Genomic DNA, 72089 nt, shown 5'->3' on the forward strand with positions numbered 1-72089 from the left:
ACTTGTTCCAAACACGCAGGTTACCGAACTCTCAAATAATAGAATTTCTAGGAGTTACAGCGTTATGTTCCGTTGGTTCTCAACAACCGAACTTTGGTGTACAAAGTTCGGTTGGTTCGAAAACTGCATGCATTTTTTATCTAACCGAACTTTACGTAATATAAGAGTATATAAATTTACAAAGTTCGGTTCTTTCGCAAACTTGAACCTAACAGCTAACCAACCGAACTCTGAGTTCGGTTTTTGTGATAAAATTGTGAAGTTACCGAACTTAACAAACAAAAAAAATGTGAAGTTCCAGCGTCTATTGGCTAAGTTCGGTTACTTTGTAGTTTTAAAAGTTTTTGCGAACAAACCGAACTCTATTGGCTTTGGAACTCAACATAGTGGCCACAACAACACAGTTCGGTTAGACTGAATTTGTTTTTTTTAAGGGTGGAGTTCGGTTACTTTGTAGTTTTAAAATTTTTTGCGAAACAACCGAACAGAGAGTTCGGTGACTTAGTTTTAAATCCAACAGAACCGAACTGTTCTTCGTGTTCTTCATTTTCAAGAAGTTCGGTTAGTAAACTAGGGTTTTTCGGAAAATCGGCCTAACCGAACATGGCTCTGTAACTCCTATTAAAACCCTATTTTGATGATTTCTATTCGATTGAAGCAATCAAAATCAAATTAAAGTGAAGGGTTTGTTGGAAAATACCTCCGGAGTGGTCCCATGGAAAAATCAGGTTGCGGCTGGCGTCTTTTATACTCGATAAAATTATTATGTAACCGAACTTAATTGTGATTGCATTGATGTTGTTACATTTCTTAAATAGGCGGTGGCGGTGGGAGGAGGTGGTGGTGGTAATCGGTGGTTGGTGGTGGTGATAATCGCAGGTGGTGGTAATCGGCGGTGGTGGGCGGTGGTGGCGGTGGTAATCGGTGGTTGGTGGTGGTGATAATCGGAGATGGTGGTGGTGGTAATCGGCGGTGGTGGGCGGTGGTGGTGGTTATATATATAAGTGGTTATTAGGTTGGTTTTAAATTAAATTAGGTTAAGGGTAGGTTAGTCATTTCAACATTTTAGGACACCCCTTATCACTATAGGGAAGGTGGCCTAATAAAATCATGATCCCCTCAAAAAAACCATGACCCCTAAAAAATCATTGGGTCTTTTAATATTTTGGGCTTAGATTTAAACGTTTTTTAATTAAGGGTCTGATATTATGAGTTATCCATGGGTTGGGCCTTAACCTAGTTTCGGAAGTTAAAACCTATCTCCATCGAAACCAAAACAGAAACTAGGGTTTATAAAATTTCCCCGCAGCTCCTCCTCCCTTTTTAAACCCTAATTTCTGAATCCCACAATAATCAACCATCCATGGAAAGAACAGAGCTTCATGGAGATTCCTTACCACTCAATGATGAAGATGAAGATATCTGTGATTCGATCCTCTCACGATTCGGAACTTCCACAAAAGACCACCACCAACATCTCTGTGCAGTAGTCGGAGCAATCTCAGCAGAACTCAAAGAATCAACAAAACAAACTTCAATCTCTGTGATTTACTATTTCGGTGCTACGATTTCATCTTTAAGTAAATTATCTGAAGAATCGAATCCATCTGAACATATTATTACAGCTTTATTGACGTTTCAATCAATGGTGTTGCCGAGGGTTTCTAAGGCGATTTTGGGGAAGAAGAGGAGTGAAGTGAGTGGACCGATTTTGAAGGTTTTGGGAAGGAAGGGTGGTGAATCGGGTGATGTTGGTTCAGTGATTTCTGGGTTGAAATGTTTGGGGTATTTGGTTGTTGTTGGTGATAAAGGGAATTGGAGTGAGATTGAGAAGTTGTATGATGTTGTTATTGGTTTCATTTCTGATCACAGGGAGAAGGTAAAAATTGCTATGAGTTTCAATTTGTTTCTGTAATTTCATTTTATAATTTGTTGTTTTAGACCAACTTGAGCTATGTTTTGACACATAATCGATTAGATATGAGTGGTGGGCTTCAGTCGTAGTCTCTATATTAACATGAACAGGTTAGGAAGCATTCTCATTTGTGTCTCCGGGATATACTACAAAGTTTTAGCATAATCAATTGTTATTCTGCATGTACATTGCATAGAACTAGATATGAATGGAATGTGTGCTAATAAGGTGGATTCAGAAGTTGTATGGGGTTGTTCTTGGATTCATTATGATAATTGGGAGAAGGTAAAAGTTGGTATGAATTTGATTTTGTTTCTGTAATTTAATTTCATAATTCGTCGTCATAGACCAACTCGGCAGTGTTTTGAAACATAATTGATTAGATATGAGTGGCCCGCCTCAGGTTAGGAAGCATTGTCGTTTGTGTCTGCGCGATATACTTCAAACTTTTAGCATAATCAATTGTTATTCTGCATTTACATTGAATTGAATTAGATATGAATGGAATGTGTGCTAATAAGAGGTGGATATGAACAGGTTAGGAAGCAATGTCATACGTGTCTCCATGATATACTACGAAGTTTTAAAGGAACAGGAATGCTGGCACCTGCTTGTGAAGGTATCACGAGGATATTTGAGAGGAATCTTCTATTTGCCTGTAAATCAAATGCAGCTAGTACATCTGATGGTGGATCAGGAGGAGCTCAGGCGGTCTTATACATAATACATTGTTTGAAGAATTGTCTTCCGCTTATGGCCAAAAAGAACATTACGAGTGTTCTTAATCATTACAAGTCATTATTGGATCTAGATCAACCTATTGTGAATAGACTTATCACTGATAACTTGAATGCGCTTTGTATCCACCCGATGTCAGAAGTTTCACCAGAAGTGCTAGGAGATCTTTTGGGGTCGTTAGCAAACGCTGTCCACAAAGGTAACCGAACAGCTGATAGCATGACATTCACTGCACGCTTGCTCGATGTTGGTATGAGAAAAGTTTACCCTCTGGATAGGCAAGGATGTGTAGTTAAGCTCCCTGATGTGTTCAGAGCACTAGCAGGTTTGTTACTTGATCTACTCGTTAAATTTTGTTTACTATTTTAGTATTCATTTAGGGCTTTAATATCTGATGGGCATTCCTTTTTCGACCCATGAACAGAGATTTTGGCATGTGAGCATGAGGAGGCAATATTTGCGGCTGCAGAGGCATTGAAGAGTTTGATACATGCTTGCATTGATGATGTTTTGATCAAACAAGGAGTGAATCAGATAGTGTTGAACTCTGATGAAGAAACAAGAAAGTCCGGAAAAACTATTATAGAGAGAATATGTGTCATCATTGAGAGCTTGCTTGGTTATAAGTATAATGATGTGCTGGATTTGGCTTTTCAGGTTGTTTCCGCTATGTTTGATAAAATAGGTACTTACACGCAAGGCCCCAGCTATTTTCAAACAACACAGATATTTATGTCAATATCTCTGATATAAATATCTGAGAAATTCTATATCAATCATTTATTGTACATCACTGCATTGAATAACCATTTTTAAACATTCAGGAAATCATTCTTCATACTTATTGAGGGGAACCCTAAGGAGCCTGGCAGATATCCAGGACCGGTCAGACGAAGATCTTGCATACAGGAAACAGGTAACCTAGATGCAAGCTTTAAAATGAATTGTTTAAGTTCACTTTTACAAGACAATTTCTCTGATGTTAAACCGCTTTAAAATAATCCATTAATGATATTTCTAGTGTATACTTCTATAGCTGGCTGGTTAACACATTCATATCATATTTGATCTACAGCTACACAAATGTATTGGTTCAGCTCTTGGTGCATTAGGACCTGAAACATTTTTGAGCATATTGCCGCTCAATTTGGAGTCAGAAGATGTGTCCGAGAGTGGTGATTGGTTGTTTCCTATTTTGAAGCACTATACTGTTGGAGCCAGTCTAAGCTTCTTTACAAAGTCCATTCTTGATAAGGTTAAATTCGTAAAGAAGAAATCTCAGAGGGTATGAATCTAATTCACCAATGTTCTCACTTTCCCTCCCTTCTCTTCTATGTGTGTCTATGTTCTCGCCTTCCCTCCCTTCTCTTCTTTGTGTGTCTGATCTAACTATTTGCGCATACGTTTTGAAGCTTGAGCAAGAGGGTCGGATATACTTATCAAGGAGAGCAGAAGCACTGGTGTATTCACTTTGGTCTTTGTTTCCAGCCTTTTGCAACTATCCCGTGGATACTGCTAATAGTTTCAAGGTTCTCGAAGAAGCATTATGCAGGGCCCTTCGTGAAGAGCCTGATGTGCTTGGGATAATATGTTCCGGTTTGCAGATACTCATTCAACAGAATAACAAAATGGTGAAAGGAAATAATGATCTGCCCTCTAACGAATTAAGCATTCCTGAGAAAAGAGCTGTGGCTCTTTATACGCCAGAAGTTGCAAAGGCAAACTTAAAGGCATTGAGGTCGTCGGCTCGTGAGTTCTTGTCAGTTTTATCTGGTATATTTTTGAGCGGTGCTGATGTGGAGCATTTGCGTGCTGAGGTTGAACGCGTGAAGAAGACCATGCCTGAAAACACAACAACCATTGAGGATTTAGAAAAGAAGTTGAAGGAGGCTGAGGCTTCAAAAGATTGTGGTGGATCTTTGCAGGTGCCTTTGTTTCCTTTTTCACCCATCAACAGGGATTGGCACTTCTATGCATTCATGAATCCTATGTATATTACATTAACTATATGTAACATTATATATTTTTTTCTTGCAGTCTACAATTAGTGATTTTGCTTCCATAGCGGATAAGAAAGATATCCAGTGGTCTTTTACGAGAACCATGAAGAGGCTTTTGAAGGTGACTAAAGAGTCTCTTGAATCAGAAAAATCTAAAAAATCCAGTTCTATGGAGGTTGATCCTGTTAATGAACTCTCACCAAAGGCTGCAAGGTGGTTGCTTTCTTGCTATAATACTACCATACTCAGTTATGTTATCTTTGTTAAGGAGTCCGTTGCCGATGCAAGACAGAAGTCAATTTCCTGACTTTCTTTTTCTTTGGCAGGGCACAACTATTGGATTTGGCTGTATCACATCTTCCTGGTTTGGATCCTGAAGCAGTTAAGTTACTGAATACCTCAATACGTCCAGCATTAGAGGTCAGTCAATGTTCTGCTCCTTCTCCTTATCCACTTTATTCTTAATGGGGTTACCTGTACTAGTTTGTTATTGTGGCTGCCATAATTAATTGATTATGATTCTTGGCTTGCAGGATAGTGAAGGTTTGCTTCAGAAGAAGGCGTACAAAATACTCTCCATTATTCTGAAGGTCGTTAGCAATCTTGCAATTCTTGGGCTTATCACACTTTATGTTCCATATATCATTTTCTTTCAACTGACATCCTTGGTCAATTTGTATGGCAGCATCGTAATGAGTTCCTTTCAGAAAATATTGATGACCTACTTCAGCTCTTGCTTGAAGTGCTGCCTTCGTGTCACTTTTCAGCAAAACGTCATAGGCTTCAATGCCTTTATTTCTTGATTGTACATGTTTCGAAGGTATCTATCATCTACTCTGTTTACGTAGAATCGTCTATCCTGTCAATTGATCACATGCATAAAATCCTAGTTAAGCCACAGGTAACATTGAATGTGTGCTTGTATTTGCAGAATGATTCAGAACAAAGGAGAAGTGACATTATAAGTTCCTTCTTAACTGAAATTATACTAGCGGTCAAAGAGGTAATCCCTTGTTATCCTGGCAAAATTTCTAATATACATTCCTCCTTTTCTATACGTGAATCTAAATTACTGTATTATGGGGAAATCTTTTGCAGTCCAACAAGAAGACAAGGAATATGGCCTATGACTTGTTAGTACAAATTGGTCATGCGTGTGGTGACGAAGACCAAGGCGGGAACAAAGAAAATTTGCAACAACTGTTTAACATGGTAAGATCTCTTTACAGTAATTATTGTCTTATTTATTATATTCCTTACTTTTTTCACTATATGAGAATCCCCTCATATATCAAGGTTTGCCGCTCCGGCAAGGATGTGAACTAGCCACATACTTGAAGTATGTGGCCCTACTCTATTTAAAATCAATTATGATTCTATAAGTTGTTCGCTGTGTCAATTAGAGGAGTGTGAAAACATATTTGAAGTATGTGGCCCGTTCACATCCTAGCCCGAGCAAAAGGTAAATCAATATTGCTGGGCAGACTATCCATAACCAATCCCAAGATGGTAGGGTAGGGTAGGGTTCCCGCACTAAAACAGGAGAACAGGTGACTCGGACAATCCTTATCTGGCTCTTCTGATACTTTGCGGGTCAGGTGTGGTATCGGCCGAACATTTGTGACTGACACTTGCATATCCTGCAGATCATGATTGGTATAGGCTGGCTGTGTATGATATATCTTGTTTCTTATGATCTCAGGTGGCCGGTGGCCTGGCTGGTGAAACACCTCAGATGATCAGTGCTGCAGTTAAAGGGTTGGCTCGGTTGGCCTATGAGTTCTCGGATCTTGTTTCATCAGCATGTAATGTGCTTCCATCATCATTCCTTTTGCTGCAAAGAAAGAATCGAGAAATTATCAAGGTTAGTTCCCTCTCTGTTGGATATTATTTTTATCAAGGAACGCTTAATCAGTTACTTAAAATATTCTCGTAAAAACCGATCAAATTAGTCAATGTTTTCCTTAACTACTTTGTTACCGTATCTCACTTTTGTGAGTTTACTTTTGTAGGCTAATTTAGGTCTACTGAAGGTTTTGGTGGCCAGATCACCAGCTGAGTGGTTACAAACACACTTGAGAAGTGTGGTTGAAGGACTGTTGAGGTGGCAGGACGACTCTAAGAAGCATTTTAAAGCGAAGGTAGGTATCCAAGTTAATTTATTTTGTACTTTTGATGGTCAGTTTTGTTTGTTAGATTGTTTCTTAAACTTGCATGTGCCCATTTTGGTTTTGCAGGTCAAGCTTCTTCTTGAAATGCTTGTTAAGAAATGTGGTCTTGATGCTGTTAAAGCAGTGATGCCTGAAGAACACATCAAACTGCTTAAAAATATAAAAAAGGTCAGAGATAAGTTCGTATTGGTTATGCTTCCTTTTGTTTTATTAGTTGGTAAAACTGCTGTTCTGATCAATATATGTGGTTATTAAACACAGCTCAATGATCGGAAAGATCGGAAAGATGATGCTGCCTCCATGGAAAGTAAATCTGTTCGCTCAAAAGCAACCACATCAAGGTATTCTGGAATCCTATCTTGTTGTGCGAACTAATCAACAGTGTAGTCTCTTTGTTTGCAATATTGATATTGATAAACTGAAGATATGGTACCTAGAATGTTGATTGGTTTCTCAATCTTATGTTTGACAATTGGGTGCTTTTCAGGTTAAGCAAATGGAATCATACCAAGATATTTTCAGATTTTGGAGACGATTCCGAGGATAATAGTGATATGGAAGCAGAAACTGTTACTAGTCGACGAACTGCTTCTAAGTTCAATACCAAAGAATCTGCAGCAAGGTCAGTTACTACTGTGCTTGAACAGACTCTGTCCTGTCATTATGAGATGAATATTTTTAGTCTTTTAATAGAATATCTGAGTCTTCTGTTTCTTGTATAGTTCATACCGCAATGAGATTATCGAATGGTTGATGTTCATGAGAATGATAAACTTAGGCTCTAGGTCGTCTTGACATAACTGTTACTGATCCAAAACATTTAACATCATGAAAGCTGTTAGGTTTGTTCTGCGAATTTTTATCGGACTTTTAATGAGTTTAACACTCATGTATGATGTCTCTTTATGAAAATACAAACTTGCATAAAGAAGGCAATGTTACAAAGTATAAACGAAATAAAGGAAATCAATCTTTTACCATGCCAATATGATTTACTTGTGGCATATGGACCGTGTAGGTCAAAGCAAACACGCCGTTCTGCCAAGAGGAGCTTGCCAGAGGACTTCATAGACCAGTTTGAAGACGACCCTCTAGATTTGCTAGACCAGTTAAAAACCAGGTCAGCACTCCGTAGTAATGAGAGCAGCAAAAGACAACAGGATTCTGATGATGAGGTTGAGATCGAAGACGGGAAATTAGTAATTCGTGAGGGAGGAAGGCCGAAGAAAGATGCTCCATCTGAACCTGACACAGACTCGAGAAGTCGAGCTAGCGGTAGTCGTATGTCATCCAAGTCTTCAAACGACCAAAAGAAGCGCAGGAAAACTTCAGAGTCTGGATGGGCATACACTGGACAAGAGTATGCTAGTAAGAAGGCTGGTGGAGATTTGAAGAAGAAGGACAAGCTTGAGCCATATGCTTATTGGCCACTTGACAGGAAAATGATGAGCCGTAGACCAGAGCATCGGGCGGCAGCTAGGAAAGGTATGGCTAGTGTTGTAAGGATGACAAAGAAGCTTGAAGGGAAGAGTGCTTCTGCTTTCCTGTCTTCAAATGGCGGTGCAGAGTTTAAGAGGAAACAAAAGAAAAGTGGCAGCAGCAGCGGCAGCCGCAAGAGAAGGTAGAAAGAGGTTCTGGACTCTGTACCAAGTGGATAAATCAGTTTTTTGTTTTTTGCAGTGAAGGGTTATTTGGGTATAGCGTGATGGTTTGCGCAAGTTTTGGCTGGCATTGTGGTGCTTTTTGCTTCCCTTGTTTGTTTCATGTATGTTAAGAATGAGATGAATAGAAGAAATGTTTACAGATACTGTGATATTTTAGTAATAGCTAATGTACATGGCTGAGAGACTGTCGAAGCCTGGGCGTTTGCCAAAAATCTTGGGCCTAAATTTTGCCCATAGACCACCACCGTTTTGGGACAGAATCTGGATTGTTTTCTACCTTCTGTCCAGTGACCTTTTTTTGGTATTCAAATTTTGCCACTATGGTTCAAATTTTTACGGAAGATAACATTTAAAAGCTAGAAGCATTCCATTTAAAATTTCAAATGTAGTGGAACTTGGCTGAGGCTTAAGATTATTTAGAAATTGGAAATTTGAAAGTACCCAATCCTGGTGGTTCAAGGAGTTGCACCAACCTACAGAAAAGGACCAACAATACCAAAACATTCACAAGGGGTATTCTGGAAACATCATGATCACAAAAAATTAGAATAACTACACTGAACACTGACATACTTGAGAGTATTGTTAAGTGTCTTCAGAGATCGTCAAGAACTTAAACACACAATTTTCGGGTTATGGAAACATTAGTAACAGCTTCGTTACCTTTAGCTGTTTCTGAAGGTCTTTGGAGATCTCTGGAGAAGCTACAATGGTAACAGTAGGATCTGGCGAATGAGAATACGAACCAAAATACGAAGAAGAATATCCTGAGGTAACTTCCAGTAGGATCAAATTGTTAAATGTAGGCAAACCGGTTAAGAGGATATCTGCCTTTTTCAGAACCTAATCACAAAAAATATAAAAAAAAATAAAGTAAATCTACGACCACATAAGATTCAGAGTAACCATAGCACAATAATTCTGATCCAAAGTATTCAGACATACCGGAAATGAGCTAGGACACATCTTAAGAATTTTTTGCACTTGAAAGCTTTTCGAAAAGCTTGAAAAATACTTTGTTCGTGTTCCCGTATTCCTCACCGATCAAACAATCAACATCTGCCTCAACTAGTGACGGAAAGCCATTGAGGACAAAGTCTGCTGGTAGGCATCGTCTGTAGAAAATGGTCAATAGATTCGGAGCAGAAATCTTCACCGTGCACTCTGTTAACTCGCAGAAAGTAATGGACAAGTGCTTCAGTGCAGGGTTCGCAATGCTCAACTCTTCAGACATCAAAGAATCACACAAACTCAATTCTTCAAGGATGGGCAGTTAGAAATGATGTACTGCTCGAGGTTTCATCCAAAAAACTAAGGCGTGTGAGCCGAAGTATCTTGAGCTTTGGAAAAGAAACCGTGTTAGGAATTGTGAACCTGGCGCCAGTTATCACAAACAAATCCAATTCCAACAGTGTCAATGAATCACAAACGGAAACTACTATTGGAATTATAGAGGATGCCTCTAAAACTTCTAAGGATAGACCAAATTCTTCAATTTTATGCTTCATGATAGCACTGATCCATCTATTAACCAGAGACACATCCAAAAACCTATCCCAGTCAAGATAAAATTTCTGGACATTGAACTTCTCATATCGAAATAGTACCTTGTCCAGAAAATTCATGAACCGTTTGGTCTCACGATGATAGTTTCTGCTTTTAGTAGCTCGCCAGTTCCGAAAATCAAGAACAGGGATAGAATAAACTACGTACTTCCATCTTTTTTGATAAAATGCAGGTAGACATACCACATTTGGTTGGAAGGAAAGAAAGAATATGATGTATCAGTGCATCAGGTAAATTACTTATGCTATCCTCTCCTTCTGCCTCACCCACATTGTTGTTTCGCAACAAAATTTTGCGTTTCTTCTTGTTTTTTAACACCATGATTTGATTCCTTCCAATTGAAATTTCCTGAGAATAAGTAGTTAAATGGGATTCTTTAGTATATAAGAAGATGATGATCACTAATTCTTCTGTGGTTTTCCACTAAAGAAAAGAAACTATGTTAGGCATTTCATCAAACATGTTGCGTGCATAATAATGGAAAGACAGAGAAACAGATTTGGAGTAGAATCAGCGTTCAGGGACTAATGAGCCGAAAAGAGAATTCTATCATGTAAGTACGAACACCATTAAGCAAAATCAGAAGATATTTTGACTGAAACTAACCTGAAATTGAGCTCCGGCTGAGTTGAAGGGGAACTTCAGTTCGTTTCAAAGCAAACCCCGTTGAGGTTAAATAGCGGAATACATGGCACCGGCTGGAGGCTCATAAGCTTTACTTTTCCGGGCTTTATTTGACTGGGTTTTATCCTTTTTTGATACTGCACATCTGGGCCAAATTCTGCTGAAACGTCCGTTTTTCTTCCACGATGATCTCAGCTCATGAAGCATGGATACTGACACGGGGACACTGATACGGGGATACTGATATCGGTATTCATTAAATCTTAAGAAAATAGAGACATGGGAGCAATGGGATATGTGTATTTATTAAAAATTGTCATCGTAGGTCTTCATTTGAGGTTATTCACATCAAGTGGTTCTAGATGAACCGTCCAAAAACCGCATGACCTTAGATTCATGGTTCAGCGTTCAAGGTCCAAAAATCGTTAATACTTCTTTACATACGAAAAAATGGAAAAATTATATTAATTAAAAAGAAAACAACTTTTTCCTGTATGATAAAAGTTGAGATATAATATAATTTTGAATTACGAGACCATTCACTCATTAGCTTCTTAGTCTTAGCTATTTAAGAGAGAATATCTGTCACTTTATTTTTTGTTTTTGTTTGGAACATAATAACCCTTCCAAGTCTTGCATTACTTAAAAATAAAAGTAAGATCCCTGATAAAATTTTGAAATTGCCACTTGATATTGAATCGGGCCTCGGAGATGGTAACCACGATAACTTTTGGATAAAACGATTTTTTGGGGACCATGATTTTTCTTGGGGGACCATGGTTTTATTTTGGGTAAAGACATTAGAAGTAAATTTAGGTCACCCCTTATCTAGATATTTATATTAATACCTAAATTACCCTCCTGATTAATTTTGGGTGATGATTAGCTAGTGTTAGTAATAGTTAGTGTAATGATTAGTGAGATGATTAAGTTAAAGATAATTAGTGAGATTAAAAAATCAGATGAGTTTTTTTTTTTAAATAAGTAGAATTACTGAGAGAGTAAAGTTAGAGAAGATGAAGAAGGAAAACATGAAAAACGATGGATTTTACCAACCACAACCGGAGGAAGGGTATTTGGGTACTCAGGTATGCTTCAAACTTAGATAATGTTGGTTGAATTGCTCCAAACTTTCAAAAAGTGAAATTTTTTATGTAAATTTGGGCCAGTTCGGTTAACCATATGTCAACAACATGCAACCGAACACATCTGAAAGTGTAGTTCGGTTACCATATGTCAAGAACATGTAATCGAACACACCTGAAAGTGTAGTTTGGTTACGTTTTCCAAACACGCAGGTTACCAAACTCGCTCGTTAATGGAGGTTTTGGTCGTACAGTGCAATGTTCGGTTACCTAGGATAAAATGGTAGGTAACCGAACTTTGAACTTGACAATTTATTTGAGTACATCTTGTGTGTTCGGTTAGTTCTCAAACTTCAACGCAACCAAGTTCCCAACCGAACTTCAGGTTAAAAGTAACCTAGTGTTAGAAGTTTGGTTGGTTCGCAAACTTCAACATATTTTGCGAATCAACCGAACTGGGCTTATAGGTAGAGTTCGGTTACAAAGAAAACTTAATAATTTTGCGAACGAACCGAACTTATGGACTTGTATTGTTCTAATACAAGGAGTTCGGTTAAAAGTATTTTTTTTTGCGAATCAACCGAACTTTGAGTTCGGTTAAGAAAAAACTAATTTGTGATAACCGAACTTTTTTCTGGAAAAAAAACTCCATTAAACCTCTCTGCAACTTCCATTTTCAACTCATTTTGATGATTAGTTCTCATTTATTCAACCAAAAACGAATGACAAATAATGGGTTTGTGAGAATATCTTTGTTAATGTTTTAAATTAAGCTATATATATAGTGGTGGTGGTGGTAATCGGCGGTGGTGGGTGGTGGTGGTGGTAATCGGTGGTTGGTGGTGGTGGTGGTGGTAATCGGCGGTGGTGAGAGGAGGTGGTGGTTATATATATATATATATAGAGAGAGAGAGGTGGCTATTGTGTTGGTTTTAAATTAAATTAGGTTAAGGATAGGTTAGTCATTTCAATGTTCTAGGACACCCCTTATAACTATACGGAAGGTGGCCTAATAAGACCATGGGCCCCCAAAAAACCATGGTCCCTAAAAAATCATTCTTTGGATATATCTCAAAATTTATAACTTCGAGCACCCTTAGTTGTTAGGCCTATTTCACTGCCTCCCAAATATCTATCCCCTTCACAAGCATGTTACGGGCTTGGAAAAATTGTGAAGTATTATACCTATCCTATACGACATCTCTTTTTATTAAAATTAAAACATCATAATAAATGAACCATTTAGATTTGACATAAAGGTACCCCTAGCAAGGACATCACTTAAGATTTAATCTAGCTTTAATTAGTGAATGCTAATTAATCTAACATTTGGTAAGGCATATATTATGTGTATACAATTTTGGTTATTCTAAGATTCAATTTATTTTTGGGATCAAGACTTGTATCCTGAAAAAATTTGTTGCATATTTCCTTCAATTGTTTGAGCAATGATTATCTTTTTGCTAACCTCCTCTGCAGTGCTTGAAACCTTGATGAATCTGGTGAAACCATTTGGTGACAATTTGCAAAATAGTTTTCAAACTATCATTGTGCATACCCAAAATACCAAACCAAACTGCTCTAGCACAATTATAGCGCATGATAATATAAAAAGGACTCTCAAGTTTCATACCACAAAGTAGACTAGAGATACTCCAAATTATTGGCATTTCCTAATTTTACAGTCTTTGTTTTGTATGTAGGATGTTAAGCAGACTTCCTATGGAAGTGTTTGACTATATAAATCACAGGCAAAGACCATAATTACTTCTATAAGTTCTGCATTCTCTGACTAGAGATATACCTCCTAATTTTTTCCTCATAATGCTTCTTGTATGTATGTATTTCATAGAAAATTTTGCTATTTTCTCCAACTTCCAAATCAAAGCATCACTATGATTAGGATGAATATTAATGGAAGAGATAGTTCTAGCCATTTTAGTTTCTTTTATCTTGTTGTACTTTTATTAAGTCATAGTGGACGTCACCCCTTATTCCATTTCCTTATTCGTTGTCGTCATGTTCTTCAATTTATTCGTCTTCCATGTCTATTAGTTGCACATACTACATGAAATATTCTAGCAGTGATAACTGAGTCTAGCTGAATTCGAAAAGAGTTTAGCAGCTTCAACCATGACTTTTTATTTTCCCACAAAAACGAAAATTTATTTGCGATTGTAGTAAAAAGATTGCCGACTCCAGCACTTACCTATTATAATACTTTTATCAAATACAATCCATTTGAAACAAATTTACATACCTCTGAACCAGATATTTGGCGTGTGCCCACTGCCTAACAAAAAAAGATATAATAGCTAAACTTGTTGTTGCAGATATCAATGATAAAATACAATATAAGTACCGGCTTTTGAAGACATCGTCTGATAGGTGGCAATCTCCCTATAGAAGTAGTTGCTGACATACTTTCACAACCATCATACAAACTAATATAAAAAAAATATGGTAACTTTTGTCACTTGATAACACGAAACTCGACGAGATACACTTGCATCCATAATTGCGGATAATGATCACAACAATCGTAACAATGATGCTAGTTCTAATTAAGGTAAACCTAGGTCTTCTGGTTACAATTTAATTTGCTAACGAATTATATTAGAATATTTTTTTATGGGGAATAAAATAATTAGGAGTTTTGAGACTAAAAGTTAAGATATGCTAGACCGTTTTCACTAAGAAACGATGATTATCATTCTAGACTGTTTCTTCATGAACAACAAGTTAACATTTTTTTTTTCTATATCTTATTTATATGTATGCTAATTTTTTCTTAAACATATAGTGTTAGCTTTATTACTAGTGTTAGATGTTATTGTTTTATTATGTTGCACTACTGTATGTATAGTTCAACAAGTTTGGTTGAGCTCTTTTATTTATAAAGAATATATCGTTCAACCAACCTTTTAATATAACTTTTAATACTTCTTCGATCGATTTTAATATGTTAAGAAATCTTGGATCCATATGCATTATCATTTCTTGTATATTTATTTTATTTATCAATTACATATGTACAATATATTTAATTTAACACATGAAACATATTTCATAATACACTGTAACATCTCTTTACATTAGTTGTTGTCTTATTTATTGTATTAAAGAATATGGTTTATTATTCGCCAACTTTTGTTGGTCTTTTGATGCTTTCTTAAGTATATCTCTTAGAAACTCATGTTTGGCAGCATCTCCCTCATTGTTTCCTACTAATAAAAACCTTCTATTGTGGTTTCTTACCCAATGAATTCATGTCGCATACAAATATGCTAACAAAAATAGGATTCTTGAAACTCTTGCGAGTGAAAAAACATAACAAACTAATGAACTGAGTCTTTCCTCGATCCCTATATGTCAAACACGCTTTTGTTGTAGATCCAAACGTCTCAGAACAGGAAAACACACTTCCCATCAGCCAATCCAAAATGATCCTTGAACAAGTGGAGAAAGGGGTCAGAGACTTACCTATTACTCTGCCCCCAACAATAATTTGGTTATCCTTTTGGCTGCCTGTCCAGTGAACAACATCACGGACAAGATCTATGGCTCCTTCGGCAGTGTCCTCCCTCTAGATTTCCTAATTCAAATAAAACATCTGAAATGGCTATAAAAACTAAAGTGAATGACCTTTAACATTCAATATACTTGGCGGCTAAAATAAACTAAAGTTACGTGTATTAGAATTTCAAACTTACTTGTGCTTTTTCAGATAATATAGTACATCCTAGGCATCATAACCAATGCAGCAAATATCATCTTTCACTTGGATGCTATCCCCCTCGGGCTTTACTAGTGAGACAAGGAAGTCACTGCTAGTTTCATCTTCTTCTTTCGATAGTGTCGTATGTAGGAATAAAATATTGGACGGGACGTGATCGGGTTTGTTAGCAGATAATTCAGATTCATCTCTTGGTGATTTCTCAAGTATTTTACTTAGAAATTCATGTGTCTCTATATCTTCCTCATTGTTTCCTACAAGTGCCATGATTCTATTGTAGGATCAGAATCTCGCAGCAATAATGCCTCAGCGAAATTATTAAAAACACAACACAGCAGTGTCGCAGAATAACTTTAGAAGCGAAATAATAAACGCCGTCAGCTAAATCATGAGAAAAATGTGATGGTCCTGAGAAAATTAGAGAGTTTGCGAGATTAACATTTGTGAGGATGCGAGAATGTCACAAGTCATATCCGAAAATAAATGACAGATTAGCTGTCATCCATTACGTAATTTTCTATAAATAGCCGCTCAGTTGTAAAGGAAGAGGAGGAGAGATCTTTTTTGAGTGAGAAACAAGTAAATAGGAGAGAGAAAATCTAGAGCAGTGGTTATTCTTGATTCCTTTATCTTTTCTTGTAAGATTGTTCAAAGATTGATCAATAAAATTAAGATCGTTAATCTAAAATGAGTTGAATGTTAATGAAATCTTGTGAGGGGTGTAGTGTAGGATTTCCTGCAACTACATAATGGCGCTAGAAACAGGGAGGATTGAAGATTATTCTAGAAAAAATTGAAGATTAATATTGAGATTTGTGAAGATTTGGAGTGATTGATTAAGAATTTTACATAATCTCTTGCAATTCATTAATATTGAAGAAATGGCTAGAAGAAGAAATACATCAGAAAAACCAACTACTGTTAGAAGAAGCAAGAGAATTGCTGGAAGGGAAAGAAGCGAAATGGGAGAATCTACTAGAATGAGAAATAATAGAGAAAATCAAATTCAATCACCAGTTCAACAAACACTAGTACAAGGAAGGAATACAAATTATGATAGGGTGAGTATACACACTTGGCAGTCAAATTCAGCAGAAGAAGTAGAAGAAGAGCAGCAAACCAGAAACCATAGACAGGTAGAGAGAAATCAAGAAGCAGATGAAGGAATAATTCATGGAGATGAGGAAATTGGAGCGTTAAAAACGTTGAGACGAAGAATACATGAAGAAAGAAGAGCTGAGGCAGAAGAACGTGCGAATCTAACAAGGCAAAATCACAAATTGAGGATGAAAAATATGAGACTACAGAGTAGAAGATCGAGAAGTATTACAAAATCATATTCAAGATCGACTAGAAGAGAGATCAGGCGAAACTCACCCACAATTAATGCCGGAAATAATATTCAAGAAGAAATATCAAATCCTAATGAAGAACATCGCGAAAATAGAGAAAGGACTGATGATCGTTACGTTCCACAAAATGAAACTTTTGATGATAGGAAAAATGATAGAAATCAAGAGAATGGAAAACGTCAGGGACAAAATAATCAAGATGACGAAGGAAATCGAGAGGAAGGAAGGAGAATTTTACATGAGAGAGAAGCTCAAAGAAATCAACAAACGATTGAAGAAAAAATTGAAAGACATTATGCTGAACAAGCACGTTTAATTTGCAAACGTGAAAGATTGAGAGCGGAAATGGAAGAACAAGAGATTCAGGAAACAATTCTCCAGAACAATCACGACAATCGAGAAAGTAGACGAACACAAAACCGGAATAACGGTAATATCAATGAATAGTATGATAGAGTACAGAGGATGGCTGAAAGACAGCGAATGGAATTGATGAGAAATGAACAAAATCATGGAGGGGAAAATGAGAGAATCATCATATGCGAATTCAAGATAGAGATGAGGAAGAGAATCGCAGAAGAAGACGAGATGAAGATGATGAAGAATAAATGCGAAATTTCGCGAGAGAAGAAAGATATGAACGCAGAAGAAGGGAGGCGAAATTAAAAATACGAATGGATCAAAATTCAGGTGTAAATAAACAAATCTTAAAAGAATTAGAAGAAATGAGAGGAATGCTAAATAATAGAGGAGAAGTAGGCAGAAGAAAATTGGATGAAGCTATAGAAGAAGCTGCGAAAACTCCATTTACAAGGGAAGTACAACTAAGAGGAATACCACCGAAATGCAATTTGCCCGCATTAACCAACATTTTTGATGGAACAACTTGTGCAATTCAACACATTAAAGCCTATGTGAGGTGCATGTTGCAATGGGAAAATCATGATGCTGTATTATGCAAGTATTTTGCATCCATCTTAACAGGGGAGGCGTTAAAATGGTTCGAAGGTCTACCAAAGAATACAATAACATCCTTCAATCATTTGCAAACTACATTTATGGGGGCATATATAAGTAATAATTCTTCGCGACCTGGTATTGAAGACGTGTTTATATTAAAACAAAGGATTGGCGAAAGTTTGAAGCACCTAACTAAAAGATGGAGGACTATGTGTAGCGAACTGGCTGGCCGTATAGATGAGAGATATCTTATCTTATCATTTATCAATGCTATGTTTGCAACCAACCTATTGTATATCCAAATTTTTAGAGTCAAGAATACAATCATAATGACTGAATTGCAAGAACTTCAGGAAGACTATATTGCTCTAGAGGAAAGGAAAAATGAAATGGAATCATATCCGGTTGCGAACACAAGTTCACAAACAGCAAATGAAATCTTGTTACCCAAACTAATAAACACAGTGGCGAGCACTTCGCAAGTACAACAAGAAAAGGTGACAGGCAATAATCAACAGAAACTGGTGGCTATGGGAAGCCGAGATCAAGAGGAGTATGAAAGAGAAAGAAATTTCTACAATCGTGGTGGAAATAACAAAATTCAAAGACTCGATCAGCCGCAAGAAACTTATGGAGGTCAAAGACAAAACTATAATAGAGGACAAGGAGGTCATAAGGTGGTATGGGAAGAAATCAAGATGCCACCTCTAAATGCAAGTGTGGAGAAAATATGGGAAGATATAATTTTGATGGAGAATATACCAACACCATGGAACATGGGAACAGAACCACCTCCAAACCACAAAAGTCATGAGTTTTGTTCTTATCATCATTTTCATGGACATGCTACAAATGATTGCAGAAATGTAAAAAGAATTATTCTGAGAATGATAGATTAAGGAAAACTAAACCAATTTTTGGTAGGGCACCCACAATCTCAACCATTGCCACCACCACCAGAGCATCACAAAGTAAACACGATGAAAAAGAAGGAAACGTTCTTTATAGAAGTTGGTGCAAAAACAAAGAATCTTTTATGTCACTCTATCGTACATTCATACAAGACAATTAAAGATTTTCATGACAATGTTTTGAGTAGAGTGTTCGCAAGAGATAATGATGGAAGAGAAATTATGAATATTACGAAAATCGCGCCACTAGAGGAATGACAGAAACAAATTATTTCTTTTACCGCAGAAGAAATCCCCGAAGGTCAAGAGGTACATGATAATCCATTGGTAGTAAAATTAGAAATTAATCCAAAACCGAAAGAAGATGAGGATGATGAAGCTGAAGATTCATGGGCAATTAATAGGATTCTAATCGATACTGGAAGCTCTGTGAACATCTTATTTTATCATACTTATAAAACTATGAGAGGAAGATATGATGATCTTATACCATCAACATATAATATATATGGTTTTAATGGTACTTCCAACAAGCCTAAAGGGGAGGTTACTATGCGAATTCCATTGAAGGGAATATCTTCTGAAATCCTATTCTGTGTCGTTGATGTAGAATCACCCTACAATGCATTAATTGGTCGACCTTGGCTACATGGGATTCTAGGTGTATCTTCAAATTTCCACCAGTGCATCAAATTCCCTCACCCCAGCGGTGTAGGAATCATAAAGGGAGATTGGGTTGAAGGAAAGAGGTGTTACGTAAATGAGGTAGAATCGTGCGAAGGAAGAGCAAACAAGAAGGGAAATTGGCGACACAAAATCAAAGAGACACAAAGAAGTGAGAGGTTGATGGTGTATGCAGTCGAAAGAAAATAAGAAGAGATGTTGCGAAACTAATGCTAGCTCAGAATAAAAAATGGTGAACATACCACTACCAAGGAAGCAGTAGCAGAAAATAACAAAGAAGCAGAGGATAGCAAAGGTAATGTATGAATGTTTGATTTGTTGCGACATTCTCGCAATAAATAAAATTCTCAAAAATACATTTTATTGAATGACAAAATTGAGATTGCAAAATGCAAATAAAATATGATAATGTGCAAGAATCTCGCAGAGATAATGAATTCTACAAAAGACAATCAGAGAACAATGACAAAAGAGAAAGGGGCGAACCTTTATGGTGTATACCCTAGTTCGCGAATACAATTTCGCAAGAGGCAAATGTAAGACCTAAAGTACGTCATATAAGGGGGTACCTGTTGCATGGCTCAGCGAAAGGCTACACCGCCACTGGAACCTGAGTCATGGAGATTTGGGGTCAATAAAGCCCATCCGGGAGAGGCACCTTGGATTCTCAGCTTAAGCATATGACTTAGGTTGGGCGACTAAGGTAAGAAGGACTCTCCCAAGGAGTGCAGAATCTGATAAAGGCGCCGAGGTACACGGTTGAGTCAAGAGTGCCAGGGGCGCCTGGAGAGTACCTTGCCATTCTTGACAAGTCTTGGCTTATACTGCACTCGGCCCGAAGAAAACCCCACTTAGGGTGCAGTCTCGTAACCATAAACCCTATAGATAAAAGGGATAAGAGGCTGCGAAAACAACTGGTTGTTGTTAAGACTGGATGGGAGGATCTAACCTTGTATGGTAGAAGTACGCCTCCTTGAAGGGGCAACCAGGGGGAGATAAGGGCAACACCCTCCATTAGGGAGATGATAAGTGTCTTAAGACGCAAATGTCATGAGGGTTTTTACTCGCAAGGGTATTAAGGGTTGTCATATTTGTGCAACAATCCTGAAGAGGCAATAATACTAAAGAAAAAGATAAGACGAGATCAATGGGTTTTCGCATGAAAGTACGAAGACGTCCTGCGATTTCGTCGCAAGACGGCAATGTAATGGGGCTTTATTTTCGCAAGAATATTTTGGCCTGTTACATTGTCGCAACATCCCTGAAGAGGCCATAATACAAAAGAAAAAAAAGTTAAGGCAAGATCAATGGGTTTTTGCATGAAAGTGCAAGGACGTCCTGCGATTTTGTCGCAATGACAAGAGGTGGCATAATAAGACCTTTAACTAGGAAGGAAAAATAAGACCACACAGGGATGAGATTTTGAAAAAAATCAAAATTCACTTTGCATATGATTGCGAAATTTTACATAAACAACTGCGAAGTTGAGGCACAAAATAAGAAAAATCTGCAAAATCTCTCATTTGGATACAAATAATAGAGGAAAGTATGGGAATGAATGAAATTAGAAAATTTTATTTGTCTCCACATGATAAATTTACGCAAAAATTAAAAAATTAATGATTATATTGATTAACCATATTGCAAGGAAGAATTGTTTTAATGAATGCAGGTCAAAATGAAAGAAACTCATATATTAAGGAATATGGAGAACCAAAAGAATTCGCAAATATACAGAAAAAGAGGAGATAAATGTACAAGTATTACAGAAGATTAAAGAAAGAAACAAAGACTACTTCTTAGTTGATCCTTCATCATCTCATCAGACTTGTTCCCTTCTTCGTCTGCATCAGAAATTTTATCTCCATCAGAACCTTCATCACCATCAGATTCTTCATCATCAGCTTCGCTATAGAAATAGTCAGACTAGGAATGTTCTTTGGGATCTCCTCCAAGAGACAAGGATAATCAGAATGAGGAATACTATGGTTCATCACCAACCATTTGAATAGTTTGATTGCGAAAATGCATAGCATCGTTCTTAAAGTTCGCAACAGTGATCTTGATTTGATTCTTTAATCTAGAATACTTATCGTTGCGAGAAGAAAGATTCTTTGCGAGTTCCTTTTTTCAGCTTCAAGTTCCTCAATTCTTTCGCGATATCTACTTTCAGAATCTGTGAGCAAAAGGCAATCAATTAATAACTTGATGAAAATTCATAAGAAACAAAAGATTAGTGAAGAAGAACAGTTAATAACCTTCTCTGTCAGAAATCATATCTCTAATCAAGGCTGTATGCTCAACTTGGAGACTAACATTTACACCTAAATCTTTTCTGGCATCGTCTAAGATTTTCGCAGCCCAAGCGAATTCATCCTCATTATTTATAAGAGACGAGAACGAATTTGGTTTTCTCTTTCGCAGAGCTCGGTATTCTTGCGGTTAGCTTCATCTCGTTCAAGTTGAACTTCAAGAAGGGTCTCTTGGAATTTCGCCAAAGCCTTAGCACCTTGATCAGAGATGCGATCCTTATCATCTATGAGACCGCTAATTTTGGTTCTTACTCATTGATTTTCTCTTTAGAATTAAGAAAGAGACGCTTAAATCGGTTGGCTAAGCCTAAACTAGATCTATGGTCAATCTCTAAGAGGCGAAATTTGGATCTCAGTTCATTCAGAGAAAGAGATGAAATTTTATCATTTGAGAAACTATTTAAAGATTTATTAAGACGCTCAAGAAGGGTATCATTATCCAAGGCATTAGGAAATGAACGAAGAATGGTAGCTTCATCAGAAAGACCATAAATGTCTGCAAAAAGGATCAATTAAATAATATAAAAAAATAGTGTGAATGAATGAAGGGAAAGGAGAAAAGTAACATACCATAAAGTTGATTATTAGCTTGCTGAAGACTACAGATTTTTTTCTTGTACGAAGAAGAATGAATTTCTAGTTGTTTGTTCTTCTCGCGAAGACAGTTGACTTCAGCTTCCAGTTCCTTATTTTTTGTACGAAATTGAAGATTCTTCTTTTCAAGAATTTCGCGTCTCCTCTCCAGATCTGAGGAAACAGAGAAAGAAGCTTTTCCAGCCTGCGAGAAAATGTAAAGAGTATTAAAATAGAAAGAGATTTTGAGTTACAATAATGAAGAAGTAAAATGACTAAAGCATACCAGACTATTAATAGAATGCAGGAAATTGGGAGTCACCGATCTAGAAACTCCACGAAGAGAATTATCACCATCCAATAAAGGAACATCACAAATCGTAGCGAGAGCTTTGCAGGTATTAGCGTTTTGATTATCTCCCATTTCTTGCCAAGAATCAGAAAAGAGGCAAGAGAGCTTAGCCGTAGAAGACTCAGATGGAGAATCTTCATTTGCAGCAAGGTCATCATTATCCTCATCATCCTCATCACACTCGGAGTTTTCATGAGAAAGAATATTTGAAGGAGAGGAAGAACAAATTTTTCTCTTCTTTGAAGGAGGAGCAGTTGGTTTTCCCTGCGAAGAGCACATTTGCCTTTATCACCAGTCTTCGCAACATTGGCAGGCTCTTCTATTTCAACAATAATCTTCACACACAGATAGAAATAAGAAATAGAGGCAACAATATACTGTTTAAAATCATAAGAGAATATATCTTACCTCATATGTGTATGAGCGAAGATCTAACAAGGTACTAGCCTTCCCAATCCTGTGATAGCTATCTTTCAGTTTCTTGATCTGTAGAATGCCGCAAGAATCAGAGAACAAAAGAATAAAGACAAATAAAGAAATATAAAGTGGGTGAAACTGGAAGAGAATACCTCTTTCTCCTTCTCGGGCCAAGAGAATACCCAAGGTTGATAGGAAGCGAGATTCTCAGGAAGAACATTTGACCCAGCAATGTAAGGTCCTTTCAGCATCAAGGGAAAAACACACCATTTATCATCTTTGGATTGGCGAGGAGTTGTGTTCTTACCAGAATGCCAATCAATGTCTTGCATGAGTATTTTAGATTCATCAATATTATCTTTCCTTTTCAAGCGAATACCCCAGCGAGTATTCTCTTTCTTCATGGAGATCAATTCATAATTTTCAAAGAAACTCGCTACTGTGTATTTTTCAGCAATTATCTCCAAGTATGCAAAATTTAGGATCCCTAAGTTCTTTGGAGTAAAGAGATCCTTTACCAGCACCACGGTTAGCGAACTCTAGCATTAGACGAATGCAATCCCCACTCAATTGGAAGATAGCTCGCGAAAATCCCGAGTGAGCGAGAATTTCATAAAATAAAGGAATATCTGGGTCATAAAGAGGAATGGGGAGACCGGCGAGAATTTGACCTAACGAAATTATGATTGATTGATCATCACAATGTTGATCAGAGAAAAGTTTGATAGAAAGAATTGACTTGGCACTTTCACCACGAATGGTAGAAAGTGTGAAACCTTTCTCAGCAAGATCTTTTTGCACGTCTTTTAAGTTTTTCTCATGTTTGTGGCCAGTTGGAGGCATATCTGAATATAGAGCATGGGATGGATAAAAAGTAAGAAGATTGAAGAGGGAAGAATTACAGTAGCAGAACTTACAGAAGAACAATAGAGTTGCAGAGATGGGAGAATAAAAAGAGAAGAGAAAGTAAAAAGAAAATGGAAAGAAGAGTAAGAAGAATATATAAAGAAGATTTTTTTTACTCGAAGAAATAAACACCATTAATGCGAAAAGACGTGAGCGGTTGAAAAGCAGCGGTTACGGAAGACGTGTCAAGAAATAGATGGAAGAAATAATACGTGTGATAAATGCCGAATATGAAGAGATGAACAGCTGCGGCATTTCTCACATCATTCTCTACTTCGCAGAGAAGATATGAGAAGAGGAAAGATGTAGGATCAAAATCTCGCAACAATAATGCCTCAGCGAAATTATTAACAACACAACACAGCAGTGTCGCAGAATAACTTCAGAAGCGAAATAATAAACGACGTCAGCTAAATCATGAGAAAAATGTGATGGTCCTGCGAAAATTAAAGAGTTTGCGAGATTAACATTTGTAAGGATGCGAGAATGTCGCAAGTCATATCCGAAAATAAAGGACAGATTAGCTGTCATCTACTACGTAATTTTCTATAAATAGACGCTCAGTTGTAAAGGAAGAGGAAGAGAGATCTTTTTTGAGTGAGAAACAAGTAAATAGGAGAGAGAAAATCTAGAGCAGTGGTTATTCTTGATTCCTTTATCTTTTCTTGTAAGATTGTTCAAAGATTGATCAATAAAATTAAGATCGTTAATCTAAAATGAGTTGAATGTTAATGAAATCTTGTGAGGGGTATAGTGTAGGATTTCCTGCCGACACAAAAAATGATGAGTTGATAGATAAATTAAGTATCTTCCTTTTATATAGGAGGAAGATGGAAACTAAATTGGCCGAGCCGGAGATATGGTCAGCTGAATGTATTGTTATTTCTAAAATAGTCGTTGCCGGAAAGGAGAATTTTGGAGCTCAAATCCACTTTTAAAATATTTTTCTTTCTAATCGGTAAAGAAGAAAAATAATGTTGAAATTTTCAAACTGGTCATATCATCATTATCATCATCTAATGACTTTGACGGTGCACAACATAAGCAACTTTTTCATTCATAATTTCTTTTTATTTAAAGAAAGGAAAGAAAGGAAAAATTAGTCTTGGTCCCACAAAATCTACAAAAAGAATGAGAGACGCATAGAGTACAACTGACGTCAGTAAAGCAAAGTGGAATAATCAGTTTGTCTTGCTTCAGTTTACAATCTGACTCAAGTAGCTTTCTGACTCACACGTTTCCACAACTGAAATGATATAGTACGTGCGTCATCAGTTTAATACAGTGGGTACCTATTTAAATCGGCCGATTCTTTGTTGACGGACCCACTCAATACCGGTGATCTCAGGTTAGCTCAATCTCCAGTGGCCGTCTCTCTTAAACCCTAATACTTAGTTGCCTCATTGTAGCTTCAATCTCAAAGTTTCAATCTTTTTCTACCTCTGAAACAACCATTACTCTGTTTTTTCTTTCAAAGCTTTCATCAATGGAGGTGTCAAAGAAGAAGAACAGATTACTGAGAAAGCAAAAACCTTTCCTTAAAACCTCTTCTTTAATATAAAAAAAAACGATCTCGTTGTGATATGAACTGAAAATTTTTGAGAGAAGCATTAATTCAACAGAAGGAAATAGAAGACGAAACTAGAAAAGAAAACCCTTTTTCTTCGATTCCAGAAATTGGCGTTTCAGATGATGATGATAGTGATTTTGATGATGAATATGTTGATTCATTGGACGCTGGGTTTGTACCAGAAACTGATGAAAGCCAGGACTTCAATGATTATGCAGTGAGTAATTTTTCTCAATTTTTGATAAAAATTTGTGATTTTTTTTTCAATTTGGGGGTTTTTGAATTGGTGTTTGTTTGAATTTATTAGGCTGAAATGGAAATGTTAGAGAAATTCATGTCAAAGGAATCTAGTATGTCGTTATCCGACCGGATCGTTAGTAAAATCGAAAAGGCCGAAAAAGTATCTGCATGTACTGTTTTCTGAAACTGCTGCTGCATATGTTCTTTGGATAGCATTCATATTTGATTAAGTCTGAAGAGTGCATCATTTGGCTAATGCATCAATTGCTCGTGGCGTGAACTCGAGGATGCATCATTTTTTAGCTTACAAAGGAGCATGCATCATCTGGCTAATGCAACATTTGGAGTATTTTACAATGAATTACTCAGTAGAATGCATTTGGCTAAGTCCGGAGAATGCGGCATTTGGCTAATCCTTTTGATTAAGTGTGGAGAATGCATCATTTGACTAAAGCAACATTTGAATGATTTTACAATGAGTTACTCGGTAATATTCGTTAATTATATTGTACAGAACGGAAACCTCAAATGGACAACAGACTCATAGACATATATAAAGGGTACTTAGCTAGCGAACATTCTTCTTTTCAATTCGGGAAAACTTTCGAAGTTCTGATCGAGTAATTTGTAGTTTTATATTGAAAATTGCAGAATTGGAGAGTATTTGAGTAGATATACAAGTGGGAAACTTCCCAAAGCTTTCTTATCCCTTCCTAGTAAGCCATAATTTGGGAGGATGCTCTCTACTTGACTGAACCAGAAAAGTGGTCTGCGAATGCAATGTGGCAAGCTACAAACATATTTGCCTCTAACATGTCCCCCAGAAGAGCACAACGTTTCTACTCTTCAGTGTTGCTTCCCCGAGTAAGAGAAGACATCCGGAAAAACAAGAGACTCCATTTTGATCTCTATCGAGCTCTTAAAAAGTCGGTTTATAAGCCACAGGCTTTCAATAAGGGGATTCTGTTTCCACTTTGTAAGGTATGATCGAAACCTGTTACAGGGATAACTACTTGATGGTAATACTGTTCCCCGTTTAAACTAAGAATCTTGATGTACAGTCAGGGACTTGCACCGTCAGGGAAGCTGTTATTGTAGGAAGCATTATTCAGAAGGTCTCTCTTCCCGCGGATCATTCCAGGTACGCGTCACTCCATTAGTCAAATTCCTTTTGGTTATCCCATATTTTGAAGATTATAGCTTTTTGCTCGTTGTGTAATGCGGCACTCATGCAGCTTGCAGAAATGGAGTACTGTGGCACCACAAGGTATTCAACCTATATCTATCTAGTAGTGAAAAACTGTTCCATTATTCGATTTTCTATTAGTCTCATCAATTTTTATTACTCTTGCGTAATTTTTTTGTTTTTGACATTCTTCGTTTGTTAAACTATTGTCCAGTTACTTTATCAAGCTTCTTCTGGATAAGAAGTATGCCCTGCCTTACCGTGCTCTTGATGTTGTTGTTGCTCACTTTATGAGATTTCTTGAAGATTCAAGGGTTATGCCTGTAATATGGCACCAGTCGCTTCTGACTCTTGTCCAGAGGTTTGTATTTCTTTTCTTGCATCACAAATGATGCAATATAAAACTACTATGCCAGTTAGCTAGTTTGTGATTGTGGGAGGCATTCTCACATATCTGAATGCCATGCACTCTAAACAGGTACAAGTAGGAATTAACAAAAGAGGACAAAGAAAACATCGAGCGTCTAATTCAGCACCAGAAACATGACATGGTAACAACATGAATTCCCTAAGTTGCTACTTTGGGTTTTGTAATTGCCATTTTTTTGGATATGATTTGATTGTGTTTATTCATTTATTTAGGTTACTAAAGAAATCAGGAGGGAACTGCAGAATAGTAGGAATCGCGGGGAGAAGAAAGATCCTACAACTATCCTCATACAATCCTTACACCACCATACACCTATTGAAGAAGACAGGTTCAACTATCCTATAGTCCCTATGGAAGAGGAGTAGATGACCGATTACTGTGATGATTAGCAAAGCCGTATACTTAGATAACGCTCCAGATTTCTGTTCTCTCCAGATCATGAAATCAAAGCATGCAATGAAGAAATCGCTGCACCGAAATAATAATTACAGATATAGCATCGAGATGTCTGGGATGTTAATTCTCTTCTTTTTTAGTTTTTACGTCGTTTTTTGCCAGCGTTGTCGTTTGAGCTCAGTTAAATCCTGATACCATTGTATACACCAGAAAATACCATGACACATGGACGGAGATCGTAAGCTGAAGCAGGATACAACTATACAGCAGCACGCACCATATCAACCCCAATACAGCTTCAATCCTAAGCTAAGGACAGAAGAGTAATCTGTCAGAAGATATTTTCCCTTTATAAACCAAAACGATTAGGTCAAAAGGGGGGACTTTTCTCTTCCCTTCTTCCCACCGATACTTTGGAAGACCCATTTTCTTTATCTCTTTTCCCTACAACTCTCCTCCCTCTAGTGCTCATTGAACTTGATATCTTCATGAATGATAATATTCTTGACAAATGAGATATGAAGATATCTCTGTCAAGGTTTCATGATATGAAGATATCTCTTACTAAGGAGATATGAAGATATCCCTTTCATATCATCCTGAACGATGCTTCAATTTTATCATATATAACAGATCAAAGACTTAATAAACTTTCCTTTATCTTCCCGTGGATGTAGGCTTAGCCGAACCACGTTAATTTGTTTGTGCTATTGTCTCTTTATTTCTCCGCATCTTACATTTTGGCTTATGATTTTCTATTTACATCTTATTTCGCTTACTGCTTTATCATTTTAATTATTTGATTGTGAACCTAGAAAAAATGTGTTCACAATTTGATAGGAAATGGGTAAAAAGTTTATTCTACCTGTCCTAGATCTATTAGCTTTTAAGCTTTCTACAAATTTTCAAAATTTGGTTTTCACTTTTTCAACTGATTTATTTAGAGAAGTTGATTCTCTTGTAAATGTCCAGGGGAAAATGACTCGGTGAATTAAAAAATGCTATTTAAAGATAGAAGCTCTCACTTTCTATTTCAGCTTACTATAGTCTTTTACAAACTTCTGTAAGTGCTTATATCTTGCTTACAAAGATTCATTGAATGTTATTTCTTATACTTGTTTTCTACTGACTTTGAGATTTGTCTAAGCTAGCTCTGTTGGGTTACAAACCAACACCGTTTGTTTTCCCGATATACTTATTGCTTTTATGTTTGGGCGAGCAAAGTTTCTCTCTGATTTTGGACTTGTAATCCATGTTGTAGTCTTCTACTCTACAACCAGTATGGTTCCCAAGCATTTTTGATGTGCATGGACTGCACACCGAAGATGCAATTCATACCCAGGGAACGATGCTGCAAAGGGAATGGGTTTATGATTGGATTGATGATCTACCGGAAACATTAAAGCACACCATGTAAAGCTGCTACACACCACCGCTGTTGCTGCCATGATGCGGTTAATTGCACTCATTCGGAGGAGGGGAGAGGGAGGAGTAAGAAACCCAGTACCTCTGAAGAGAGGAGTAATAGCTGGGTAGTATTACTACCTTCGTTCCCTCACTCATCGGTCACTCGAAGTACAAAGCCAACAACGATAATGCAATTTTGATTCTCAACCCGATGCTGTTGCTGCTAGAATCAAAGTACTGATGCTGTTGTTTTGGTCCGACGATGAGAGCCCTAGTCAGTCCGATGATGTTGCTTGTTCGACTCAAGGGATTACAATAAGTTGTTACAGGTCTAACCTTCGTTGGTACAACTAAAAAAGTTTAGCTCAAGCTTCACTTAAAAGCAATTGTCAGAATACAACTAGAAGCCATGGTTTAACCCAAGTCTGATATCGACGATGGCATGAAGATGCCAAGTCTGATGTCGACGACGATGAGTTAACCTACCTTCTACACGATAAGTTAATTACGAAGCGTGCTTAATTAAGAAAAAAAGGGAGTAAGGGATTGAAGGTTTAAGAGCCTTCGTTGCTCACTCAACAACTTCTCCAAACTCCGGTTCTAGTCAAAGCCAATCAACCAAAGAATCTCTCATGAAGTCAAAATTCTGATAAACATGAGCATAGAGAAAGAACAACTCTGAATGAGATAAACTCTCTCTGTGTATTGCAATGGGTAAAAGCTCCCAACTTATAAAGGATTACAACAAATAAAAAAGGAAGAAAATATACAAAGATATATGACCATAACTGATCGTACAACACCTAGATAACAAGGATATATACTCTATAACTGCGTATATACATGCCAGGCTGTCAAGATATTATGATATCTTAACACCCCCCCTCAGACTCAAGGTGGTATAGAACGCATCTTGAGTCTGGAAACCAAGAATTGTAGACGAGGTGCAGGATGTGACTTGGTGAAAAGATCAACAATTTGTAACTCAGACTTCACATGAGTAAGAGTAATTGTATCATGCTTGAAATGATGCCTTGTGAAGTGACAATCAATCTCTATATGGCTAGTTCTTTCATGAAAAACATCATTGTGAGTAATCTGTATAGCAACCTTGTTATCACAAAACAGTGGCGTAGGTTTACGAAGATAAATTCCCATGTCAGTAAGAAGCCACCGTAACCATATAATTTCAGATGTGGTATGAGCAAGAGATCGATATTCTGCTTCAGCACTAGAACGAGAAACTATAGATTGTTTCTTACTCCTCCAAGATATGAGAGAATCTCCCAAAAACACATAATATCCTGTAATTGAGCGTCGATCAGTGACATCTCCTTCCCAGTCAGAATCTGAATAAGCTCTTAGGGTGAGATCAGACTTAGATGAAAACTGAAGACCTTGATATAAAGTCCCTTTTAAGTAGCGTAGAATTCGTAAAACAGCAGCATAATGAGTAGAGCGAGGAGAAGACATAAATTGACTTGCTATATGTACTGCATGACTAATATCAGGTCTAGTAATAGTCAAGTAGTTGAGACTTCCTACCAGTTGCCGATACAATGTTGGATTGGATAATACAGTTCCATCTATTGGACTATGTCTCACATTGACCTCAAGAGGAGTATCTACAACCTTAGTGTCTGTGATGCCTGCACGTTGAATGATTTCGGATGCATACTTAACCTGAGATACAAAGTATCCATTGTTGAATTTTCTCACTTCAATTACCAGAAAGTAACTTAAGAAACCAAGATCTTTCATCTGAAAACAAGAACTGAGATATGTTTTGAGATTATTAATTCCTTCGATCACTGCCAGTGATAACCATGTCATCCACATATATAAGAAGGATTACTATCCCTTGGGACGATGACCGAGTAAACATTGCAGAGTCATAAAAGCTTTGTGTAAAACCATATTCAAGAATTTCACTGCTAAACTTCTCAAACCATGCACGAGGTGCTTGTTTAAGTCCATAAATAGCTTTATGAAGTTTACACACCTGATTTGGAGCATGAGGTAAACCAGGAGGAGGTTGCATATATACCTCTTCTTGTAGTTCTCCATGAAGAAAAACATTTTTTACGTCCATCTGATGAAGATTCCACTGTTGAACAACAACAACAACAATGAGTGTACGAACAGTGACCATGCGAGCAACAGGAGAAAAAGTCTCCTCATAGTCAATCCCATATTCCTGAGTATAGCCTTGAGCAACTACACGAGATTTACACCTTTCTATACTGCCATATGACTTGGTTTTAACTTTGAAAACCCATCTACTGCCTACAACTAACTTTCCAGGTGGGCGATCTACCATGTCCCATGTACCAGCTTCTCTATGTGATGTCAATTCTTCTTTCATTGAATCTTGCCAATCAGGTATAGCTGCGGCTTCTCTGTAAGTTCTTGGTTCATAAAATGACATAATAGATGATAAGGAACAATGATAATCTGAGTACGTAGCTGGTGGTCTTTGGTTTCGAGGTGGAAAAACATCATCTTCAGGATCTCTTGCCAGGTCTGCATTGTTGGGCCAAGTCATAGAGTGGTCTTTATCTTCAGTATTTGGTGGATCAGCAACTAGAGGAGATGGGCTCTCAGGAGTAGATACAGAGGAAGTGCTAGGATTGGATTCACTAGAAAATGGATCAGAGTAAGTGAAAGAATCAAAAGATGAACATTTGCTGCTTGGAAGTGACCAGAAAGGAACTTTCTCCCAGAATGTAACATGACGAGAAACACAAAGCTTTCTATTAACTGGATCATAACAACGATACCCTTTTTTTTTCTATAACATAGCCAAGAAAGACACACAAGACATTCTTTTGACCAAGTTTATGACGTTCACGTTCTGGAAGGAGCACAAAACAAGTTGAACCAAAGACTCGAAGCTCAGAATAGTTTGGTTTTTCACCATAAAGACGCTCATAATGAGATATACCTCCAATAACGGCTGTTGGGACTCTATTGATAGTGTAGACTGCGGTAAGAACTGATTCTCCCAAAAATTGGAAGGTACAGAACCAGAGATCAACTGAGCTCTAGCTGTCTCTATAATATGTCGGTGTTTACGTTCTGCAACTCCATTTTGTTCTTGAGTTTCAGTACAAGACAATTGAAGAATGGTACCTTGAGTTTTAAGAAACTCTTTGAATGGGTTAGAAATGTATTCCCCACCTTGATCAGCACGGAAGATTTTTATTACTTTACCAAACTGAGTTTTTATCATGGTTGAGAAATCAACATATAACTTTAGAAAATCAGCTCTAGAGCTGAATAAATATACCCATGTATAACGCGAATAATCATCAATAAAACTGACATAATATAAAGCACCTCCCTTTGACATAATTGGAGATTTACCTTAGACATCAGAGTGTATAAGAGCAAATGGTTCAGTTGAGGTAGAAGTGCTAAGATTAAAGGAAAGAGCTGGTTGTTTTGCCAGTTTACAAGAGATGCAATTTGGTTCTTTATCTAAATGAGTATCTCCTAGTAAACCCTTATTGATCATATATGAAAGACGAGAAAAGGAAACATGACCTAACCTAGAATGCCAAGATATGAATTGAGATGTAGTGGTATGAGATGAAGTAGTAGTTGCAGCAACGACATGATTCTGCACTTTTGAGGGAATGATTAGAGACTGGAGTAGATATAATCGGCCAACTCTACGACCTATCCCAACTAGCTTCCCTGTTTTGAGATCCTGGATAACATAACCAATAGGAGAGAATATGATGTTAAAACCTTTATCACACAATTGTCCAATGGAAATAAGATTCATTGTGATCTTACGAACAAGCAAAACATCTGGTACACATATGTTATTCGAGACTTTTATCACACCAATATGACTTGCTGTAACAACAGTCCCATCAGCAGTATGTATCTTCGGAGATACAATGGGATGAAAATTATCAAAGACCTTTGAGTCATAAGTCATTTGATTTGATGCTCCAGAGTCTAGATACCAACCAGTTGAGAAAATACCAGATGGAGCTGAGAAAACAGATGCAGCAGCAGAGTTGTTACCAATTGAGAGTGCCTGCTTGATCATTTCTTGTATCTCAGCAAGATTTGGCACTGAAGTTGATAAGTCACAACTTGTAGATGTTGGTTGTGCAGTTTGAGTTGATACAAACGAGGCTGGTGTAACATATGAGACTGGTGCAACAGTGTATCTGGTTTGCCCACCAAATTTTGTTTGTCCACCATATGAATGCTGCCTTCTCATGTTCCTGGATGATGGAGATGTACAATTCCTTGTGGAGTGTCCCATTTCCTTGCAGTAGTTGCATTGAGTTGTAGGTGTATCTGGTGGCACTGGTACTGGCGGAAGAGTACAATTTCTTGCCATTTGACCAAATTTCTTACAGTTATTACATTGAACCTGAGACAAGTCACGATGTGTTGAATTATTTGTTGGATTACTTCTCTGGAAGTTGAAAGTTGGTCGCGAAGAAGGCATAGCAAACACTCCTGAAGGTTCTGGCTTGATACGTTTCCGTGTTTCCTCAGTAATAAGCTCTGACAAAGCAGACTCAACAGATGGAAGAGGTGAGCGATGAAGAATAAGACCTCCAACTGACTCATAATCATCTTGTATTCCCATTAAAAGTTGCACCACTCTTGTTTCTTCTCTATACTTTTTTCCCACAATTCTAGGTCAGTTGTCCATTTTGGCTCCATAAGAGCCAATTGATTCTAGATTATAGACATTTCAGAATGAAAAACAGAGATAGACTGATCATTTGCTTGTTTCATGGAACGTATATCTTGTTCAAGTTTACATCTTTGAGCAAAGTTTATTTGTGTGTACCTTTTTGAAAGAAAATCCCATGCATCTTTTGCAACATCAAAACTGGTAAGCTGCATACTGATTGAGGTGATAACAGTGTTTCCGATCCAAGTTAAAATCTTGTGATTGTTGATTTCCCATGTTTCATTGAGATCAGTTGTTGAATCCTTGTCTTTGCTGGTGGAGCTGCTTTTTTTAGGACACTTCTCTGTTCCATCAATACATTTCCACATACCTTTTCCTTTGAGAAAACTCCTCATAAGAAAAGACCAATGAGTATAGTTTGTTCCATCAAATTTCGTAGTGATAGGTTGAGAATCTTCTCGAGACATGTTAACAGATTTGAAGAAGTAACTTGATTTTCTGACTTTAGGGTTTTGGGTAAAGATTGAGAACCACAGGAATTGAAAATGTATCTTTCTCTGAATAACTAAGACTAAAGTTGTTTCAAAAAGGTTATGCAGCGGAGGAATGGATCTCATATCGTTGTTGGCTGTGATGCCATGATAAACATGAGCATGGAGAAAGACAACAACTCTGAATGAGATAAACTCTCTCTGTAATGGGTAAAAGCTCCCAACTTATAAAGGATTACAACAGATAAAAAAGGAAGAAAATATACAAAAATATATGACCATAACTGATCGTACAACACCTAGATAACAAGGATATATACTCTATAACTGCGTATATACATGCCAGGCTGTCAAGATGTTATGATATCTTAACAGTATGCAGGTCTATGACTGGAACGTTTGTAATGGACGAGGCTGCTGCAGTCTAGTCCAATGCCACTGTAAGACCGTTGCCTCATAATGGACGATGAATCAAATACAGATGACAACGGAAAAACACTAGCAGCTAAAATTCCTCAGTATCAGCAAAGTCCCATTGTCTATAAAAGACAATTCTAATATATCGTACGATGATAATTATGCCGTTGTTGTGATGATATATTTTCACATGATTTATGATAAGGGTCTCTTCAGCATCCCAATGCATTTTTACATTATTTCAAGTATCCAAAGGCTAACGATGAGCCAAAGCCTTACAAAGATGATTCAAAATCCGGTGGGGCTGCCCCAAAGACATACGTAGGTTAATATAAAGTCCAGGGATTGATATCAAAGACGAAGACACCCAAAGCTTGTTCATCTGGTACGCTGATGCTTTTTTCCCGATGGTGGTTAACCAATCAGATCAACGATGCAGAATCCAATGGAGAGCCAAAGCCCTGCTACGAAAGTCTCCGAAGACGATCCAAAGACCAGTGATGATGATTTCCTAAGGCTGCCACAAATTGGAAGGGTGAGGCTATAAATTCTATCGATGCAAAGCCCATGGTCCGAAGATGCAGTCCCAGTCTAAAAACGCAGTCTTAATCCGATGATAACAATGAAAGTTGTCCAACGCTCAGATTCTCTAAAAAGCCCCAACAAAGGGCCACAAGATATTGCAGTCAACAAAGGAGCAAAAGATGTCAACAAAGACGTAGACAAGATCAGCATGGAGAAGGACACAGCTCAAAACGCATCCACAAAGCTCAAAGACGGACATTTTGGTCGACAAAATAGGGGGTAAGAGATTGAAGGTTGAAGAGCCTTCGTTCCCTATCTTTGTTGTGATGTATGTATCAGTTGGCAGATAACTTGTCAAAACGAAGGGCCTTCTTATCGAAGAACGATTCAGAATTTTTCGTATATTTGTATCCCTGGGTGACCGTTATTTCTATCCCTGGATGACAAAGGTACAAGCAACCCGATGATCCAAGTCCCATAAGACGACGACGATGGTTCATCAGTTAAACCCGCAGAACAGTTCAGCGCTTAGCTCAACCCCTATGATGCATACAAGCTCTACTCCGATGACGCCAACTGGAAGAGAGCAACAAAACTTGGGCTACTCTGGAGGAGAAGAGTTAAGAGAATGGGCAGTTCAGCTCACAAATGATTCTTTGTTTCTCTTTCTTTATTATTGGAGTGGCGGTATTGATGTTATTGATTGGAGTAGCGGATTTGGCTATGAAACCGGAAACTCATGCTTCTATTATTTAGTTAACGAAGAAGCATTCTTCTATGTTAACGAAGACGTATTCTATATACTTGTTCGTTCTCATACTTCATGCTTCTTGCCTAGGAGTACTTACTCCGGTATTTTTATATTATACTTCTATTATTTAGTGACCATTGTCTCCAACGCTATCAGTTGGCAAGCTTTGCTAAAATATATCAAAAACACGACGAGCCAAAGTCCGAAGATGGTGATAATGATTGTCTCCAAAGTCCAACGTTGCAGTACAGCCGCTAAGTAACAGCAACGATGATGGAAATCCCAAAGTCTGATATCGACGATGATGAGTTAATCCACCTCTGATGTCGACGCCAAGTCTGATGTCGACGATGGCATGAAGATGCCAAAGTCTGATATCGACGACGATGAGTTAATCCACCTCTGATGTCGACGACGGCATGAAGATGCCAAAGTCTGATATCAACGACGATGAGTTAACCCAAGTCTCGCTACGACGATCCGAAGTCTGACGACGATGATCAGCGGCAGTACTTCCTTTTAACGGTGAAGTGTGCATAGCCCAACGTTCCTGCGAAAATCCTATGAGAAATGGAGCAGAGGTTACAGCGATGGCAAAAGCACCAGGAGACTTGGCCATTCCTATGCAAAGCTAGTTGTCCCGCCGATGAGGAACCAATATATGTTCGATAACGACGATGTTAGATCCGATGATACAAACTCGAAGCACACCAGAGTTCATCCGATACCCATAGTTCATAGGAAGATACCTAACTTTGAAGTATAACACGCGATTATGGTCGTCAAGATCGAAAAGACCAACAAAGCCATGACCTCATGAACAGTAGCAGTTCAGTATGCACCACGTTTGTCAAAGATGCGAAACACACAAAATTTTGAATTTACTCCGAAGCAGCTCAAAATTATATCATTGCCCATAACTCACCCGCCAATACCACCAACACGAAGGGTCAGGAACTGAATCGAGGGAAGTGGCAATTCAGTTCAAAGGTCACACACTACAACAACGTGAAGACAACTATTATTCTATCTCTGAACACGAAGGACATACATACAACACAAGCTTTGTCAACCAATGGCAGCAAAGGGGCAACCACTTTTACTTTCACAAGCTTCGTCAACCAGCTTCCGAAACCAAAATGGGGCATACATACATCACACACAATTATAGAGTTTGCAAATACTATACTACCTACGTTTTTGCAATGCATACACATACATTTTCATAATAGTTCGTAGTTTCATTTCATACATTCTAACTACAGAAAATTACTTTCTATGAGAATATTTCATACATTTTGCGAAATTCATTACATTTCGTACATGCTGAATAATGCATACTTTCCCAAAAACAACGGTGAACTGGGGCAAGCACCACCGATCTCATATCATCGTACTGGGGAAAGCACTTGCGTACAATCTCTCCGGACTCCCCCGTAAGCGTCTATGAGTGTATGATCAGGGAAAGGCATCCAACAGAAAGAGATACCCAACATGACATGCCTTTGGAAGCTCAGCGGAACGGTTGTTTGCAAAACATTCAGTTTTACACCACGTCTCCGGGACTTTCTTAGACCCCCACCGTTCGGTAATCCCCTGGCTCGGGATTGGCCAACGGAGTGATAGGTCCCAAACATAGCACAAGGTAACCCCTTCGTGACACTATGGTCTCAAACACTCACAGTTCTCAGTGATGATGAATTCATAAATATGCCCAATGCAGGGGCAAGAACAACCATACAAACACTTAATGTTTGTTATAGCTTAATATAAGCATTTTGAGTTTATTCAACAAATACTTATCATTCATATCATGAATTCTTCTTATTGCTTATTATATAGAAAACATTTAATTAAAATTCTCATACGTTGATGCTTCTATTGAGACTACACAGGAATGTGATGACCCTAAGCAATCTGACGAAGATAGACCAAAGCAGCAAAGATAAGGGGGCTTCTGAGGACACCCACACTAATGCTCCCCGCCAGGTGCTTTGACGACAAAACCACCGATGCACACCGTCCAACCGATATAGCATCAAACAGCCAAGTCGAACAGACTATATGGAACATCTGCTTTGGGGAGTAACTACAATGGATACGCTGCTGCTGTGTTCCTACACTGACATCGACAATCCACAAACGGGCTTTATGATCTCGTGCAACTTCTAGTACGCACACAGATCAAAGGCTGGAGCATATTGTTTACCAAAATTCCTCTACAAAGATCCCAAGCCAACCAACAAGGGGCAGTACATTTTATTAACTATTAAGAGGGGTACTTCTAGTTGGTCGTACTTCATATCTCTAATCGGTTACGATTATACTTCATACTTTCTATTGGGCATACCTCATATATGCTCATTATTGGTAATGCTTCGCACTTCTCCAAGGATTGATACTTATTATTCTGGCACTTATGCTTCTTACGCGAAGTATACTCCGCCAACAATTTATACTTCTCATTTCCAGTACTTCATATACCTCTTATATGAAAAAGACTTACTCAAGAATTAGGATTTCTTACTTCTTACGCTTCACGCTTCTTGTCGAAGAGTACTTACTGTGGAATCTTATAGGCATTATTTCGAAAATTTATCTCGACGAAAAAAGGAATTTGGTCTTCACGCATCAAACTCATACTTTCGATAATTGGTCTTCTCCTGTTGTACTTCTCTACGGAATTATCATCAGAATAAAGGATCGGAGAAGTCTTCGGTTTACTTGTAATTTCATCGGACTATACATCGTTGTCTGGCTTCGGATCATCGGGAAAATTTGCAGCACAGAACTGAACTTCAAGAAGTTGCAGCATTTTCACAGGACTTCGATCCTTGTGATCAGATTTTTCGCCATCACCGTCAGTGGACTTCGCACCTTCGTTATCGAACCTTTGGTTTATCTGCATCCGATTTGAACCATCGTAGCAAGACTTCATATCAGCGTTGCCAGACTTCGCATTTTGTGAAGTTTTCACGTTGATAGGGTTTCGGATTTTACGTTGGGACGTTAAAGGCACAATTGGATTGATAGACCGGAGCCACGCATCGTATTGGAGGTACATGTTCTATCATTTCAGGATGTTCCAGAACTTCGGTGAAGAATAGGGGAAGTATTAATACTTTGTCGTGTTATATTCTTCGCCAAAGTTCCTTCATGAAAAGCGCGAAAGCTTCTGGACAAGGAGTAGTTGAAGGGAACAACCCAAGTATGGACGAACATGGCGAGAGTGATCTTTCTTAAGGATCGATCATCATCAATCCTCAAGAAAGAGGGCAAATTGTATACACCAGAAAATACCATGACACATGGACGGAGATTGTAAGCTGAAGCAGGAAACAACTATACAGCAGCACGCACCATATCAACCCCCAATACAACTTCAATCCTACACTAAGGACATAAGAGTAATCTGCCAGAAGACATTTTCCCTTTATAAACCAAAACGATTAGGTCAAAAGGGGGGACTTTTCTCTTCCTTCTTCCGACTGACACTTTGGAAGACCCATTTTCTTTATCTCTTTCCCCTACAACTCTCCTCCTCTACTGCTCATTGAACTTGATATCTTCATGAATGATAATATCCTTGACAAATGAGATATGAAGATATCTCTGTCAAGGTTTCATGATATGAAGATATCCCTTTCGTACCATCTTGAACGATGCTTCAATTTTATCATATGTAACAGATCAAAGACTTAATAAACTTTCCTTTATCTTCCCGTAAATATAGGCTTAGCCGAACCACGTTAATTTATTTGTGCTAATGTCTCTTTATTTATCTGCATCTTACATTTGGCTCATGATTTTCTATTTACATCTATTTCGCATACTGCTTTATCATTTTAATTATTTGATTGTGAACTTAGAGAAATGGTGTTCACAGCCATAATGGAGGTAGATGGTCCCATATAAATGGGTCTCTTTTGGTGGGGAATATAAGCATTTAGTCTGAGATGCCAAGGAATAATTTGTTCAATGAATTGAATATGCCATTAGCATCATTGCAAGCTAGCAAATATGAAAATGATTTCCGCTTTTTTGCATATTATTAATAAAAGATTGTTATTTGAATGGATCATCATTTTTTGACCAGGAAATCATGGGGTTGAGTGTACACGTGATGTTTTAATTGTGATTTAAGAAATAGGCATCAATCAAAGATTCACAGCACCTAATTCATGATTATTAATTAGTTGTCATGACTGATGTCTTTTGCATATGGACTAGAAAAGCCTGCTGTCATATCGCATTTATCTGGTCAGACTAGTGCGGCGGCTCTCTATCGTCTGAAAGTACATGCAAGTGAGGGGCGCTTATGTACAGATTTTATGTGGGGTTTGTATCGGCCATTTTAGAGTCTGGATCAGTCAGGGGACAAATGCAAGAACATACAGAGGAAATCCGTTTGTTGGCCATTTGCTCAGCCAGTGCCTTTGCCAAGTTTGCTTACGACTATGACTAGCATTACACTACAAAGAACCGCTTGATAATTCAACATTTTTCCGGTTCCAGTAGTAGGATGATATCAGACGAGCAAACAAAGAGAACTGTAAGGAACTAGGAAAAGATTGTCGATTCTAATGAAACCGTTTCCTCCCAAAATCTTAACATATATATACAATTTCTTCTTAAGAGTTAAGACATTATGAAGTAGCACAGCAAAACTGGAAAAATAGGATCAAAAATGTAAAACCAAAAATTAATACATAATCAGATCTGTTAATGAAGTTTGCATAAGTATTGCAATTTCCTCCTCTTAACGACCCGGACTCCAACTAGTGATGCGTATCTGTCACGACCGGATTCCAGTTGATATTGAAGCTAAAGCTAGAGATATGTGTGAGTTTTGGCGCTGTTTTCTGCAGTCCCATAACTTAACAACGTTTCCGTTGAGCATGCTAAAATCTTGATGCCTGTACCAATCCAAGTCATTGTTTCCTTTTCTCGTTCTCAGCAATGGGGAGGTGGCCTCAATGTTAGCAGTACTGTTCACATCGTAGTCGACAACATCTCTGCAGTATTGAAATAATGTGGTTTCATCCTCTCCGTTACCAACATCACCGTAATACATAACGGTAAATTTCCGAGGACTAGTAGTATTGCTGCTCATATCAGCATCCTCTTCCTCTTGCTCTTCCTCCTCAATAATAGTACCAAAAGACGAAACTACTGAGCTGCAAGAATATGCTGCCGTCGTTGAAACTTGTTTATGGATATTCGAGGACAAAATTTGAGATGTTTCTGTTGCCACGTGATCCGAAGGAGTAGGAGGAACTTGTGCTGATGCTGGTGATGATTTCTCGGTGGGTGGTGGTGGAACTGAAAATGATCTTAATTTCCAAAAACTCACAACAGCAGTGAGAACAGCCAAGGATGTTAAGAGACCATTGGTGGTTGTTAAAAAACCAAATGAACAACTCATGTAGTGGTTGAACACTACATTAACATCAACTGAATGATACTCTAAAACATCCATTCTTGTTGTTAATCTACGAAGCTTATACTTTTTTCTTTCTGATGATTTCAGGATATGATTTTTTTTTTTTTGCTACTAATGAGAACGGGTTGTTACATTATTATATAATGAAGAGGTAGGGTGGAGAGAAAAAGTTGGTCCCATAATGGATCTCTTCTGGTATCAAGTCTGGGATGCCAAGGAATAATCTGTCAAGTGTATTGAAGATGCTGATTACTGCACTAGATCCCAATAGCATCAAGATAGCAAATAAGAAAACGATTATTTACAAGTAGTTATCTAACTCATAACATAAAAGTACTATTTTAATGGATCATTATTTTTCGACCACGAATTCATGGGGTCAAGTTTACACGTGAGGTTTTAATTGTGGTTTGAGAAGTAGGCGTGAATTAAAGATTCACAATACCTAATTCATGGTTATTGGTGGTCATGCTGATATATATGGTCCACATAAATCTCTTGCTGTCATATTGCATACAACATTTATCTGCAGCCGGCAAGTCTATATCATCTAAAAGTATAAATGCCGGGATGATATGGGCAGAGTTTACTTGGGTTATCTAGGACATCTTTGGATGTTAATGAGAAATCTTATACTTCTGATTATTAAGAAATATTAAACATCAAAACAGAAAGAAGAATTGAAGAAAATTGTATTAAAGTTTCTGAGAAAGATAATACTGAGAAGATAAAGTCTGTCAGCACTTCTCAGACATATTTATTACATGACTAATAAGGAACTAAAGAAGAGGATGAGTCAGTAACAACAACAGCTGCAAGTTCTGCAGTATCTTCCAAAAGAGAAACATCAATAGAACTCTGAATAGAAATCCCCGACAGTTGATGCAGCAATGAAGTAAATACTGGAGAACATAAACCTTTTGTAAAAATATCAGCCAATTGATTCTCTGAAGCAATATGTTGTACTGACAGAAATCCACTTGTAATTAACTCCCTGACAACAAGATAATGAATTTTTATATGTTTTGCCCTGGAATGAGAAATTGGATTAGCTGACAAGTAAATAACACTTGTATTGTCACAATATAAAGTAATTGGTTTAGCTAAAGCAATATGTAACGCAGAAAGAATTGAAGAAAGCCACTCTAACTCAACAGTTGCTACTGACAAGCAGGGACGGAGCCAGAAATATTTTTCAGGGGAGGCTAATTAGGCAAAACATAAACTCAAGGGGGGCTAACTAACAATTTTTTCTTCTAAATAACAAAAGTTCCAAAGGGTTTATAATGAATTAACCAGAAACAGGGGAGGCGGGGGCCACCCATGAACTACACTAAGCTCCGCCCCTGATGACAAGCCCTTATACTCTGCTTCAGCTGTAGACGTAGAAACAGTAGGATGCTTTTTACTGGACCAAGAAATCAAAGAAGAACCCAAAAATATTGCATAACCACTAGTATACCTAGATGTTTCTGGACGATTCCCCCAATCAGAATCTGTGTAAGCTGTTAAATTTGTAATATCTCCCTTCCTCATTATGATACCAAGATCTATGGAACCTTTTAAATATGTTAATATCCTCTTTACTAACAAAAGATGAACATCTATAGGGGTATGCATATACTGACTGACATAATTAACAACAAAGCATATATCTGGTCTTGTCAAACATAAGTATTGAAGCATTCCCACAATAGTTCTATATTCAGAAGCATTTGACAATTAAACACCGTCATGTATTGACGCTCTTGGACCCTTAGCAACTGGTGTACTAGAAGGATTACATTCAAGCATCTTTGCGTTGTCCAACAATTCCAATGTCTATTTCCTTTGAGTAAGCAAAATACTATCAATTGATCTAGTAGCTTCAAGTCCCAAGAAAAAATGCAAATCTCCTAAGTCTTTCATTGCAAAACAAGCACTTAAATAAGAAATCAAATGAGAAAGAAAACTTTCTGAAGACCCAGTAAGGATTATATCATCAACATATAATAGAAGAATCATCATCTCAGACCCAGCAACATAAACAAACATAGAAAAATCAGAAACTGTCTTCACAAAACCATAAGAAAGTAAGGCAGTACTAAATTTCTCAAACCAAGCCCTAGGTGCTTTCTTTAGGCCATATAAACTTTTCTTCAAATGAAAAACTTTATTTTGAAATTCAGCACTTTCAAAGCCAGGTGGCTCTTTCATATAAACATCTTCTGTTAAATCCCCATGCAAAAATGCATTTGAAACATCCAATTGTTTGATTTTCCATCCCTAGTAATAGCTATAGTTAAAACTATCCTTATTGTGGTTGCTTTTACAACAGGACTAAAAGTCTCACCATAATCAACACCATCCTGTTTCAAATCCTAGAGCCACTAGTCTTGACTTGAGTCTATCAATAGTGCCATCTGACTTTAATTTAACCTTGTATACCTATTTACATCCTAAGATGTTCATATGTTGTTCAGGATCAACTAATTCCCATGTTCCATTTCTAAGTAATGCACAATTTTCATCTCCCATTGAATCTTTCCACTCAGGAATTAATAGCAGTTTTGAAAGATTTTGGTTCTGTAGGAATGGACAATAAAGAAGTAAAGGCAGCTGGAAGAGGATGTTTTACAGAATGATGAGAGACATGATCAGTAAAAAATTTTGGTTTTGAAATACCTGACTGAGATCTTGTGATAATAGTAGTAGAAGGAGCAGAAGATGTTTCAGTAAGAAGTTCATTAACAGGGGAAAAATCATAACAAGAAGGAGCTGTGAAGTAAAACTCAGATTCTGAGAAAATGACATGTCTTGAAATATGAGTTCTTTTAGTTACAGGGTTAAAACACATTTATATCCCTTATGTAAAGAACTATATCCAATAAACACACATCTAACTGATTTAGGAGACAATTTATCAGTCCTAGAAGAACCCAAAAAAGGATAACAAACACAACCAAATACTCTTAACAAGGAATAATCTGGTTGTTCATTGTACTAAACTTGAAATGGAGATTTATTTTGAAGAACTGGAGTTGGTGTTCTGTTTATTATAAAAGTATCAACTAAAAAGGCATCATACCAAAAATCTTTTGGACAAGAAGAATTAAAAAGAAGAGTATTTCCCATTTCAATAATATGTCTATGCTTCCTCTCAGCAAGACCATTTTGTTCAGGAGTTTGAGGACAAGAAATCCTCAATTGGATACCACAAGAATCAATAAAAGATTTTAAAAAACCTTTAACCAACTCACTAGCACCATCAGTTTGAAAAGCTAAGATTTTTGTTTTGAATAAATTTTCAGCAAGAGTTTTGAAATGTTTAAAACACTGTAAAGCTTCAGACTTTACTTGCATTGGATATATCCAAATGAAATATGCTAAAATCATCAACAAACAAGATATAATATCTATAACCAGACAAAGAAGCCACAGGAGCAGGACCCCACTCATAACAATGAATCAATGCAAGTGGAGAAGAAGCATGAGAAGTAGAAAGACTAAAAGGGAGTCTCTTGATCTTAGCAAGCTGACAAGGATGACACAAAATTTTGGAAACAAAGGATTTAAATGAATATGCTTATTATGATAGCTGATCAACTATTTTAGAAGAGGGATGACCTAACCTGCTATGCCAAACCTTAGGGGAATCAAGAAGAGATGAGAAAGCAAATTGCATTCTAGGTGTAGAAATTGGATACAAATTATGAACCATCTCTCCTTTAGCCAACAAATCATGACTAGATAAAAAGTAATCTCATATCCAAAAGGATAAAAAGTAATGTAACAATTTTTTTTTTTAGTAAACCTATCCACTGATAATAGATTGTGTTTTATAGCAGGCACATGACAAAATTTCAGCTAAAGTAAAACTTGATGTTGGAGTATCAATAGAGGAAGTACCAGTTAGAGATATAGACAAAGGCTTACCATTGCCAATAACAACTTGCTCCTTGCCTTTGTAGATGGAAGTATTTTGAAGAATAGAAGCATCACCAGTCATGTGTGATAAAGCTCCACTGTCAGTTATCCATACAATACTAGAAGAAGGATAATCATTCATAGCTGAAAAGGCTTGCTGAGAAGAACCAGATGAAATAACAGAAGGATATTGTGGTTGAACATTAGCAGAAGAAAAATTAGCTTGATTAGCAGCAAAATTAGCTTGATTAGTGCTACTTTAACTTCCAGTAGAAGGTGGATGATATCTAAAGAAACACCTGGTAGCAGCATGGCCATTCTTCTTGCATATTTGACAAAAAACCTTAGAAAAATCTGTATAAGGACTCCTATCACCATTTCCAATTGAAGTAGAACCATTGTGTTGAGTAGAACTAGATCCATGTTGAAATTGACTATTATTGTAGTTACCACCACCTCCATTTTTACCATTACCTCCATTCCTTCTATTTAGATTGTTATAAGGATTAGAACCATTTCTTGCAAAGTAACCAACTGAATTTTGTTCATCATACAAAGTGGAATTGTGTTGTTGTCTTTCAGTAAGAAACTGCTCATGAGATAGCAATTTAACTTTTACTTCACCATAATAATAAGGCTTCTCCCTACTTTGTGAAGAGATGACAAAAATATCATAGTCACTGCCTAACCCATTAAGCACAAACATCATTAAATCTTCATCACTTACTTTTTCACCAATTGCAGCCAAAGAATCTGCAATAGACTTGATTTTTTGTAGATATTGAACAATAGACATGTTCCCTTTATTAATTCCATTTAATTGAGTTCTTAACATACTCTTTCTTGCTACAAACTGTGTCTTAAAACTCATTTCAAGATAATCCCAAATTTGTTTAGCTGTGGATAAACCAAGAACATCACCATTAACAGTTGGAGTAAAGGTTTCCTTTAAACAAGTAGAAACAAATCTATCTAATCTCCTCCAAGATACCGACTCCGGATTAACAACTTCAACATTATCTACCGTGACTTTATGTGGTGGTTCAATGATATCACCATTAACATATCCATAAAGATCACATGAGAAAAGAACACCCTCAAATTGATCTCTCAAAAGCAAAAAAAATGTTGAATCAAGTTTCATGGAAACAAAATTGGAAATATTTGTAAATGGAAGTGAGCAAGAATTACCAGCGGAAGACATTGTAGTAGGTTCTTGAGAAATATTTTCCAGATCTGAATGTAAAGAAGTACTATTAATTGTACGATTTCGACTGTTGCGATTGATGATATTGCTGCTGTTGTTATTGTATGTAGATCGTCTAGTTGTTACCATAAACTTCTTCCAAGAACCCTAGAAATCGAAACTTGGGAAAAAAATTTTGATTTGTAATTACCCAGATCGATGAAAGCTAAAAATTATTGTGAAAAATTGTTGAGCTTGAAGTAAACAATGATGAAAGATCGAACCAAAACTGATACAATGAGAAATCTTATACTTCTGATTATTAAAAAATATTAACCATCAAAACAGAAAGAAGAATTGAAGGAAATTGTATTACAGTTTCTGAGAAAGATAATACTGAGAAGATAAAGTCTGGCAGCACTTCTTAGATATATTTATTACATGACCAAAGACTTGTCTGAAATAGACAAGCTAACTGAGCTATTCAGACACTGAGTCAAGTCAAGTAAGATTGACTTGACACTATTCCTATTAGTTAAGCTGAGAAACAACTTTACATGGGATACACTGGATCAAGGCCAACCTTAAGTAATGCGTCACTTTTCTGATTCAACCAGGTCAAAGCCGCCAAATACCGCAAAATGTTTGTTTTAGACTTAGAAGTTTATCATCTGAGGTCTTTTTTGTCTATAATGTGATTGTTCTTTCTGTGTTCGCATGGAAGACTCTGAACCAGAACTTATAGAACGTATATTCATTTCCTTTGGAGAAAAAAATGAACCCATGTATGAAAATGGGCAAACTAAAATCAGATACTAGCTGTCGAATGTTTTGGCAAGATATACATGTATAAGAAGACTTGAGTTGTGGGATGAGATTTAAAATACAAATGCCTTACAGATTTTGTAGTATCTTCAAAATCTCGTGGATATGATTCTCAGGTTGGAACGAATTGTTATAGATGTACTGAATCGTAAGGTTTTTGTCAAGAACACAAGTGTCTCGTCCACAAAAATTTATCTAGTGTTTCTAGGAAAAGATAAAAGACTTCTTATTCCTTTTGGACTTCTGGAAGCAATAAAAAGTGATTTACTTATTTTTCCTTTTGGACTTGTCGAACCGAAAAAGGTAAAAAGTTGGTTTTGAAACAAGACTTCAGAATAACTTTTAAAGACAAAAAATGTTACCTTTTTGAGAAGCAAAATATTTTCCTTTTGACTTTTGAGATTAAATTATGACTTTTGAATTTGACTTCTGCTTCTGGAAGTCAATCCCAGAAATTGAAGTATTTTTGCTTATTGGAAGACCATCCCTAATGTAAGAAGCCAACTTATTTGGATACCGCTTATAAAATTAGTCTTCCACTTCTGTAAGCTAAAAAATTAGAAGTTAGTTTGGAGATACAATTTCAGAATTTCTAGAAGAAAAAAGTTAACTATCTGAGAAGCAAATCGTTTTTGATTCGAGATGCAAAAGCTTGTTTGCTTTTAATATCCCAACACCCTATTTGCTTCACAAAAAGTTGAATTTTATGTTTTTAGAAGGCGTTTTAAAACGACGTCACTAAAATAATTTCTGGCTTTTCGCCTTCTAAATGTCAGAAAGAAACTACTCGAAGAGTATCCAAATACTCTGTAAAAGTAAATATCTTTATTTCATTATAGTATTCGATGCCATCGTATTGATAAGTTTAGAATATCAATATGCTGGACCATTGACCGTTATATACCATTATAGTTTTTCTTGTTTAGGAATGTTTGTGATTTTCTTATTTTATATGATGATGATATTCTTTGTTAGAATTTCTATAATAAGGTCATTATCTCATTCAGAACAACGACATTCACATTCCTTTCAATTAGATGACTTGAAGATTGCAATCATTTTGTTGAAAATCGTCATTTGTGTGTTGCGTTTCCTGTAACTTTAGTGACAGATATACTAATGTTCATTGTTAGCATTTCTAACTATGTTTCTTTCAAATGCATTATTTGTTTCATAAAGAATAATTTCGACAAAGTTTGATAATATATTTCTATAATCTTTGTGTGTTTATGAAATGTGTCTCATGTGTTGTGAATCTTCTTAATATATTAAAATATAAAATAGATCGAATGTTTGTTGAACATTTCCTTATGCAACAAGTTTCAACATCTGCACAATAAGGTTTTTCCTCGTATCCAACTTAACGCCGCTAAAACAACATAAACTAAAGGTTATAATTGCGCCACAATCGATGCAGCAAAGGTCATTTTTCACTAACGTTGGTTTCGGTCTTACATGTTCTTGTGTCTATTATGGTGGTGACTCGGTTGTCCGTAACCTTCACATGTGTCTCTCTAGAATCGGAATCCTTTACAAGATAGTATATAACCACGGTTCCCATAGTATTTGAGCACTACAGAGAAAGAGATGCATGAAGAAAATGTTAAGGGATCTCACGATATGAAGTTGGAACAAACAAAGTATCATCATAATCAACAAACACAATATAAAATAATAGAAAATATTTGATCTTTATATCAAATTCCGATTCCCTAAAATCACATTACTTTAATATTCGCTGCACTAAATCAATCACAACAGCAAACAAAACTCAAAATCATTGAACATAATTATGATTAAAACTTAGGTAAAGTTTAAAAAAAAAAGGGAAAAACAAGAGAAACCAAAATCAGAGGAGTGACTTAATACTGAATTTAGGAGGGAGAGTTTTGATTTTTATTGAAGAAAACTTACCAATTCGGTTTGATCGACGACGATGGAGAGAGAATAGCCGAGCTGATTGGAGTTATGAAGCTATATCTTCTATAAATAACGAGACAAATACGTGGAGAGAGATAAATTAAACGGCGGAGGCAGATATCTCCAAGTAGAGTACAATTTTCAGCTAGAGAAGTAAAGAGAGTAGCAAACCCTAAATTCCCTTAAACCAAACATCAACAGTTCCCTCGTTCTCTGATTATCAACAATAAAAATCATGGAAACAACTACTGATGTTTCAATAGCCGAATCGACAGGAACAAGAAGATATTCACACTATGATTTTATCTCTCACAATATTAAGTTTTAGTGTGTCTCTCATATGCTTACCTGAATTGTGGAAGGCTTTTCCAGGTGAATCCATTATTCATTTCCACTTCCATGTAGATATTTATTTTTTTATCTATCTATCTATCTATAACTGTTTTATACAGGAACAATTTAAAATTTAACATGCCGAATTCATTCCTATTTCTAATCTAGTCGTTGTGATGATTTTGGAGCTTAAATCCACTTTTCAAGAAAATTTGTGAATTACCAACACAATCCACGCAATAATATTTTGAAATATTACAATCTAAACTCTCTTTCATGGTTCCTTAAAATTTAACTTTTCCTAGGAGGCCGACACAAAACACGTGCTCAGGTCAGATCAAAAAAGAAAGCCACTATTAACTTGTTTCAGCTTCGAATTCAAGCAGTTGTTTAAATCAGACGCTCAATAGGGTAACACGACAAGACTTGGCCTAATACCCTTTTTTATTTTCAATGCCTACCCTTTTTTATTTTCAATGCCTCTGCTTTTTTCCTGTAAAAGAAGAAAATAATAATAAATCATGTCCGGCGACGACACATGCCTCTGTTTTTTTTATTGTTTCTTCGAATCTTCGAATCATCATAATCCTAAAGAAACAAAATAAGACCTGCAATCGAGATGATCATCATCTCACCTTAATTGAGTAAAAGAGATGGGGTAAGACATGGATTAAGAGGAGCAGTAAGAGAAAAAAATGATGACTGAATTATGAGAATTCTAGTGCGGGTACGATCGTTAGTCCGCGAGAATTTTAGAGGGATAAAATAAGGAGTACTCGGAAATAATTATTATTATGAATAAAATAATAAAATTGCTAGAATGTTGAAAACAAACATCATTTTCAAAAACCCTATGTACCGGCACTTGAAGAAAATATAGAAATAAAGCTCTATTTAATGACCACTATCAGATAGCTTGAAAAAATAAACATGTTATTAGCCTAATACCTTTTCTTATTTTACAGAATCGTTACTGTACTTTTTTTCTTTTAATAGAGGAAAAAAAAACTATCTCTGTTTCTTGAAAAGTTAATACTTTCACTTTTTCATTTTAACATAAAAATAGACAAAATTAAAAGAGTGAGAGTATCTCTTTTTCAGAAAGAAAGAGAGTATATAATACAAAAAAATAAAGGGGGTTGTGATAAGATGTGAAAAGCGGTACCAGGATGTGTGAGTTTTGAGCCCCGCTTTTGATCAAGATTCCGCATGAAATTGAGATTTGGCCTGAGCTAGAATTTGGAAATTGACTTGGATTTAGAAGTCCCATAAATCGGCTATCAATTTTTTTTTCCAAAACTCTATATCTTTGTCTTTTTCGCTTGAACCCATATTATTATTCTTTATAAAATTTCACCATTAGTTCTTTATTAATGTTTTCAAAAATAAGATCAACTATAAGAAAACAATGGAAAATGAATAAAATCAGAGTCAAAACTACCAAATACTTAGAATTTTGATAAAATTAATGATGAAAAGAATGAATAACCATGAACTCGACGGGTATTATCTCGGGCACGATGAGGACCTGGAACCGAATTAATTGGGTCCGGTCAAGGTAATTGGGTATCTATTGACAGCCGTGTCGTCCTGGGCTAACTTCTTATGCACCTCCAGGGAAAAAAACTTTAGGATTTAGCCACATTTTCGTCGCCCTATTAGGGGGAAGAAAAAGGTATGCTAAAGATGAAAGACTTGAAAAAACTTAAGATTATGGCCCCCATAAAACACACGTACTTACATTAGATAAAATATATTGCTTTTGATGGCTTAGATTCGTCTGCTGTCAGAAAAAAAAAGCGCTAATAGCTTTGTTTCTACCGTGTATAAAATACACGCACGTGAGGCCCATTAATCAAGCCCGCCTAGCCCGTGAAAGAAGATTCGAGAAGTTTCCAGAAGTGTTGTTGCCCAAGTTGCTTGTACATCAAGTTTATATCAGAATTAGGATTACACAAACTATATAAATACATGTATCATAAACCCTAAGAATATATGGAATTGTAGGTTAGCAAACCGAAATTATTGTAACCTCATATCAATACAATACTCTCCCTATGGGATTCCTCCATGGATGTAGACAACACTTGCCGAACCACGTTGAATCTTTGTCTTCTCTATTTCTTTTTCAATTCGTTTTCTAGCCCTAATCACATCATCATCATCACATCGCGGAAGAAATCTTGCACGGATTCCATGCAACATCAGCAAGAAAGAATAAAAAGTTTAGGGTTTCAGAAAAACCGTTACGGCAGTTGAAGAAATTGTTGCGAAAGAGTTGAAGAAACTGTTGCGAGCTTAAAGAAACTGTTGCGAAATAGTTGAAGAAACCGTGACAAACTGTTGAAGAAAGCGTTGCAAAAACCTAATCTTCGTCCAACCTCACGTACATCTCCAGATCAAGCAAGTCTTCACCATTAGATTCATAAGATCTAATCCATAGGATATGTCCAGCCTCCGATTCAGCTCACGGTTCATCAAACAGGTTCAGCAAGGGACACGTGTCTTCGGTCCAACGCGGCCCAGACCGTTCGGGTCTAACCAGTTGCCACGTCAGCCTAAGGCAACCAGTCATCGTCTTACACGTCAGCTGAACCGGTACAGTCAGCATCTGCCATGACAATGACGACTCAGCCACGTCAACATCAATTCGGTCCAGTAAGCACGCCACGTCAGCAACTATGTCCACTCACCACCTGACATATAAGCAGTCCTATGTGCTCAACGTATGCCACGTTAGCAAAGCATTCCAATCAGCGATTGCCACATCAACATGATGACTAGTCAGCAGTTAACATCAGCGGATTTGCACTTTCATCACTGCCACATCTGCAACAACACACGCGCTTCATGAAAATCTTGTTTAGTCAATAACTTCTTTGTTTTAAGCCCGAATTGAGTGATTTTTGGCTCGTTAGTGTCTTCTTTCAATTCCCTATATCATGGAATCAAAAATTCCAGTGTCAAAGAAACTTTTATATGCACTTGGGGAAAGCAACATGATCGAGTTCGAGGTTCGTGGATATCGACATGATCGAGTTCGAGGTTCGTAGATAGCGGCATGATCGATTTTGATATGATCATTGCTTAGACCCTTCAATATTTAGACTTGCATCACTTCGCAAGCACCTAAAGCCTCACCTTTCACATGAGCACTTAAGTCTTGCTTTTATCGCAAGCATAAAATCTCGTCTTGCACGCGAGTATGAAAGACTTGCACCTTGGAAAGCATAAAGTCTCGTCTCGACCACGAGCCCAACGCGCTATGTTGGTCCAAATACTCGTACTCAACACAAGCAACAACCATCCTTCCCGAGCAGCGAGCGCTTCAGCCTTGTTACGTTGCGAGTAAAATGCCTTGCCTTAGCCGCAAACACACTACATTCTCTTCAAGATTCGACTAGCTCTCGAGCATCACAAGTCCAATACTTGGAAAAAATTCTCGCTTAGCAAGTGAGAAAATTTATTGCACGTTAATAAAGTTCGGGGCATCTTTGTAATATCTCTACAAACACTTGGGGGCGAGTTACGTCATCAACAGTCGACACAGAAGGAGAAACAAACTTCTTAACCCCCAACAAGTTGGAGATTAAGAGGGGGGCGATGCTTGTATCGTGTATAAAATACACAGGAGGCCCATTAATCAAGCCCGTCTAACACGTGAAAGAAGATTCCAGAAGTCTTGTTGCCCAAGTTGCTTGCACATCAAGTTTATATCAGAATTAGGGTGATACAAACTATATAAATACATGTATCATAAATCCTAAGAAGATATGAAATTCTAAGTTAGCTAACCATAATTATTGTAACCTCATATCAATACAATACTCTCCCTATGGGATTCCTCCGTGGATGCAAACAACACTTGCCGAACCACGTTAAATCTTTGTCTTCTATATTTCCTTTTCATTTCATTTTATAACCCTAATTCACATCATCATCAAATCATCGTATTTAGTGCCTAAAAGTTAATTTGGGTACAAACAAACTTGTTTCAACTTCACATTCAAGCAGTTGCTTAAATCAGATACCCCAAAGGCCATTGTTGTGGTAACACGCCAAGAGTTGGCCTAACATCCGTTTTTATTTTTACACAGTCTTTTTCTTTTTCTTTTTTGATAGAGGGAAAAATAAAAATCATGTTTGGCGTCGACACAGACACCACAATTCTTTTTTTTTTTTTTTTTTTTTCTTTTTTTTATTTAAATCGGCCGATTCTTTGTTGGCGGACCCACTCAATACCATATACCGTGTGGCTAGAGGCTTTTAAACCCTAATTTTGTTGCAGTCTATGCATCTGCAAGTTTCAATCTCAAAGTTTCAATCCTTTTTAACTTCTGAAACAACCATTACTCTGTTTTTTCTCAAAGCTTTCATCAATGAAGGTGGCAAAGAACAAGAATAAATGCTTTCCCCAAACCCTCTTCTGATATATCCAAAAAACAGAAGCATTAATTCAACAGAAGGAAATAGAAGATGAAGCTAGAAAAGAAGACCCGTTTTCTTCGATTCCGGAAAGTGGTGTTTCGGATGATGATGATAGTGATTATGATGATGAATATGTGGTGTCATGGGTTTGCACCAGAAACTGATGAAAGGCAGGATTACAATGATTATGAAGTGAGTTTTGTTTTTCTTTTTTTCTATAAAATTTTGTGATTTTGAAGATGTTGAAATTGGTAATTATTCAATTGATTATAGGTTGAAATGGAAATGTTAAAGCAATTCATGTCCAAGGAATCTAGTATGTCGTTGTTATCCGACCGGATCGTTAACAAAATCGAACAGGCCGAAAGAGTATCTGCAAGTACTGTTTTTTTTTTTGAGAGTGCTGCTGCATATGTTTCTCTGGATAGCATTAGTTTTTGATTATGTCAGAAGAATGCATCATTTGGCCAATGCATTATTTGCTTGTGGCATGAACTTGAGGATGCATCATTTGATTTTGTAGCTTACAAAGAGCAAGCATCATTTTGCTAATGCAATATTTTAATGATTTTACAGTGAATTACTCAGTAATTTTCGTTTATTATCTCATACAGAACGGAAACCTGCTCAAATGGACAACATACTCGTAGACATATATAAGGGGTACTGGGCAATCATTCTTTTCTTTCACTTCGTTTCGATGTTCTTGTGGATCTATGAGTAATTTTCCATTGTTTTGTATTCAAAATTGCAGAATTGGAGAGTATTTGAGTAGATATACAAGTGGGAAACTACCCAAAGCTTTCTTATCCCTTACCAGTAAGTCTTATTGGGAGGATGCTCTCTACTTGACTGAACCGGGAAAGTGGTCTGCGAACGCAATGTGGCAAAAGAGCACAACGTTTGCTTCCAACATGTCCCCCAAAAGTGCACAACGTATTTGCTTCCAACATGTCCCCCAAAAGAGCACAACGTTTTTACTCTTCTATGTTGCTTCCCCGAGTTAGAGAAGACATCTGGAAGAATAAGAGACTCCATTTTGATCTGTATAGAGCTCTTAACAAGTCGGTTTATAAGCCACAGGCCTTCAGCAAGGGGACTTTGTTTCCTCTTTGTAAGGTATGAAACTTTGAACTGCTTTGAACTTTTTTTTTGGTTTAGTTTTCTTAACTAAGAATCTTGATGTACACAGTTAGGGACTTGCACCCTCAGGGAAGCTGTTATTGTAGGAAGTTGTTATTCTAGGAAGCATTATTCAGAAGGTCTCTGTGCCTATAAGGAAACCAATTAAATTTAATTATCAGTAAAATACAATTTTACATTGATTGATATTTAAATCACTAAAGAACTTCATTAAAGCCGTGCGTTTCTATTTGATGAAGTTCCACGCCCTGCTGGTCGACATCCTTGCAGTTTTCATTAATGATTTTGCAGAGCTTGCAAACAATTATGACAGAGTCAGCTGTTGCACGTTATAAACTGCACCTAGAATTTTCATCATGCATTTGGAAAGAACTTCTTTTTCCATAGCTTGCAGCTCAGAATAAGTTTGTGTAGTTTCATCTGTTTCATCTTGTTTTAATCTCATATTAACATGAGCCGCTTCTAGAGAGGAAAGTTTTCCAAGGAAAAATCTTCTGTCAGGAAGCCGGTGGGCCTTAAGACATTCACAGTTGGACCAGATATCTTGGTATTATAAGTCATAAACTTATCCGCCGAACCCAGACGTGTATGACGATTGGTGAAGGCTGTGAGAACTAAGAATGACAATCCTTTGATTGTTTGTTTGTATATCACACTCTCTTATGATTACTGATTCCAAAAGTGGACAACTTGAGAAAAGTCTTTGTAACTCAGAACTAGAGATTGAAGTTCCATCCAGCCATAGTGTCCTGATTTCTGGCAACCTCATCGCCTCCGGTATGATAGTAGCTGTGTGACTACTAAAATCTGGGTCATCCAACATCATATTCAAACTCTTCAATGTTTTACAATTAAGCAGTTCTCTAGGAATTTTATATCTCGAGTTCATATGGTAGTCGACATCCATTTGTAGGGACTATATCGGTTACTATACGAACTCCTATTTTGAAGCTTAAAAATCCTTCTGCTTGTTTTCTGGTGCCGCGCTCATGCATCTTGCAGAAATGGAGTATTGTGGCACCGCAAGGTATTCAACCAAAAACTGTTCCATTATCCTATTTTCTAGAGGAGTCTCATCTATTTTACCTACTAAAAACTGAGTTTTATACCGTTGCGCAATCATTTTGTTGTCATTTTTGTTTGCTCAACTATCACACACAGTTACTTTATCAAGCTTCTTCAAGGGTTATTCCTGTAATATGGCACCAGTCGTTTCTAACTCTTGTTCAGAGGTTTGTATTCTCTTTTCTTGCCTCACAATAATGCTATGTAAAGGCGTTATTATATATGTAAAACTACTATGCCAGTTAGCGAGTTTGTGATTGTGGGAGGCATTCTCACATATATATCTAATTCAGCACCAGAAACATCACTTGGTAACAACATGAATTCCCTACCCGACAAACATCTGGTACTCTGTGTTTTGTTATTGTCATTTTGGAGATGATTTGATTGTGTTTATTTAGGTTAATGAAGATATTAGGAGTGAGCTACAGAATAGTCGGAATCGTGGGGAAAAGAAAGATCCTACCTTCACACCATCTAAATACCATCATACACCTATTGAAGAAGACAGGTTCAACTATCCTATAGTCCCTACGGAAGAGGAGTGGATGACCGATTACTGTGATGATTAGAAAAGCCGTATACTTAGATAACGCTCCAGATTTCTGTTCTCTCCAGATTATGAAATCAAAGCATGCAATGAAGATGTCTTGTTTTTGTGCAATGAAGAAATCGCTCCACCGAAATAATAGATTACAGATATGTTGTTCTTCTTTGTTGATCCTTTGTTTTTACTGATGTCTTCTTATCGCATCGAGATGTCTGTGATGTTCTTCTCTTATTTTTAGTTTTTACGTCTTTGTTTTCCGTCTCATAATTTAACAGCGTTGCCGTTTGAGCACAGTTAAAATCTTGATACCATAATGGTGGTAGATGGTCCCAAATAATGGATCTCTTTTGGTGGGGATATATATATAGGCATCTAGTATGAGATGCCAAGGAATAATCTACTAAATGAATTTAAGATGCTGAAGTAGATCCCATTAGCATCATTGCAAGCTAGCAAATATGAAAATGATTTCCATTTATTTGCATATTAATTAACTTAACTAATCGATAAGAGATTGCTATTTTAATGGATCATCATTTTTCGACCATAAAATCATGGGGTCTGAGTGTACACGTGACGTTATAATTGTGGTTTGAGAAGTAAGCATTAATCAAAGATTCACTGTACCTAATTAATGGTTATTAGTCGTCATGGCTGATGTTTTTTGCATATGGACTACAAAAAGCCTGCTGTCATGTCGCATTTATCTGGTCAGACTAATGCGGCGGCTCTCTATCATCTGAAAGTATATGTGAGGGGCGCTTATGTGCAGATTTTATGTGGGGTTTGTATAGGCCATGTCAGAGAGGTCAAGTTCTGAACATACTTTTGGTTGAGAAACGCTAGGCTGACCTAATTTATTAGTGTCAGCGGTCGAACGCAGGAAAGTACAGCGGAAATCTGTTTGTCGGCCATTCGCTCAGCCAGTGCCTTTGCCAAGTTTGCTTACGACTATGACTAGTATTAGACTACAAAATACCGCTTGATAACATTTTTCGGTTCCGGTAGTAGGATGGATGAAATCAACCAAGCAAAGAAAGAGAACTGTAAGGAACTAGGGAAACATATATACAATTTCTTCTGAAGACATGACGAAGTACTAGTTCAGCAAAACTAGAAAAATAGGATCAAAAATGTAAAAACAAAAATTAGAATACTAATTATACATAGTCAGATCTGCTAATGAAGCTTGCATAAATATTGCAATTTCCTCTTAATGGCCCGACCCCTACTAGTGATGATGCGTGTGCATCAATCTGTCACGTCCGAATTCCAGTTGATATTGGAGCGCGAGCTTTTGTGCTGTTTTTTGCAGTCCCATAACTTAACGACGTTGCCATTGAGCATGCTCAAATCTTGATGCCTGTACCAACCGAAATCATTGTTCCCTTTTCTGGTTCTCAGCAATGGTGAGGCCTCAATGGTAGCAGTACTGTTGTTCTCATCGTAGTGGACAACATCTTTGCAGTATTGAAATAATGTGGTCTCATCGTCTCCGTTACCAACATCACCGTAATACATAACGGTAAATTTCCGAGGACTTGTAGTATTGCTGCTCATATCAGCATCCTCTTCCTCTTCCTCCTCAATAATAGTACCGAAAGCGGAAACTACCGAGCTGCAATAATTCGTTACAGTTGGAACTTGTTTATCGATGTTTGATGACAGCTGAGAAGATGCTTCGGTTGCAACGCCAGCCGAAGGAGGAGGAACTTGTGATGCTGATGCTGCTGCTGATGTTGATTTCTCGGTGGTGGGTGTTGGAACCGAAAATGATCTTAGTTTCCAAAAACTCACAACAGCAGTAAGAACTGCCAAAGATGTTAAGAAACCATTGGTGGTTGTTAAAAAACCAAGTGAAGAACTCATGTAGTGGTTGAACACTACGTTTACATCAACTGAATGATACTCCAAGACATCCATTAATTCTTGTTGCTGATGATTTTGTGAAGCTTTAACTTTTTTTTTTCTTGGTTTCTGATTCGAGGAAATGATCTTGGTACCAGTGAGAATGGGTTGTTGCATTATTATATAATGAAGAGGTAGAGGTGGAGAGAAAAAGTTGGTTTCATAATAGATCTCTTTTGGTGGGGAAGTAGCATCTAGTCTGAGATGCCAAGGAATAATCTGTCTAGTGTATTGAAGATGCTCATTACTGCGGTAGATCCCAATAGCATCAAGCTAGCAAATTAGAAAACGATTATTGCTTTGCATTAATTTATTACAAGATAACATAAATTTACTATTTTAAGGGATCATTATCTTTCAACCACGAATTCATGGGATCGACTGTACACGTGACGTTTTAATTGTGGTGGAAGAAGTATGCATCAATCGTAGATTCACAGTACCTAATTCATGGTCATGCTTATATATGGTGTACAAAATTCTCTTGCTGTCATATTGCATACAGTATTTATCTGCATATGTTGATGCGGCAGCCAGCAAGTCTCTATCATCTAAAAGTAAAAACGGGGGGCTATGCTGCGTTGGAGGTCAAGCCGGCTAAAGCCGCCAAATGCCGGAAAATGTGTGTGTATCACACTTGGAAGTTTATCATCTGAGGTCATTGCTTGCCATATTATTCGCCCGGGTCTATAATGTGGCTGTTCTTTATGTGTTCGTATAAGCCCTTTTATTTTCATTTTTATCTTCTAAATGCAATTACATGCATGGAACTGGAAGACTCTGAACTCAAACTTATAGAACATACATTCCTTTCATTAGGAGAAAAAAACTGAACTCATGTACGAAAGATGGACCCTTAAGCTGTGGAATGAGATTACAATAAAAAGGCCTTGTAGATTTTGTAGTATCTTCAATGTCTCGTCGATATGCTTCTAAGGTTGGAACTGATTGTTATAGTTGCACTAAACCACAAGTTTTCTATCAAGAACATAAGTCTGTTTTCTGCCAAGAACATAAGTCTGTTTTCAGATGGTACTCGACACTGCATTCTTATCCAGTCAGGGTGGAAACACTGGAAAATACAAGGGGAAACCCTTCGCTCAGCCAGTCCCTTTGCCTTTGGTTGCAACTATGACTGGTAGTACTTAATGACATTTTTCCAGTTCCGGTAGTACGGAAGAAATAAACAAGTAAACAAAAAGAAGCTAAGAAACTAGGAAAAAGATTGTCCATTCAAATGAAACATTTATTCATTTCCTCCCAAATCAAAAACTTATGTACAATTTCTTTTTAAGATTTGAGGTAGTACAGCAAAATTAAAATAGAATAAAAAATGTAAAAACAAAATTTAGAAAACTAATTATATATAATCAGATCTATAAATGAAGTTTGCATAAATATTGCGATTTCCTCTTCTTAAAGGCCTGACTCCAACTAGTGATGAGTATTAACCAATCTGTCATGACCGGATTCCAGCTGATATTGAAGACGAAGCTAGAGATACACGCGAGTTTTTCCGTTGGTTTTTGCAGTCCCATAGCTTTACAACGTTGCCATCGAGCACGCTTAAATCTTGATGTCTGTACCAATCCAAGTCATTGTTTCCTTTTCTAGTCCTCAGCAATGGCGAGGGCTCAATAATATTAGCACTCTTCTCATCCTCGTCGTAGTAGTCGGAAACATCTCTGCAGTATTGAAATAATGTAGTATCATCCTCGCCGTTATCCACGTCACCATAATACATGACGGTGAATTTCCGAGGACTACTAGTAGTAGTACTACTACTCGCATCCTCTCCCTCTTCCTCTCCCTCTTCCTCAATAATAGTACCAAAAGATGAAAAAAATGAGCTGCAACAATATGTTGCCGCCATTGGAAGTTGTTTATCAATGATATCCGAGGACAGCTGAGAAGATGTTTCTGTTGCGACGTGACCCGGAGGAGCAGGAACTTGTGCTACTGCTGCCGATGATGATTTCTCGGTGTTGGTTGGTGGAATTGAAAATGATCTTAATTTCCAAAAACTCACAACAGCAGTAAGAACAGCTAAAGATGTTAAGAAACCATTGGTGGTGGTTAAAAAACCAAGTGAACAACTCATGTATTGGTTGAAGACAACATTAACATCAACTGAATGATACTCCAAAACATCCATATATGCTTGTTGAGTTCTACGAAGCTTAACTTTTTTTTTTCTTTCTGATTTGAGGATATGATCTTTGTTGTTTTCTGTTAACAATGAGAATGGGTTGTTGCAATATTATATGATGGTGGAGGTAGAGGTGGAGGGAAAAAGTTGGTCCCATAATGGATCTCTCTCTTCTGGTGCGGAATATCGGCATCTCGACTGAGATTCCAAAGAATAATCTGTCAAGTGTTTATGAAGATGCTCATTGCTGCAGTAGATCCGAATAGCATCAACTTTGTATTATTGATGTAATCTAGGATATCCTATTAAAATGAGATCATTGCTAGTGTTTAAGTGGGATCATCATCATTTCTGTACCACAAGTTCATGAGAGTACACGTGACGTTTAAAATTTGGCTCGAGATGTTGGTATCAAATGAGCAAAGATTCAGAGCCTACCTAATTCATGGTCATGGAGAGTAGAATATATGGTCTACAAAATTTTGTAGCCTGTATTCTATTGCTGAGAAGATGCAGTAGAGTAAATTCTACTCGTGGCCCCTCATTTCTACTTTTGGATGACAGAGCTGCCGGATTGCCTACAAAGAGGCTAGTCACCCCTAGGGGTGAGCATGGGCCGATATGAACCGGTTTTCGCCTCATCCGCGTCCAATCCATTGCATTATGGATTTTAAATTTGACATCCACATCCAATCCAGATCCAACAGATTTACACCCAATAGATGCACGGATGGACGGATTAGATGCGAATAAGCCAATGAATTTGTTTTAGTTAAAATTTGTACAAGTAAAGAAAATAAAGCTAACACAAATGACTCCTTATAAAACTTACATATCCAATATATGTAAATACAAATATAAAAGTGTCATGTATCACACCCCCAAGCAAACACCTAAAAAAATCCTAAATGACCATAGTATTTTCTAAAACTATAATTGCATCTGGGACCGATCCATAATCCGTTGGATTTCAAAAATTCCCCCCCGAATCCAACCCAGTAACGAACGGTCCGAACATCCATCCGCAAAAGAACAGTTGGTCCCGGTTAAATCCGCGGATTACGGGTCAAATGCTCACCCCTAGTCACCGCCTAGAGACGGAGCCGCGTAGGGATGCACATACTCCGGTACGACCCGGTTCTCTTATGAAACCGGTGTCTGTACCTGGTGTTGGCCGGTACCTCATTTTGAGGACCGACACATGTACCTGTATCTGGTGTTGTACCGGTCCTCCGGTACTGGTCCGGTACCTGGATTTTACCTGCAAAATCATCATCACTGTAGGATGAGAAAAGCTCAACTGTACCACAATTACATCATGTACCCAACCTAGCATTCATCTAGCTCTGTTCATTCAATATTCATTGTAAATATCATCCCAACTCATACAATACAACACCTAGCAATGCACTATCATTGTTAATCTTTAACAATTCATACAATACAATAAGAATTTACATCATAATCCATCTACACCACCAGCATCAGAACTTCAAGCAGAACCCATTCACCATCAATCAACTTCAATCTAAGCATCATATCTATTCATTCTCTGATCATAAAACCCCACAAATCGCCCAAAACCAAATTGAGTTGTAGCCAAACCTATTCTCATACTCTAATTACAAAACCCATCTATTATTTTATTACAGAGATTTAATTACAAGATCGTGTTGTTTGTTTTCAACAGAAATCCCAAATCGAAAAATCTTAAATCACACATGCAATTAGTTTCTTAAAAAAACAAAAGAAGAAGAAAAAGAAGTGAAGAAGAAGGTTTATCCTCTTTAATCTCTAACCACCAGATCTGACCCCTAGATCCATTGCAGTAGCCACCAGATCTCATTTCTTAATTACATAACCCCCTATCTCCAAATCCGACTCCAACTCAAGGTTCCAAATCCTGTAAAACACCAAATGAAATCTTCATATTCAATTTCTCCACCAAATCGAAAAAACAAAAATCAAACATGAAACTAGTTTCTAAAGTAATTGAAGAAAAAGAAGAAGAAGTGGAGAAGAAGGTGGTGGTGGTGTTGACTGCTCTGATAGAGTGGTGGTGGTGATTTAGTTCTCTGAAGAAGTGAAGAAAAAGAAAAAGAAGGAGGAAACATCGAGTGGTGGTGGTGATTTAGTTCTCTGACGGAGAATGAGATAAGTGAGTGAAGTATAAAAACCTAATGTGGACGGCTATGATTCAATTAATCAAATGGTCAAAACTAAACAGGTAATTTGGTCTGGTACACTACGGGAATTCTAGAAGAACCGGTCCCTGTACCTGGTGTTTGATAAAAGATTTTTTGGTGGTTGTAGTAATGATGATAAGGGGTATCGTTCAAACTCGAACTTGTGAAGGTAATGGATTTTTAGATTTAAAAATATATATACAAATATTGAAAAATTGGTAGAGAGGTACTGGGACTAATGATTCGGGCAATCTTCATAACATAAGGCTTAATGATTTATTCTCAACAATAATAGCTCAAAACATATATGGACTCTTATTTTGCCAAAGTCGATTCTCAAAACATTGGTTGTAAATGTTAAGCATGGAACATCAAATCACCTAAGCTAAGCATGACCCATCTAATCAAATAACACCCAATTTAATCAAATCATATTTCAATTAATTTTTAATGCAAAAGTCTTAAAAAGAATTAATAAAATTACCCATTTATGAAGCTCGGCCTCCTCCGTCGCCCCAGTGTTGGGGTTTAACTCATCATAGTAAAAATGCTCTCAAAATAATTCATTGATGCTCAAAAGTGTTTTACAATGAAGAGAAATACAAGAAATTGATGTAAAACAGAACTATGCGACCCACAGAAGACGTCCAGAATCAACGACAGAGCTGAGTTGCTGTTGTCGTTGAAGAACTACGACCCACAATCGACAGTCGATGTTTCTGTTGATAAACGACTGCTTCTGAGAGTCCGTTCTTCGTGTTCTTCAGGCGTGTTAATGGCAGCAACAACAGCAGGTAACTTCTCTGCAACTCCTCCTGCGCCTCTCTGATCGCCTCCAAACCTCCCCAAACTCTCGACCAAACCTTTTATAACTTCTCTACACCTCTTATATACTTCACAGCTCAAAGAAATCCCGATAGAATCTCTTTTTTTTTTTTTCTTCTCTGCCGTTGAAACAATAATCACCTCTGTCAGTGTTTGTACGCGTCTGTTAGCTATAAAATAGCCACCAAACTCTTCCTATGACTTGAACAGGACCAAATACATGATTATCCAGCGTAAAACTCTCCCAAAATCTCCACAAAATCTTTGAAAGTGCACAAAAGGACACGTCTCTCTGTTTTAACTTTGATTGCTTCTCCCGGATATTCTAGCCCAATTAAGCCCATGAAATCATCCATAATAGAATTGTATATCCATATCACGTCCATCCCATGAGAATCAGTGATTGAATCTCATTAAAACTCGTCCGAAAATCCAACCCTAAATCTGTCTGGTGAAAGGAAATTTTCCCGCCAAAATTTGTTTTCAAACGGTGAAGGTGACCTCCCCCTTATCCAGTTCTGGTGTCCCTTTAGCACATGTCCGAATTGGGTTACCCCTTATCCATAGTGAGAGTCCGAATAACACTTTCCCCTTGGGTGCAAATAGTAATTTTTCTGGGATATTTTCAACACTTTTTCAGGGTTCCTCCGGGGTATTTCTGGGGTGCTTCTGGTACGTTATCTACGGAGGTTCAAATGCCACATTTTGAGCCAATTTCGCCGCAAAAGCTTATTTCTCCAAAAACACCTACAAAGACATAAAATAACCAAATAAGTACAAAATCGAGCACTAACAATATAAACAATTGGGACAAATTAGACACATAAATGCGTCTATCAAATACCCCCAAACTTATTATTTGCTAGTCCCGAGCAAATCAAATAGAAAATAAAATCCTAACTCACTGTCGCAGGCATCGTCGATTGCATTTAGCGTATGCAATAAGCCTTTAAACCCCTAGGTGGCCCTAGTGGCCGAGTTATAGTCTCGGGAGGGCTTACCAGAGATATACCCACAAAACCTGTACTCCAGACCTTAGCTATCTACGCAGAACCTTGGAAGGCACTAAAGAATCTCCTTGGTTGGCATACTTATTGACTACAGGAAGAAGTACCCTGATGCGAAATTCCAATTGCTGTACACGAGTTTGCACTCAAGCATACTAAAATTCATATAAAGTGACAGAGCTCTACTCAGATAGTTGCACTATGGACATCATATTCGGAGTCAAACTAATCACATGGAAAGATTAAGAGATGGATATAGAAAAACATAGATGGTTTTGATGTTTACTAAGTGAACGGCGTTTCCCATATCTGTCTGAAGGCCTCCGCCAAAATGAACCTATCCTAATGGATTGAGATACTAGTCTGACTAATATCAACACACTGGCATATACAAGGGTACCAGTGGTCGACTTTATTGAATTTATTCCTTTTGGTCAAATGGTCTGGTCTCAATTTTTTTTCTTTTTTTTTTTTTTTGGTAACTACCATTTTTTTTTCATCCTTTTATTTTTGTGGCATCTCTTTTTCTTTTTCAACTTTTTTTTTTTTCATGGTATCTCAATCACTCTAATTCACCCTAGCATTGGTAACAACTTGAATCGTGGGCCCCACCTATCACTTAGAGAAACATAGTTTATAAACAAAATAAAATAAAAATAGAAGTGAAAAGGACTCAATGAGATATGGTGAAACTATCATGTTATTTCTAACACCTGAGCTCTGTGCTTTTATGAATAGACTCTTTTAGATGTTTCCATCTAATCAGATTGGTTCCTCAAACTCCTACAACCAAAATGCTTCCATCCACTTAGATTAGTTAGTGCAATCCTAAATAGGCATAAATTTCTAAGCTCTGGAGTTTATTTATTCATACTGCAACTAAAAAGTTTCTCCCATACCCCCAAACTTAAATCTAACATTGTCCTCAATGTTCTAAGATGAAATTAAAAGCATGAACAAGGAGAAACTGTTACCATTTGAAGCAAAAGAGATAAGGAAAGATATTACCGTGTTGCAAGAATATTGGGTTACCTCCCAAGAAGTGAAATGTATTTGTTTCCTTGCTGTCAGTAAAATATCCTCAAACAAGGTGGGGCTGGTACCCCAAAGTAGACATCCAATCATATATATAGAGTCTGAAAAGTTGAGGATCATCCCAACTAGTCTGGTCGGCTGAAAATATGCACCTGCAAACACTATATTCATCCAAAAATATATGTGAATCCACTCCCCTTATAAAATAATCTTTAGTAATCAAGTCATGTATTGTCGGGAAATGTAAATCATTCACACAATGAGATATAAATTGTTTAATAGCTTCTCGCTGAGGTGCATGCCCTAAATCAGGCTCTAAATCAGCGGTAATAACTTCGACGGATATTGGTTCAAATTCAACAAAATCAGACACACAAACAGATATTGGCTCAAATTCATCCGTGGAACAAAGGCTCAATGGCGCAATAATATCATGACTAATTGACCCATTCTCAGAAACAACAGTTTCAGTATTAATATCTCCAAGATGAAAACAATCATAACTTAATAGCTTAAGGGTCAAAGTCAGAGCTTCCTCGACTGATGGAACTAGTCGAAGCTCGGGCAAAACTAGAGGTTCTAGTTTGGGCTTCCATTTATTAGTGTCTAGCAGCGGTGTGGAGTCTAATAAGGCATTGACTTCACAAATAACACTATCATCATCAAAATCATACCCAAAATGAGCTAAGCAAACCTCTAATGGATCTTCCAAGTTGCTCTTGCAAAAGCTTTGTGAATCCATACTTTCTTTTCACCCGCAGCACTAAGGTACCTAAAAAAAAATCAAATAAACTGCGTAAAAAGGAACTAAAAAAAAATCTAAAAGAGAAAAAAAAAATGTACAAAAAATGAAAATAAACTATATACAAAAATTGATATCAATCAGAGTGTATTATGCAACCACTCCCCGGCAGCGGCGCCAAAAACTTGATAGAAGATTTTTTGGTGGTTGTAGTAATGATGATAAGGGGTATCGTTCAAACTCGAACTTGTGAAGGTAATGGATTTTTAGATTTAAAAATATATATACAAATATTGACAAATTGGTAGAGAGGTACTGGGACTAATGATTCGGCCAATCTTCATAACATAAGGCTTAATGATTTATTCTCAACAATAATAGCTCAAAACATATATGGACTCTTATTTTGCCAAAGTCGATTCTCAAAACATTGGTTGTAAATGTTAAGCATGGAACATCAAATCACCTAAGCTAAGCATGACCCATCTAATCAAATAACACCCAATTTAATCAAATCATATTTCAATTAATTTTTAATGCAAAAGTCTTAAAAAGAATTAATAAAATTACCCATTTATGAAGCTCGGCCTCCTCCGTCGCCCCAGTGTTGGGGTTTAACTCATCATAGTAAAAATGCTCTCAAAATAATTCATTGATGCTCAAAAGTGTTTTACAATGAAGAGAAATACAAGAAATTGATGTAAAACAGAACTATGCGACCCACAGAAGACGTCCAGAATCAACGACAGAGCTGAGTTGCTGTTGTCGTTGAAGAACTACGACCCACAATCGACAGTCGATGTTTCTGTTGATAAACGACTGCTTCTGAGAGTCCGTTCTTCGTGTTCTTCAGGCGTGTTAATGGCAGCAGCAGCAGCAGGTAACTTCTCTGCAACTCCTCCTGCGCCTCTCTGATCGCCTCCAAACCTCCCCAAACTCTCGACCAAACCTTTTATAACTTCTCTACACCTCTTATATACTTCACAGCTCAAAGAAATCCCGATAGAATCTCTTTTTTTTTTTTTTCTTCTCTGCCGTTGAAACAATAATCACCTCTGTCAGTGTTTGTACGCGTCTGTTTATAAAATAGCCACCAAACTCTTCCTATGACTTGAACAGGACCAAATACATGATTATCCAGCGTAAAACTCTCCCAAAATCTCCACAAAATCTTTGAAAGTGCACAACAGGACACGTCTCTCTGTTTTAACTTTGATTGCTTCTCCCGGATATTCTAGCCCAATTAAGCCCATGAAATCATCCATAATAGAATTGTATATCCATATCACGTCCATCCCATGAGAATCAGTGATTGAATCTCATTAAAACTCGTCCGAAAATCCAACCCTAAATCTGTCTGGTGAAAGGAAATTTTCCCGCCAAAATTTGTTTTCAAACGGTGAAGGTGACCTCCCCCTTATCCAGTTCTGGTGTCCCTTTAGCACATGTCCGAATTGGGTTACCCCTTATCCATAGTGAGAGTCCGAATAACACTTTCCCCTTGGGTGCAAATAGTAATTTTTCTGGGATATTTTCAACACTTTTTCAGGGTTCCTCCGGGGTATTTCTGGGGTGCTTCTGGTACGTTATCTACGGAGGTTCAAATGCCACATTTTGAGCCAATTTCGCCGCAAAAGCTTATTTCTCCAAAAACACCTACAAAGACATAAAATAACCAAATAAGTACAAAATCGAGCACTAACAATATAAACAATTGGGACAAATTAGACACATAAATGCGTCTATCAAATACCCCCAAACTTATTATTTGCTAGTCCCGAGCAAATCAAATAGAAAATAAAATCCTAACTCACTGTCGCAGGCATCGTCGATTGCATTTAGCGTATGCAATAAGCCTTTAAACCCCTAGGTGGCCCTAGTGGCCGAGTTATAGTCTCGGGAGGGCTTACCAGAGATATACCCACAAAACCTGTACTCCAGACCTTAGCTATCTACGCAGAACCTTGGAAGGCACTAAAGAATCTCCTTGGTTGGCATACTTATTGACTACAGGAAGAAGTACCCTGATGCGAAATTCCAATTGCTGTACACGAGTTTGCACTCAAGCATACTAAAATTCATATAAAGTGACAGAGCTCTACTCAGATAGTTGCACTATGGACATCATATTCGGAGTCAAACTAATCACATGGAAAGATTAAGAGATGGATATAGAAAAACATAGATGGTTTTGATGTTTACTAAGTGAACGGCGTTTCCCATATCTGTCTGAAGGCCTCCGCCAAAATGAACCTATCCTAATGGATTGAGATACTAGTCTGACTAATATCAACACACTGGCATATACAAGGGTACCAGTGGTCGACTTTATTGAATTTATTCCTTTTGGTCAAATGGTCTGGTCTCAATTTTTTTCTTTTTTTTTCTTTTTTTTTTTCTTTTTTTTTTTTTTTTTTTGGTAACTACCATTTTTTTTTTCATCCTTTTATTTTTGTGGCATCTCTTTTTCTTTTTCAACTTTTTTTTTTTTTCATGGTATCTCAATCACTCTAATTCACCCTAGCATTGGTAACAACTTGAATCGTGGGCCCCACCTATCACTTAGAGAAACATAGTTTAAAAACAAAATAAAATAAAAATAGAAGTGAAAAGGACTCAACGAGATATGGTGAAACTATCATGTTATTTCTAACACCTGAGCTCTTGTATGAATAGACTCTTTTAGATGTTTCCATCTAATCAGATTGGTTCCTCAAACTCCTACAACCAAAATGCTTCCATCCACTTAGATTAGTTAGTGCAATCCTAAATAGGCATAAATTTCTAAGCTCTGGAGTTTATTTATTCATACTGCAACTAAAAAGTTTCTCCCATACCCCCAAACTTAAATCTAACATTGTCCTCAATGTTCTAAGATGAAATTAAAAGCATGAACAAGGAGAAACTGTTACCATTTGAAGCAAAAGAGATAAGGAAAGATATTACCGTGTTGCAAGAATATTGGGTTACCTCCCAAGAAGTGAAATGTATTTGTTTCCTTGCTGTCAGTAAAATATCCTCAAACAAGGTGGGGCTGGTACCCCAAAGTAGACATCCAATCATATATATAGAGTCTGAAAAGTTGAGGATCATCCCAACTAGTCTGGTCGGCTGAAAATATGCACCTGCAAACACTATATTCATCCAAAAATATATGTGAATCCACTCCCCTTATAAAATAATCTTTAGTAATCAAGTCATGTATTGTCGGGAAATGTAAATCATTCACACAATGAGATATAAATTGTTTAATAGCTTCTCGCTGAGGTGCATGCCCTAAATCAGGCTCTAAATCAGCGGTAATAACTTCGACGGATATTGGTTCAAATTCAACAAAATCAGACACACAAACAGATATTGGCTCAAATTCATCCGTGGAACAAAGGCTCAATGGCGCAATAATATCATGACTAATTGACCCATTCTCAGAAACAACAGTTTCAGTATTAATATCTCCAAGATGAAAACAATCATAACTTAATAGCTTAAGGGTCAAAGTCAGAGCTTCCTCGACTGATGGAACTAGTCGAAGCTCGGGCAAAACTAGAGGTTCTAGTTTGGGCTTCCATTTATTAGTGTCTAGCAGCGGTGTGGAGTCTAATAAGGCATTGACTTCACAAATAACACTGTCATCATCAAAATCATACCCAAAATGAGCTAAGCAAACCTCTAATGGATCTTCCAAGTTGCTCTTGCAAAAGCTTTGTGAATCCATACTTTCTTTTCACCCGCAGCACTTTCTAAGGTACCTAAAAAAAATCAAATAAACTGCGTAAAAAGGAACTAAAAAAAAAAAAAAAAAATCTAAAAGAGAAAAAAAAAATGTACAAAAAATGAAAATAAACTATATACAAAAATTGATATCAATCAGAGTGTATTATGCAACCACTCCCCTGGCAGCGGCGCCAAAAACTTGATAGAAGATTTTTTGGTGGTTGTAGTAATGATGATAAGGGGTATCGTTCAAACTCGAACTTGTGAAGGTAATGGATTTTTAGATTTAAAAATATATACAAATATTGACAAATTGGTAGAGAGGTACTGGGACTAATGATTCGGCCAATCTTCATAACATAAGGCTTAATGATTTATTCTCAACAATAATAGCTCAAAACATATATGGACTCTTATTTTGCCAAAGTCGATTCTCAAAACATTGGTTGTAAATGTTAAGCATGGAACATCAAATCACCTAAGCTAAGCATGACCCATCTAATCAAATAACACCCAATTTAATCAAATCATATTTCAATTAATTTTTAATGCAAAAGTCTTAAAAAGAATTAATAAAATTACCCATTTATGAAGCTCGGCCTCCTCCGTCGCCCCAGTGTTGGGGTTTAACTCATCATAGTAAAAATGCTCTCAAATAATTCATTGATGCTCAAAAGTGTTTTACAATGAAGAGAAATACAAGAAATTGATGTAAAACAGAACTATGCGACCCACAGAAGACGTCCAGAATCAACGACAGAGCTGAGTTGCTGTTGTCGTTGAAGAACTACGACCCACAATCGACAGTCGATGTTTCTGTTGATAAACGACTGCTTCTGAGAGTCCGTTCTTCGTGTTCTTCAGGCGTGTTAATGGCAGCAGCAGCAGCAGGTAACTTCTCTGCAACTCCTCCTGCGCCTCTCTGATCGCCTCCAAACCTCCCCAAACTCTCGACCAAACCTTTTATATCTTCTCTACACCTCTTATATACTTCACAGCTCAAAGAAATCCCGATAGAATCTCTTTTTTTTTTCTTCTCTGCCGTTGAAACAATAATCACCTCTGTCAGTGTTTGTACGCGTCTGTTAGCTATAAAATAGCCACCAAACTCTTCCTATGACTTGAACAGGACCAAATACATGATTATCCAGCGTAAAACTCTCCCAAAATCTCCACAAAATCTTTGAAAGTGCACAACAGGACACGTCTCTCTGTTTTAACTTTGATTGCTTCTCCCGGATATTCTAGCCCAATTAAGCCCATGAAATCATCCATAATAGAATTGTATATCCATATCACGTCCATCCCATGAGAATCAGTGATTGAATCTCATTAAAACTCGTCCGAAAATCCAACCCTAAATCTGTCTGGTGAAAGGAAATTTTCCCGCCAAAATTTGTTTTCAAACGGTGAAGGTGACCTCCCCCTTATCCAGTTCTGGTGTCCCTTTAGCACATGTCCGAATTGGGTTACCCCTTATCCATAGTGAGAGTCCGAATAACACTTTCCCCTTGGGTGCAAATAGTAATTTTTCTGGGATATTTTCAACACTTTTTCAGGGTTCCTCCGGGGTATTTCTGGGGTGCTTCTGGTACGTTATCTACGGAGATTCAAATGCCACATTTTGAGCCAATTTCGCCGCAAAAGCTTATTTCTCCAAAAACACCTACAAAGAC

At 37.2% G+C, this 72089-nt stretch overlaps 1 protein-coding gene, 1 long non-coding RNA gene and 2 pseudogenes across 2 annotated transcripts; 3 read left to right on the top strand and 1 right to left on the bottom strand.

Moving 5' to 3' along the window:
- The first annotated feature begins 1293 nt into the window (after positions 1-1293).
- On the top strand, positions 1294-8713 carry LOC113328389 (RRP12-like protein). Its single transcript, XM_026575506.1, has 18 exons — positions 1294-1879; positions 2453-2978; positions 3078-3338; positions 3478-3569; positions 3729-3938; positions 4066-4578; positions 4691-4866; positions 4980-5073; positions 5187-5243; positions 5339-5473; positions 5585-5656; positions 5752-5865; positions 6356-6517; positions 6666-6794; positions 6891-6992; positions 7086-7165; positions 7312-7446; positions 7843-8713. Exons 1-18 carry the CDS (start codon positions 1364-1366, stop codon positions 8447-8449), a joined length of 3981 nt encoding a protein of 1326 aa, XP_026431291.1. The 5' UTR covers positions 1294-1363; the 3' UTR covers positions 8450-8713.
- A 305-nt stretch (positions 8714-9018) lies between these two features.
- LOC113328445 lies at positions 9019-10771 on the bottom strand. The gene is made up of 3 exons (XR_003349416.1): positions 10661-10771; positions 9434-10402; positions 9019-9331 (listed from the first exon to the last, which is right to left on the bottom strand). It is a non-coding gene; the product is annotated as an uncharacterized LOC113328445 (long non-coding RNA).
- A 14681-nt stretch (positions 10772-25452) lies between these two features.
- On the top strand, positions 25453-27757 carry LOC113327893 (annotated as a pseudogene).
- A 26510-nt stretch (positions 27758-54267) lies between these two features.
- Positions 54268-56869, top strand: LOC113327894 (annotated as a pseudogene).
- The last annotated feature ends 15220 nt before the right edge of the window (positions 56870-72089 follow it).

The sequence above is a fragment of the Papaver somniferum genome, unplaced genomic scaffold (genome assembly GCF_003573695.1).
Source record: "Papaver somniferum cultivar HN1 unplaced genomic scaffold, ASM357369v1 unplaced-scaffold_107, whole genome shotgun sequence".
Taxonomy (NCBI): Eukaryota; Viridiplantae; Streptophyta; class Magnoliopsida; order Ranunculales; family Papaveraceae; genus Papaver; species Papaver somniferum.

What these genes read in the sequence shown, in the direction of transcription:
- LOC113328389 (XM_026575506.1), top strand. Translation starts at nt 1,364, where the DNA reads ATGGAAAGAACAGAGCTTCATGGAGATTCCTTACCACTCAATGATGAA. An exon ending in CAATACGTCCAGCATTAGAG is followed by an intron (nt 5,074 to 5,186) that starts GTCAGTCAATGT and finishes CTTGGCTTGCAG; the next exon opens with GATAGTGAAGGTTTGCTTCA. An exon ending in ACCAAAGAATCTGCAGCAAG is followed by an intron (nt 7,447 to 7,842) that starts GTCAGTTACTAC and finishes TGGACCGTGTAG; the next exon opens with GTCAAAGCAAACACGCCGTT.